This window comes from Nicotiana tabacum, chromosome 23, assembly GCF_000715075.1.
Source record: "Nicotiana tabacum cultivar K326 chromosome 23, ASM71507v2, whole genome shotgun sequence".
Classification (NCBI taxonomy): domain Eukaryota; kingdom Viridiplantae; phylum Streptophyta; class Magnoliopsida; order Solanales; family Solanaceae; genus Nicotiana; species Nicotiana tabacum.
The window spans coordinates 135862969-135935057 of NC_134102.1; the positions used below are offsets into that span (position 1 = coordinate 135862969).

General features: G+C 36.8%; 2 protein-coding genes and 1 non-coding gene across 4 annotated transcripts; 2 read left to right on the forward strand and 1 right to left on the reverse strand.

The window, feature by feature from the left end:
• The first annotated feature begins 20866 nt into the window (after positions 1-20866).
• Positions 20867-24495, forward strand: LOC107771375 (BTB/POZ domain-containing protein At1g63850). Its single transcript, XM_016590732.2, has 2 exons — positions 20867-22081; positions 22788-24495. The coding sequence occupies exons 1-2, from the start codon at positions 21020-21022 to the stop codon at positions 23727-23729; spliced, it is 2004 nt and encodes a 667-aa protein (XP_016446218.1). The 5' UTR covers positions 20867-21019; the 3' UTR covers positions 23730-24495.
• Positions 24496-24946: 451 nt separating this feature from the next.
• Positions 24947-27738, reverse strand: LOC107771358 (phosphoglycerate mutase-like protein AT74H). Of its 2 annotated transcripts, none has more exons than XM_016590724.2 (5): positions 27052-27738; positions 26266-26385; positions 25971-26043; positions 25399-25479; positions 24947-25320 (listed from the first exon to the last, which is right to left on the reverse strand). In XM_016590724.2, the coding sequence occupies exons 1-5, from the start codon at positions 27554-27556 to the stop codon at positions 25215-25217; spliced, it is 885 nt and encodes a 294-aa protein (XP_016446210.1). In that variant the 5' UTR covers positions 27557-27738; the 3' UTR covers positions 24947-25214. The 2 variants fall into 2 exon arrangements, with proteins under 2 accessions (XP_016446210.1, XP_016446196.1); XM_016590710.2 differs by having other exon boundaries at positions 25971-26184.
• Positions 27739-59338: 31600 nt separating this feature from the next.
• Positions 59339-59445, forward strand: LOC142177825 (small nucleolar RNA R71). Its single transcript, XR_012706373.1, has one exon. It is a non-coding gene; the product is annotated as a small nucleolar RNA R71 (small nucleolar RNA).
• Positions 59446-72089: the final 12644 nt, after the last annotated feature.

The following is a 72089-nucleotide window of genomic DNA, read 5'->3' on the forward strand; positions in this document are numbered from 1 at the left end:
CATATTGTGAAGAAGAAGAAAGAGGGGGATTAAGATAGGTGGGCCTCGACTGCATATGTAAGCTTTCAATTTTCTTTAAGTATTATAATTTACTTTTATATAAAAAAATTTAATTTAAAATAATATAGGGTCGCTACCAAAGTAACGTGGAGGAATTCATCCGTAGTCATCGAGCTGGTAAATTGGGTGAGCCAATCCAACCTTTGGACGAGGATGCTGAAAGAATATGGTTGGAGTCTGTTGGCGGTCCAAAATGGGAGAAGGTATACGGGCTTCCTACTAAAAAACTTCCATCGCTATAAGTGCGGAATGCGAGGAATAGAGACTTCCTCGCAAGGCGAGCAACTTAATAGGGAGAGCCTCTCCGCTATGCGGGACACAGTGACAAAGCTCACATCCGAGCTAGAAGCGGCCAAGGAAAGAGAAAGGCTTAGAGATGCTCAATTCCTTGGCATGCAAGCTAATATCAGAACTCTCCTATCTAGTGGAGCTTTTCCGTTGCCCCGATCTCGTGAGTCATCTTCAGAGGGTCGACCTGCTCGTGATCGTTCCTCCTGTCCTCCCCATGATCGTTCGTCCCGTCCTCCACAAAACAGTATTTATAAATAAAAGTTCATAAGACGGTGATGATGATGTTGCTTTTATATATACTTTGAACTAGACAAATAGAACCAATTTTGAACTAGTTGTAATTAGTTTTAACTTAGTTTTGGATTTTTATGTTCAATTAAACTTTAATTTGTTAGTTTTAAAATATTTATTGAATGTTTTGGTTGTTGTTGTGTTGTTGTTGTTGTTGTTGTTGTTGTTGTTATTGTTGTTGTTGTTGTTGTTGTTGTTGTTGTTCTGTTGTTATTAAGTGTATTGGTATGCTGGCAGGTAGTGTAGCTGCCAAAACAGGCATTTTATGCCAAAATTAAACCCAGAAAAACCGACCAACTTTGGTCGATTTTTAATAAAAAAAATTATTCCAAAATACCGACCAAAATTGGTTGGTTAATGAACATTGAATTCCCAGAATTCAACATTACCGGCCCACTTTGGTCGGTATTTTGCCTGCACTGTTGAGGTTACCGACCATAGTTGGTCAGTAATGTTTAATTTTAATTATTTTAAAAAATATATATTTTTTCAATTACCTACCAAAGTTGGTCGATTTTTTTAAATTTTAATAATTAATAAAAATATATATAATTTAGTTAAACCGACCAACTTTGATCGGTAAAATTAAATTAATAAAATATATTTCCGACCAAAGTTGGTTGGTAAGTACTTAAACTTGTCAGATGGTCGTTTTAAGCTACCGACCATCAAAACACCGTCCACACCCTAATGGTCGCGTTTTGATCGGTAATTGGCCATAACCGACCAACTTTGGTCGGTTTTTAGCGAATTTCTAGTAGTGATATAAGCTTAAATGGGTCATACCCACTTTAGATCCATGTCTCCCTTAATATAATTTGACCCAAAATCCAAATCGGTTTCGATAAAAAAAAAATATTAAATTTCACATTAGTTTAAAATGATTATCTTATACTACAAAGTTTTTGCCTTTACTTTTACATAATGCACATTCATAATTATTCTATACTAAAATAATCTATGCTAGAAAATTCTTATTTTGTTTGTATGCCCTATCCGAGTCATTTTATAACTCTACTGAAGCTAAAATACTACTGTATCTAACTCACATAACATATTTATAATTTTCTAGTGAAGTTAAAATACTATTATTTCTATCTCGCATAACATATAAATGTATCATAAGCATACAAGAATAATAAGGCTAATAAAAATCTATTTTCACAAACTACCATTCCATTTATTTTAAAATGTTGCTTATTAAGCAACACTAGCATACAAATAACCTGCTTAGTAAGCAACACATGCAATTAAAGTGCATAATAAAAATTGTCAATAGACATGCAATTATAGACAGAAGATGTTGGGATATAGAATATTTTAGCTTCAGTAAAGTTATAAAATGACTAGGATATGGCATACAAACAAAATAAGAATTTTCTAACATAGATTATTTTAATATATAATAATTATGAATGTGCATTATGTAACAAAAAAGGCAAAAACTTTATAATATAGGATAATCATTTTAAACTAATGTGGAATTTAATATTTTTTTTATCAAAGCCATTTAGGCTTTGGGTGAGATCTTATTAAGGGTGACATCGATCTAAAGTAGGTATGACCCATTTAAGCTTATGTGGCATTTATTTTTGGATTTTTTTTATTAAACTTTATGCCATGTCATATTTATGGTAGGGGTTTGAGGCAAAATAATTTTTAAGTGACAATGATAAAGTTTAATTATTTTTAAGTGACAAAAAATAGTTGAATGATTTTAGTGAAATTGGAAGATAGTTCAATGACCATCAGTGAAATTAACCCTGTCTTTGAGTGTTGGTTTTTTTTCTTCACTAAAAATGCTTTTCAGAAAATTCTTTTAAAACGTTACCAAATCTTTTTAAATCAACAACCAACAAGTAAATCTTTTTTAAAAAAAATACTATTTAAAAAGCTTTTCTGCTGCAAAAAGTTTTCCAAGCGATAATACTCAATAAACGTACGTCTTTCTATATCTTTCAAGATTTGCAATCTTTGCTACCCTAAGCACCAAGAAAAAATTCATAGTAATGACCAATGAAGTCAATAATTTCTTCACATCTATTCAAACTTTGATGGATAAAGATCGTTCGATATTTTGATGGGAGACAACATGTATCCAATAAAATAGTCGTGATGAGCAAGTAGATTCGGACACCACAGTCTTTTAGATATTCTTAAATAATATAATCTCAAATACAAAAATGAAAAAGCTAAGTTATGATACGTCATTAAAGCTCTGGATTGTTTTCGCTTGCATGATTGGATGTAAATTGATATTCATAAATTCTCGTAGATTATAAAAATTAAAGGCGATAGTTGGAAGGAGAAATTGTTTATTTTCGTATTTGTGTAACATTTTAAAATTTTTTTGTATAAAGGTACTAGCAAGGGGCTTTTTAAAAAAAACAACAAACGTAGGAGACCCACTTCCCGTTAAAGTTTTCGTCCCATCATTATATTTTTAAAGGAAATTACTTGTGTTATTTCAGTGGCTAATTAAATACAAATAAATTTTCCTAGGAACTTATAACAAATAGTGCGTAATAGTTAATTTTATATAATAAGCAGTTAGAATTCCTATCCTTTCACAAATTTTCGTAACAGAACCCGTGACTTCTCTAGAATATTTTCTCTCTCGAAGTAGTAGTCTAAACTAGCCTTCTAATCAGCTGGAATTTAGGATATTGAGACAGTTTACCATTAACTCGTTAGAATATTAACATCTGATTATTCTAATCACTCTACGCATTATGAAAGCTAATTATTGCTAGACCTATATTGAAAACAAAAAGCACCATTATACTCTCTTTTTTTATGATGTTTAAATGAGAGTATTATTTGAGTGATAAAAATAACTGTCCAGAATTCTGATGGGATGGATATGATTCCTGTACTTTTAACTAAAATATCGGGTTCGAGCTTTAGGAATTAAAAAATATTTAGTAGGAAACTCTTCCCCTTTAATAACACTTACGCAACAGGAATCTAGTATATTTGAGAAATTATAGAGTGACCGAGAATATGAATTTTAGAGTAGTGGGAAAAGATGCAATATATATTGGAACTAATAAAGGATATAATTTTTTGTATCATGATCAATAATAATTTCAATTTTAGGAATATGGACACAATTTGTTGCCTAATATAGTAGCTGATGTGGATTTCAGTCAGCATTTATGTGGACTGACTTTATCACAGCTAGAGTTCTAAATAATAAGATGACCATGTTGATATAAGTATATGTTTTACACTTTTACGTGTGCATATGATTTTTCTTAGTCAAAAGTGAGTCAATCCTATCTTTTTGACAGAATATTTTTAATTAGAATTAATTATTAATATATTAATAACTTGAAGTAGTTAATATTATCTCCTTTATTTAACTTTTTATCATGAATTCCTTAGTATTTCTTATAAGAAATTTTCATACTTGTAAATCACTTAAAAATTCTAAGTCATAATAATTTATAATTACAAATATATATAAAATGTTTGAAATATTTTAATAAATAAAAAAATTATTTGGCTCTCTAAATAATAACGTTTTCATAAAAATATAAGACAGATATTATAGTTTATATGTAATGTATTTTTAGGCAAATAGGCTTTATTAGGAGAGGATTAGGAGCTAAGCCAGCTAACTCCACTTAATGATGCCAAAGCAATCCACTTAACTTAAAGAATTAAATTATTAATAATCTAGCCGTTCTTGTAATTAAAATAGGGGACTTCCATGATAACCAAACGAGATTTGTACGCGTTTAGTTCCAAAATGTTTTATTACTTTTATACTTAAGTTATCAGAAGTTGCCTGCCATAAAGTCTAATTAAGGTTAGGAATATTACAAGGCATGTCAGAATTTGTCTTTGTTTTTTTAATAAGTATATGGGTGAAAATATATTAATTACCACGTTATTAATGAGATATTAAACACCAACTTGCATCTAAAAAGCAAAAAAGTTAAAGGTTTCTTTTTAATCAAAGCTTAATTAGACATGTGATAGCACAAACCACTAGCTTCATTAGGTGCAACAAGGAGAAAAAAATTACATTCTAATTAACCATCAAATGACTAAACCCTGTGGTCATGCTAAGTTCATTTAAAAGATCCGTTGTGGATTTAAATTTAATTTTTAGAACATATAATTCAAGAAAGAATAAATTTTACAGAAATTTTTTTGTTTTGTAAAACTGTCAAGAAAGAAAAGAGCAAACAAGAAGATTAAATTTGATAAAGGAGGAAACTTTAGACTTAAATCTCCTAGTGACGGTAATAAGTGATTGAGTTAAGTAATTTCTCATATAAAAATATTGATTTTAGACATAAATAATAATATGGAGAAGGCAAATTTCTGCACCCCCCCCCCCCATTTTCATTGATTTTAAGCAATATATGCGTGAGGTAACTTATTCTAGCAAGTGAAAAAAAAAATTCCTCGCAATTTAATACATAGGCAATATTTTGATTTTTGGTCTTAAACAATAGTATATATTTGTATCACATTTAACAAGTGAAAGAAATATTTTCCTCATGATGACATATTATAATTCTTTGACTTCACATAATATAGTTGGAAGCTTATACCTAGGTCCTTTCAAATTTATTTTAGTAGGTAAAAATAATCTTTCCTAATAATAATGTACACTACATAAATGTAAAATATGTAGGGTAAAAAAGTCTAGCATATGATATACTGATAATGTAAAAAAAGGTTTATACTGTTAACATATATTAGCTATAGTGGTAATGTAAAAAAAGTTTATACTTGTCAATATATATTAGCTATATCGATCCTTGCTCTTTTATGTTCTTCCAACATAAAGTTAATTCCCCAAAACAAAAGGATATGTGGCCTTAATTTGCGTTAAAATTACTGATTTTTCATGAATAATATTTACAAAAGTACAGTACTAATATGAACTTGATGCTCTCAAATTTACAGACAAAGTTGAAGCACAACTCATAAAACTTCAACGTTCTACAGAGATCTAAGTTTATTCTATTCATTTTTTATCTTCTGTCTTTCTAGGGTTTAGTAACGCCTTGACCTAATTAAGATAAATAAAAAGAGATGATTTTATTTACTATAGATTTTAGTAGAGACCATCACATGCACTTCTGAAAACTTGTTTGTAAAGTGAATATTGTTACAGCTTAAGACAAAACATGATGATTCACACACAATAAGTAGTATTAGCACAAAAGCTAATTATTCACTGCTCTTAATTATTAAAAAAAGCTGTTTCCACTGCATGTTACATGTCCAATATGGAATTACAGTAATGTTGGTACCCCTTTTATTCTTCAAACTCCATAAAAATGCCAAACTACAGCTATGCAGATGCATATGCAAATACTGTAACAACACTATCTTTGTCCCTCCCAACTGTAGGGGCGGAGTTAATTTACGATTTCGGTCGAATTTAGTAGGTTTATTTTAAGCTTTGTTATGTATTATGAAATTAATTAAATATGTACAACTTTTAATTTTTAGACCAAGTTACCAGTAAACTTGAAGTCGTTGTAGAATTTTAAATCTATTAAGTATAGATCCTGGATCCGCCTATGCACCCGGCCACTTCTCTCACCCAGCTCGCAATGAGCTAATTTAATATATGCACAACACATGATTTTCCTGTGAGCAATATAAAGATTATTTGTTTTTGAGGAGCTTACTCAGAGCTTTACAGTAAAATCACGTTTTGCTGCTAATTAAACAGAGCCCACTATTAGAGTGTTAGTGTGTGTTTTATGCATGTCAGGAGAACTTTGATTTTGAGTAATAAAATAATGCAGAAGAATCTTTTTCTGGGATTAAGGGTATGTTTGCTCTGAAGGGGAGTATTTTTCTAAAAATGATTTCTAAAAGCATGTCATTTTTTAGTGTTTGATTGCCGGAATATATGTTTCAGGAAAAATATTTTCCACCAAAAAGGAAAAAATGGCTTTCATTATTTTTGGACGAAAGTCGTCTTTATTTATAATTATTTCAATTTTTAGCTATTATTATTAATCTTTAATACTCAAAAAATTCATTAAACCTTATCTGGCTTGATGATTATCAATCGATAATAAATATTAATTATATACCATATTCAATATTATTCTTATACATATCAAATCATTGCATTAGCAATGCCATGATTTTTAATACATAAATAAGTATGTATAAAGATAAAACTGTCATTTTAAAATCTTTAATACACCAAATCAAACAGTCGATAAAAACTAATTTCAGTATAGCTAATCCTACTATTATTAATTTTAACTTTATCAACACAGCACTATTCTTATACATCTTTTTCCCAACGACCCTATCAAAGGAGTCCTTTGCATTGGCAACAATGAGAAAACATTATCTCTTTTCATGTGGATTTGTAGTTTTATTTTTTTTCTTTTTGACCCTTGATTTGGATTTTCTTTTGTTTCGGAGCTGGCATTCTCTATCTTATAATCTAACCTCCCCTTCTTTATTTCTTTCTCCTGTTCTTTTCATGTTTGTAATTAAGATTTATTGATGTAACATGTCCTTTGCTTGCTTCCCTTTCATTCATTATAATTTAAGCTGCAGCCTCAAGCTGAACATGAATGCAATAATTATAGATATAACCTAACTTAAGCTATGATTTTTCTTCTTGTCATCTTCACTGTTTTCATTTAGGATAATACCTTACAAGTTTTATGTTAATTATGTGTACACTAATGATGTAAAGAATTTTTATAGTATCATTTTTAATTAAGTTGACCAGTAATGTGTAACTCTCTTTTTCAAGCATATATGATATATTAACTTCGAAAATAAAATATTAACTTGCCACAACCGATTAAACTGTACTAATATTATTAAAAAATTCCTTAAAATTTCAATATATATAATTTAAAATTTTTGTATACATTTAAGAGCCAATGAGCAGGGAAGATTTCTGAAGTGGACTACTCTATCAGTCAGAATTTCACATTTCTACAAAACTCTGAGAATGATAACGATATTAGCAGAGACATTAGTCAGAAATGTGGGTCATTCTATCATGTGGGATGTCTCTCCTGCTCTTGTACCTAACTAACCCCTCCCCCCCCCCCCCAAAAAAAAAAAAAACCCAAAACAAAAAGCTCTAAACTTTGAGTATTAAGGGGTATGGGGGAACCCCTATATATAGGAGAGTCCACGTCAAATAAAAAAAAAAGAAAAAAGAAAAAAAGTGCAAATAAGTTAATGAGCTAAGTGTCAACTTTCAAATCATGAGACTGATGACCTTTCCTTGACCAACTTAACATCATTCTCAATTTTATTTTATTTGGTCCTAATTTATTTTATATTTTTAGCAGACTCGTTTGTTTATTATTTTTTTGTTTCTTAGCTGGTATTCGATATCTGTATTATAGTCTCGAATAATTTGAATTCGCATTGAAAAGGGAAGCGTTGTCTATCATGATGATTTCATTTCAAAGACTCGAATCCAAATTCTTAGAAAAATCTTATTCATTCCATCATAATCATTGATGATTATCTTTTTTATTTTCCAGAGCAGCGAGAAGGTCGGAATCTAGTGTATCTATCTTTAGAGTATAGCTTCACACTTTACTCATAGTATAATGATAGTGTGCCTTCACCCGATGATCTTGTTATGCCTCTTACCAGTTATGTACAAAAGCCCATAAGAATTTCTTTTTTCTTTTTCTTTTTACCTAAAACTAGATGACCTAGTTCGAGTCATGAAATTCAAGTTTACGTACATTTTTATTGATCATAGGATGCCGAACAAATAAATTCTTTCTTATTCATCTTCTGAAACAACTCAACAGAAATAATTTGGGGTTTGGGAACTCTACATATATATGGGACTTAATTTGAAACTCAATTTGACTTCACTGCATTCAAGGGTATGGTCTAGTGATTAACAAAATGGGGTAGAATCATACGATTTCAAATTCAAATTCTAGTCGAGGCAAAATATATTAGGTGATTTTTTTCTATTTCCCCAAATTTTGGTGCGCAAGTTACCCATTACTTTGTACCGATAGGAAGTAGCACGTACCTGATCATGAAATTAGTCGAAATGTATGCAAGTTAATCCGGATGCCACCGTCATAAAAAGTGACATTCATGGTAAATTGATATCCTGTCAGCTGAAGGAATACCAGAACTTATTTAATTTAACGGAGAAATAGTGTAAATTAAGTATGATTGGGCCCCAAATAATGTGAACTAGAGAATTAAATTTTGAGTAAGAGTGACGGTTAAGCTCAGTTATCATTGACATAATTAATTAAGATCCAAAGTAGATAGCGACATATTTTACTTAATTTTAAGATAACTAAGATACTACTATATATGTTATTGTTTAGGTTATATTCGAGATCGAGTTTTGAAGTGAGGATTTCTTTTTCACGAGTGTCTACATCCAAACGCCATGGACAATCCGCTAGACATTGTTGATTGACAAAACGTGAATCAGTGAATGGCCAATAAAAATGATAAAAAGAGAGAAAAATATATTACGCCTTCGTTGTAACATTTTTTTTAAGACTATGGTTTAGTGATATCCTGACCCAAGTGTCTATTGCAAATAACTTTTCTACCTCCACAAGATAGGAGTAAGGTTTGCGTACACACTTCCCTCCCCAAACCTCATTATGTGGGGTTATATTGAATATGTTGTTGTATGGTTTAGTGATAATTATATTTGTAAATATTCGTATTACGTATTTATTGTATTGATTTAAATATCGATACTAGCAAATTTTTACCATGACTATTTATTGATCAAACCTTACACCTAAATGGTAAAGGGTGGAGCAAATCCTACCTATATTAACATGACAATACAGTCGTAGCATGAAGATGAACATTTTTAGCATAAATATCCAAAAACATGTACACGCTATTTCTAGAATAAAATTCAATCTCCATGTTGCAGTAACTTCTTTGACCTCCTTTGCTCCATGAGAAAACATTTATAGTCAAAAGTAAAAAATGTTGCCCATTTGCAAGCGGAAAATAATACTCGTTAAATTTGAATTTCTGCCCATAAACGAGGTCAAAAAATCAAAATTGGCACCAAAATGTCCTATTTGTGCAAATCACTCCTATTAGTCTCTCTGGATGTATGGGCTGGGTAGTAGAATTGTCAAAGTGTTTTCTCTTTTAGCTCCCGCCAGAAACTATTTACATCTAGTAGCCAAAAATATGTATAAAATTTGTATAATTTCTGTATATAACATACAAAATATAAATATATAAAAAATATACAAATTTTATACTTTTTTTGGCCATTATTTTTACAGCGGCTATACAGTGTCATTTTTCCTTCTCTTTAGCACCAAAGTGTTTTTCTCCTTTTGTATGAAATATACTGCAGCCCAAAGGCTCTTAATTTCAAGTGAGGCTGACTTACGCAAATGTCCCCTTTTAGGCCCCTATTTAGATTTTATTTCTTTTTAAGAGGTTGTACAAATACAGTCTTTGAAAAATTATTCTTTCGGGATAACATTAGACTCGGGCCTAATTTTCAGTTTGCTCACAAAATATTAGACTGTAGTTTATCGTTTTCTCATAAGATTTTTAGTTTTCTCAAAAAAGAATCTTTAGATCGTGGTCTAAATAATCCATTTTTTGTAGGAGAAATAAAAAGAATACCATTTCCTAAACAGCATACAAAAAGGGACAATTGATGAAAACTTCACATCAAACTCTTTGGATGAGTCCAGTCCAAACAAAGGAAGTCTTGGGCTAATAGAAACCAAATCAAGCCCATCTTCGACTAATTGATTATAGAAGCCCATATTGGTCTTTCACAAAAGAGAAGAAAGAGAAGTTAATTGAAAAGTGATCGTACCAAAAAAATGAATAAATAAATAAATGTTGGGCAGATGAACACATGATACTCAGAGTCCAAGGGACATTGAATAAAGTGAAAAGCAATCCTTAGAATTTGTGACATTATGAATTATAACGACAAAGTGACAAACAAACATATACTTGAAACTGAATTACAAGCTTATCTTACCTTTTCTTTAACGTGGTCCCTGTGATCTATTATTCCAGAAATTTATAATATGACGTGTCTGTATTTTTCACCAATATAAATATGGAGTAATTTTTGTACACAAACTTACTTCAAATAAACCACCCATTGGGCTCTAGTTGTAAACTGCCCTCTCAAGATCCATACATCAATTGAAAATGAAACTAATTACTCCTATTATTTAATCCTAACTTAGCTGGAAAATATTATTAGTGGAATAAGCTCTCATAATTTCGTTTAGGTGGATCTATCCTTTTTTATATTCAATTGCCTCAGTTGCCTTACACATAAATCTGACAGATAAATTGTAGAAGGGACCATGTGGTCTCATTTTCTTTGTGTACTTAACTTAGTGCTGTCTCATGTATTCAAGAACCTCACCATGCCCATATATAATAGTTGGCTTGACAAGAGTAGCATTTAAATCACTCCTATATATATAAATCATAGTCACCATCATTTTCTTTTTTTGATTTCTTACTCAATATTCAGTATTCATATTTGAGACCCGACTAAATCTAGATTTACGTCGGAAAATTTTACATTGGGAAAAAAAGATTTCTCTAACAAAACTGTGACTTTATACTATTACGCGGCGCCTTCCTGAAATTCCTTGGAAGGGCGACGTAAGGCTAAGCAACCGATATCAGTGTGGTTGCTATGCGCCAACTGAGGCCCCCTCCGTACGCTAGACTAAATTGTCAGTGCCGTACGAGAAAACCAATGTCGTGAGCAATTGAGCAACGAAAAATGAGCAACTGATAATGAAAGATGATGATTGTATTGATGATGATGAAAGCTATTACAAGATGCAATGCGGTGTCGGGGGGAGAGACACCAGCACAGAGAATTATTTGAATGCTTGAATGTTTGAATGCTTTGGTCCCTCTTAATAATGCTTAAAAAAATAAACCAAAGTTACATGAGTTGACCTAAGAAAGCTGTAGAAGCACACTGAAAAATAAATGAAGTAAAACTACTCTATAATTATAATGAAAAGGACTTAGTCTTCTACAAGGTGGAAGCAGGTCCGATGGCAGCAACTTTATCTTGAGCATCAGGGTCTGCGCGCGCATTGCTGTTGGCGCGCGCGACACTATTTGGATCTGCCAGCGGCTTGGCGCTGGTGCTTGGCATTGGATCTGCGCGCGAGGCACTGTCTGTGCGTGCGACGCTATTGGCAACATGATGGTTTGTGCGCGCGGCATTGTCGGTGCGCGCGGCACTGATGGCATTCGCCAGCCGCTGGGTGCTGGTACTGATTATCGGTGGAGCGACAGAGGGCATGCGCGCTTTTCACTTGGCGCTGCCGAGACCACGGGGCCGACCATGGCGCTAGGCGTTGGGAGGCTTGCTGGGACTCAGAGCCTTACCTACCGGATGATGATAATTGGTCAGGCTCTTGTTGGCTGGGAGGTCTGTTCCCCTCGGTGTTGTGAGATGGCTTCTGAAAGATCTTCCATGTATTTCTGAAATGCTCGGAGGCGGCTGACATGGAAGACTGGATGGAATTTTCACCAGGCTGGTGTGTTCAACTGGTATGTGGATTTCTCGATGCACCTTTCAATGGAAAATGGTCCAATGTATTTTTGCAATAGGCGAGGATCTTGGGTCCTCTTTCCAAACAAGTTCCGCTTCGGGGTTCTCACCATCACTTTGTCCCCTGGTTGATGTTGGGCAAAGCGATGGTTTTGTTCGGGATACCTCGTTGCCATCTCTTGGGCTTTGACAAGATAGCTCTGCACTATCTTCAAAGTTTGCTCCCATTCTGTAGAGAAACTGGCAGCTCGAGGAGATGTTGGCATATTTGGTGCATTCACATTATGTGGGAGTAGCGGTTGTTGTCTGGTAATAATTTCAAAAGTGCTTTTGTTTGTATGGGCGCACTTTTGTGAATTGAAACACAGGTGAGTAGCATCCAGAAGCTTCAACCAATGTGTTTGTGACCCGGTTGCAAATTAGCGGAGAAATTCCTCCAGCATGTCATTGAACCGGTCTGGCTGGCCATCTGCTTGTTGATGGAAGTTTGAGTTATGACTCAATTTGGATCCGAGGCAACTGAAGAGTTGGGTCCAAAATTTGCTAGTGAAGCGTGGGTCGCAGTCACTAATGATGTTGTAGGGCATGCCCCAATGTTTAAAAACATGAGAGAAGAAGAGTCGAGCTGTATCTTCTACCGATATATTTTGTGGGGCTGCGATGAAGGTAGCATACTTGGAAAATTGGTCTACTACCACCATGATGGTTGCATGATTTCTGATCTTGGGTAATTCTGCGATGAAATTCAGGGAAATGCTTTCCCAAGGTCTCTGTGGGACAGGTAACGGCTCCAAGAGTCGTGCTTGTGCTGAGTGATCTGACTTGTCCTTTTGGAATGCTTGACAAGTCTTCACACAATGAGGGGCGCCATGAGCTGTTGGACGCCGATCATGTGTTGTTTGTTTGATGATGTTGAGGGCAGCCGGAACCATAGGTTCAGGTCTGTTGGTTCCCTTCTTTGACTGTATGGCCGAGATGTTTCCAGCGGCCATTTTTATGGGTATGCACGGTATGGTGTGGGGTTTGGCCCCGCCGTCTCCCATCATTAGGAGCATGTTGGCATATGGTACCGGGATGGTGTTTGTCTGCCTGAGTAATTCCAATCCCACTATTAGTTCGAAGTCATCGATGATAGCTATACGTAGGTTGAATGTTCCCTTGTATGGGCCAAGCTTCATTGGCACTTCTTCGGCTATTCCACTCACTGGCTGAGATGGAGAGTTGATAGCCTTGACACGACCCTTGCATTTTTGCACTACTAGACCGAGGCGTTGCACCTGAGTTGAGGCCAGGTAGTTGTGGCTAGCACCCGTGTCTATCAATGCCTGAATAGGTTTGCCATTTACTTTCATGTCAACGAACATTAAGGTCCTCTTTTGTGTTGTGGGAGGCCTCTCGTCCGCCTTTCCTTTCCCTTTCTTGACGATTGGGCATGCGTTCTTCTTGGGGTTACCAGCACTGGTTCCCGCCAAGGTATCATGAATGGATCCAACAAATGCGTTGAAGGCACCTACTTGTTCGGGGCCGTCTGAGTCATCGATATCTGACCCATTTTCAACAGTCTGTTGAGCATTGATCTGTGTATTGGGACATTGATTGTTCCAATGTTCCCTGCCGCAATGACGACATTCTGATGGGGACTTTGTCCCCTGATTGTTGTTGACTGATGCAACACTGTTACTGCTTGAGGAAGGAGTCTTGGATTTGGATGCATCTCGATCTCTTCCGTTTCTGTTAGGACCGCCATTGCTAGGTTTGGCTCCCATTGTATCATAGGCGGCTGGGGCCTATCCTTCTCAGTTTCCAACTGATAATCCCCAAGGCACTCTGCAGCTTGAATGGCCTTGGGCAGGGTATCCACCCTTTGTCTTTGCAGCTCTAAACGAGCATGAGGTTTCAGACCTTCTATGAATGCGAATAGTTTGTCTTTGTCCCCCATATCCCGTATGTTTAGAATGAGTGCGGAGAATTCATGCACGTAGTCCCGCACTGACCTGGTGTGGTAGAGTTCACGCAACTTTCTCCGTGCATTGTATTCTATGTTTTCGGGGAAGAACTGCAGGTGTATGGCTGCCTTCAGTTCTGCCCATGTATTGAGAGTATCTTCACCGGCCCTGATGGCTTCCTATTTGACTCGCCACCAGAGTTTGGCTTCGCCTTGAAGATACATGGCAGCAGTTACTACCTTTTTGGATTCTTCCAACTGTCCAACGACATCGAAATATTGTTCGATGTCGAAGGTGAAGTTTTCCACTTCTTTAGTATCCCGGGCTCCATTGTATGGCTTGGGTTCCGAAATTTTCAGCTTTTGTGTCATGGGGGCAATGTTCATGGCACCCCTGATTTGGTTTTCGCCTTCTTTAAGCAGGCTTTGAAGGGTAGCATTGACAACATTGAGCTGACATGTCAAGTTGTTTATGGTTTGCTGCCTGACAGTCAATCTGTCTGCCTCTAGTTCCCGATGGGCTAAATCCTCGGCACGCTCCTGTTGGAGGTCCTCGAATTTGCCATGAATTTTGGTTGCCTCGACGGCAGCCGTTTGCCGGTCTTCCTCAGAGTCGCGACTGATGTTTGCTATGTCAACTTTGGCCTGCCGCATTCTGCGGTCCAGGTCATCCAACCTTTGTACTAGGTTGGTTTTTAGATCAGGCACCATATCCACAATGGGTCGTAGTACGTCAACCGTCTCTTCGAGGACCGTGATGCGATCCCCATAATTCACCATGGTCAGAAATGGTGATGATGATGGCAATGAGTTCCCTCGTCCGATGTCGAGCCTAGGCTCTGATACCAACTGTTACGCGGTGCCTTCTTGAAGTTCCTTGGGAGGGCGACGTAAGGCTAAGCAACCGATGTCAGTGCGGTTGCTATGCGCCAACTGAGGTCCCCTCCGTAAGCTAGACTAGTCAGTACCGTACGGAAAAACCAATATCGTGAGCAATTAAGCAGCGAAAAATGAGCAACTGATGATGAAAGTTGATGATTGTATTGATGATGATGGAAGCTATTACAAGATGCAATGCGGTGTCGGGGGGGAGAGACACCAGTACAGAGAATTATTTGAATTCTTGAATGTTTGAATGCTTTGGTCCCCCTTAATAATGCTTTAAAAAAATAAACCAAAGTTATATGAGTTGACCTAAGAAAGCTGTAGAAACACATTGAAAATGAATGAAGTAAAACTACTCTATAATTACAATGAAAAGGACTTAGTCTCCTACAAGGTGGAAGCAAGTCCGATGGCAGCAACTTTGTCTTGAGCATCAGGGTCTGCACGTGCATTGCTGTTGGCGCGCGCGGCACTATTTGGATATGCCAACGGCTGGGCGCTGGTGCTTGGCATTGGATCTGCGCACGGGGCACTGTCTGTACGTGCGATGCTGTTGGCAACATGATGGTTTGTGCGCGTAACATTGTTGGTGCGCGCGGCACTGATGGAATTTGCCAGCCACTGGGCACTGGCACTGATTATCGGTGGGGCGACAGAGGCGCATGCGCGCTTGTCACTTGGCGCTGCCGAGACCACGGGGCCGACCGTGATGCTAGGCATTGAGAGGCTTGCCGGGACGCCACGGGGCGCGTCCAAGGGGTCATGGGTCGATGATGGAAAGCATCCCATGACAATACACATGACACGAACCTAAGCCCTTTGGTAAAAAATGAACAAATATTTACCACTCCACCAAATTCCTTGTTAGTTAGTCATTATCATTTTCAATTTGGGTTAACCATGCTCAATAGCTTTCTTGCCCTCAATTCTGTTATAACGGGGTAAATAAGAATTTCGACCATAAAAGCATCATTCAAATGATTCACCTCTACCACCACCATTCGTCATAATTATGGGTGACAAACGGGCAAATCAAGTCAGATATGGGCGGGTCAAAACAAGTAATACAAAAACGGATAAATTATTCTACCCGATCTATATTTAATACAGAAAAAAGCGGGTTAATCGGCGGATAATATAAATATTAATATTATCCATAACTTCTTGAATATGATCACTTTTGGATGAATTCTTAGTCTCACAAACTTGAGGAGCCCCTAATTTGAGACTTTACAAATATAAAAGTTAAACACATTAGTTATCCATTTTCTAAATGATAATATGGTTCTCATCCATATTTGATATGTTTTAAAAAATTCATTATTCTACCCATTTTTAATGGATAATAGAGGTGGATAACTGTTTTCTTTTAACTATTTTGCCGCAAAATATCACAATTCATGGTTATTGCCAATTATTGCGAAGAGTTTTATTTCTAGCGCGTAATTTAGAATTTTAAAAATAAATATTCTTTGCATATTAATTTATTGTCTTGAATCAAAGGTTTTAACCTTGTCATTTTGCTTGAAAGTTGTTGTAACACTATCATGACTTAGTTTAGGATGACTAGTGATTTCAGGTGAACCTAATACAATATACAAATTATTCAATCCCGACATCAAAGTTATAATTAGTTTGACGGCTAAAAGAGCACAACTTAAAACTAATAAATTAAATGAACTTTGTAATAAAATAATAAAAGAAGAGTATTATAGAGAAAAGTAGAGAGAGAAGATTCTTATTGATTTGGGATGAATTACAATGGAATAGAATCCCTTTATTTATAGGAAAAAAGTGACTTACCCACCAAGTAACAAACCTTAAAATCTCTCTAAAATATAGACAATCACCTTAAATACAATTCTATTTATAACACTCCCTCCTGAATGTCTATTCAACAGATAATGTATCTCGTTAAGACCTTAACTAAAATTAAACCAGTGAAAAAAAATTCTAGTGAAGGAAAAAGAGTACACATGTTTAGAATTATGCTTTTTGGTTGCCTCGTTAAAAACCTTGCAAGGAAAACCCAGCGGGACAAAACTTTATAAGAAAAAAAAGTACAACGCGTATTAATTCCCCCTGATGAGAGCATCAATTCATATCCGAGAGCATATGCATTCCAATCTTGTGTACCATCTTCAAAAAATCATTGGTAGAGATTTGATAAGCAAATCAGTCATATTAACTTGAATGAATATGTTGTACCTTGAAATCATCATTCTTCATAGATATGTAATGTCTTCATATAATATCGTGGAATGGCCTTTTCAATATCTCCATAGAGGTAGAAATTCTCGCTATCACATTATCATGCTTTTAGTTATAAACAAGATACATATGTGCACAAATTGTACCTAGGATGTGGTACTTCAGGACCAAGAATTGTATATGCTTTAAGCGATTTAAATCCTTCAGGGATTGTCATAAGTCAAGTCATATAAGCCATATAAATGAACTTTAGATGCATATCAAGTTTTTATGTCATGCCGGACATATACGATAGATAAAAATAATTTTACATATCACTGACTTTATACTTTTAAGTGTTTGAACTGTAGGTCCAAAATTACATGTCTTTCATATGGAATCAATTCTACTTGAATTATTTCTCCCGACTTAAGATCCCCATCTATACTTAGTGCTATCATAGATTTAGTCGACGAAGAATTATATCGGTTCGAACCTCATTCTTTTTATAAAGACATAACATAGAGATCTCTTCATTCAAATTTTCAGGTACCTGAACCTCTCCTTAGATTTTATGAAGTGTTATGTCATGTGATATAAACCAACTTATCAAGATAAACTGTCTTGAATAGAAAATCTGAAAATTATGCTAAATTAAATTATTGAGCAAGTTAACTCACAAATATCAGGTTGCAGGTTAATAGCACATGTAACCATCTCATAGATGTATCTTATGTGGTATACGTGGCAGGTAAATGAGCCCATATTCACCTTTGATATTTCCAGCATTATGGGATCAATCCCAATTTTAGATGGTCTATTAATTAATGAGAACAAGCAACGTAAGAGAATTTGTGAAGAATTTCTAGTTCTTTAATATTTACCCATGTGAATTGGTCTATTGATAAACTGACGTGTGCAATTATCAATAAAATCCAAGTTTATTATGATATGGATTTTTATATCAATAAACTTCTACTTTATTGTGGCATTCTTTTATGTGTGTAGTACAAATTGAAGAATAAAGCAGGTAACTTTTTACCTAAATATTGCCCCGCTACAAATTGTAGTAATAGAAGATATTAAATCTTTCCTTTATTTACAGTCTCAATATAATCAATTGCTTTCGCGAATATTATGGAAACTCAATAAGTTCCTTTGAGACTTATTACGACACAATACCTCATTGTTAATCAATTATGTTTCTCCAAAATAGTATAATTGACTCTTCCAGAGTTCTCGATTAATTGTGTAATATCACATATTCATCAACATCTATATGGTGAATATCTCTTTCAAAGAGAAAGTTATACCATTATGGTCATGATCAAAATTATATGCAAGATATGTTTCTTGCATTACTGTTGTTCTTTAATAATCACATTGCCAAAATATATTGGCATACAATAGGTACGTAACCAATGATCATCCTTGCCATAATAATGACATTATTTTCTTATTTCCTCTCAAACCTCCTTCTAGATGTGAGTGTGGTATATTCATTACCACTAGTACATTTGTATTCTTTCAAGAATAAATATATATTCATAAATCATATATTATCACATTCACACCATGAGTGGACCATAATATATATATGTGCTTTATGAAATCTCATGTTAAATCGATGATAAACATTAATTTCACAGAGTGAAGGATTATTTTGAGAAACCTTATTGTTCTCATTACCACAATGATGGCGATTATAGTTTCGTCTATTGCCATGTCCACACATTGATACCTTCATGGTAATAATTTTGTGTTCTTTGAGACTTATCACATACTGCTATCACATTCTCTTAAGGAAATTAGAATGAAGCAAATTCAATGGGACAGGTTTCCATTTTTTGTGCCCACAATCATACATGAATTTGATCATGGCAAGGCATAAAAAAATTACCATTCAGGTGGTTATATTTTGTCACAAACTCTATTAGAGTTATAATCAAATTTTATTGTCTTAACTTATATTTAAAATCAAATTATAGAATTTTTAGAATTTAAAAAAAAAATAAGGTAAAATACTTACATTAAATCCAGAATTTATTCATGAAGGAAGTTCATTGAACAATTGACAATCGTTATGCTCAATATTATGTACAAGTTGAGCACCATGCATGTATCCCAAAGCCTAATGACCGAAACAGATGCCCAGTATAGGAATATTAATGTATTCACCCAAGAGTTTCACGCAAATTCCTATATCTTCTCTCCACGGGGGTTTAATTTCTCAAACGCTAGACAACTAATTAATAGTATATCTACAAATTAAAACAACCGCCCTCTACTCAATTGGTTAGAGTCTCGTACTGATAACGTGTTATAAAATAATAAAAGAAGAAGAATAGTATTGTAGAGAAAAGTATAGAGAGGGGATTCTTATTGATTTAGGATGAATTACAATGGAATAGAATTCATTTATAGGGAAAAAGTGACTTAGCCACCAAATAACAAACTCTAAAATATCTCTAAAATATAGACATTTACCTTAAATACAATTCTATTTATAACAAACTTAAAATAAATGAATTTAAAATATTCAAATCTCATTTAGAGCTCACATAGTTAGTACTAATGTACCTAGGTATGCAAGAAAAATATTGACAAACATGCTTTTAAGATAATGATATTTGTGGTCCTATGTATCCTGTGATGACAAGAACAATGATCATTGTACTCGCCTCTATGGTTTTCGACAAGCCTTACAAAATCCAAAATCCAAAACCAAACTGCAAATGAGAATTCACAATGGCACAAGTCTGTGACTAGTTTTTGATTTTTAGAAGAAAATAAAAAGGAGAAGGGGAAGTTTTGGAGCAACGGTAAAATCATTTCCGTATAATTTATAGGTCTTAGATTCAAGTCGTGAGAACAATTATTAATATGTGTATTATAGTTGACTGTCTATATCACATCTCTTGAAATATGACTCTTTTTTAATTTTTGTATGAATATAAAATATTTTGTGCGTCGAGCTGTCTTTACGAAAAAAAATTAAAGTGGATTTTTGTGGGGATGGTGGAGAGAAAGAAACCAAAAAACCCACCAAAGAATCAGGATAAGAGCGGAACTAGTGATAAATTCAAGTGGGGATATTTTTTAAGTTTTTAGCTAACTCCTTGAAAATACCATTAGCATATCCATTGACGGATAGTCCAATCTAACAAAACAAAGTTACCTCAATTCAATTCTCTCTTTTAACACCATATTGTTTGTCAAGACATTATCACTCTAATTTTTCACATACCACATATAGTGGTTAAATAATCACTATACTTTTTTTTTTAAAATTATAATCGTGGTTTCAGGATAGCTTAGCTAGTTCTACGGGCTACCTATTATCTCACACCAGCAACATATACCAGGTAACTTTATCTGCCAAGACTTGAACAGACAAGAAGAAATCGTCGGTTTTTTCTGGAATTTGAACTAAAATAATCACTATATTGTCATATTAACTTTATGGATTATGCTGTATTCATGTGATACTTATTTGCTTTAGCTCAATTAAAATTTAATACAAAAGGTTCTATATATGGTCCCAATTTGTCGTAAAGGAGATGAAATACTTATGAAAAGAGGTCATCCATACGTATAAAGAAAGCATAGTATCTAAACAAAATTAATTAAAATCCACTATCCAACATCTCTATCTCCATTGAATGCTCATTTCAAGCTTTCATTGCTATCTTTCTGTGTCTTTTTTCTCACTTCACAATCAAGAACAAATATATAATATAAAAAAATCTTGTATCAACCGCTACTCTTATTACTTAATTCTTGATTTCTTGTCCATATGTGCTATTTGAATGCTATGGATTTTAGGCCCTAAAGGACAAACAAGTGAACCACACCACGCCCACTTCGAAAGGGTCATTACATTACACTATATGGCAACAACTACTACACATCTCAAATTCCAAACACAACACATTAAACCCAAACGTCGTCGTTGCCGTGAGACTACCATTACTACTTCCTCCTCTTCTGGTAAGGAGTCTTTTAGCTCTTCTGATTTTTCGCCTACCACCTGTTCGACACAATGCCTGAACGAAACTCGTAAACTTGATACACCTACTATTGTCTCTCCTGAGAACTCATGGTGTTGTCCTGCTTCTAAATCCTCGCCGCCGCCACCACCCATTTCAGCCTCCTCCTCGCCTTCAAATCTCAAGATCCCGTACTCGCCAACTACATTTCCTAAAGTTATGGAATCTCTCAGCAGTACAACAACAGCCACCTTTTACGGTAGTGGAGGAGGTACTCCTATCCCAAACAACAACACCCACGAAGCATTTCCATCATCTTTCAGCAAATTCAACTCTGCACTCACAGCTGGGCTTTTAAACCCTATGTCACCGCCACCTTCTATGGACAACAAGACTCGTTCAAGCCCAACCCTTTTCGAAATGATGGCAAATGAACCCGAATGTATTCCAAGATCAACAATCAATAACACACCCATTTCGAATGGGGGCTTAAATCAGAAGCTTTCTACTTCCCTTATGCCACAAGACAAACAGGCCTTAATGCAACATCGACTTTTGGATCTTTTAGCCTGTAGGAGCCCGGGGAATCAGTTTAATGATTCGGGTTCGAGTGATGTGAAGTTAACATTGAGTTCTAAGGATGGTTTCAGTGTTGCTATGAATGTTCATAGGCAGATCTTGGTGGCCCATAGTAGGTTTTTTGCTGTAAAGTTGTCTGAGAAATGGGTAAAGCAACAGAGGAATTCGGGTCCTTACATTGTTGAGATTGCAGATTGTGATGATATTGAAGTGTATATTGAGACCTTGAGATTAATGTATTGCAAGGATTTGAGGAAAAAACTCATGAAAGAAGATGTTCCTAAAGTCCTTGGAATCTTAAAGGTAATGCTTATGCATTTACATTTACTCTGTGTGCTGTGTAATTACCTAGTGATGAGAATCGTTTGATAAACTGTTCTTATTGAAATAAATTGTGGCTGAATCATTTAGTGGTAAATGATTACTGATTACTGATTAGTAGTTAATGAATTGGGAAGAGAATCATGCGGTTTTAGGTTCATGGGCAGAGTTACCCGGTACCTATGTTGTTGGAGATAGCTAGTACCTGGTGGAATAATTGAGGTGCGAAGCTTGTCCCGACACCACTGACATAAAAAAATCACTTAGTCAAATGAATGGTACAAAGGATTCATATAACCGACCTCAACTAATTTATGACTTAGACGTGGTTGATTATTGTTAAATCACATAGCTAGATAAATTATGACCTTAATAGTTAATATGAAGTATATATGCTTGGTCTATTCTGAACTGTGAATAGAAGTTAGCTATCAATGTTGTTGTCTTTGTTCATTAGCCATGCATATATGTTTGTGTCCAATAGTTATTGAACTGTATTGCTTGCAAATTTATTGCAATGTGCTTCGCAAAGGGATAGTTGATTTTCCATGCCACTGTTTTAGGATAGTGAAATTTTTTAGAGATAAAGTCTAATCTTTATGCACAGGCACATGCAGGCACAGACACATATTTGGTAAATAGAAATGTCCACGATATTTTAACCATGGCTGATCAAACTGTGTTATAGGTTTCAGCGGCAATTGGGTTTGATGCGGGGGTGTTATCGTGCCTGGAGTACTTGGAGGCTGCTCCTTGGGCTGAGGATGAAGAAGAAAAGGTAGCTTCACTACTGTCTGAGCTTCGTCTTGAAGGAGTAGGTGCTGGGGAAGTTTTAAGGAGGGTATCTCTTGATGTTACATCGGGAACAGAGAGTGCAAATGGGAATGAGGAAGTGCTTCTCAAGTTATTGCATGTGGTTCTTGAAGGGAAGGATGAGAAGGCGAGGCGAGAGATGAAGGGCTTAGTATCCAAAATGTTGCACGAGAATTCATCTCATAACGACTTGAGGAAGGAGTCACTGTATTCAGCTTGCAATGCATGTCTGCAATTGCTTCGCCATCATTTTTTACGGGTAGCAGACGCAGGCATGGCGGATGTGAGTCAGATTGCACGACAGGCTGATAATCTGCATTGGATTTTGGATATCTTGATTGATAGACAGATAGCTGAAGATTTTTTGAGGACTTGGGCTTCTCAGTCTGAATTATCTGCGGCACATCCTAAGGTGCCTGCACTTCATAGGTATGAGGTTAGTAGGGTCACGGCTAGACTGTTTGTTGGAATTGGTAAAGGGCAATTACTCGCTTCCAAGGATGCTAGGTGCTCTCTTTTGCAGACATGGTTATTGCCATTCTATGAGGATTTTGGATGGATGAGGAGGGCATCAAGAGGTCTTGACCGGCATTTAATCGAGGATGGCCTCAGTAATACTATTCTGACCCTACCAATGGCATTGCAGCAAGAAATTTTAACGTCTTGGTTTGATCGGTTTTTAAACTCCGGTGATGACTGCCCGAATATCCAGAGAGGATTTGAGATTTGGTGGAGAAGGGCTTTCTGGAGGCGAAATGGCGAGCCTGAACGGCCTCGTCAAATGCGTGTCATGACTGCAACAATTGAGAACTCTTGAGACTTAACCAGTGAAGAGAAGAAGGGCCATGTCCACTCTATGATTGTCTTGTTCCAACTCTTGCTATTTCGTAGCCCTCATCTTATACCAATACTTTTTTTCCTTCTTCCTTTGAAGCAATTAGCACAATTTGATACTGCAGAGTCAAACTTATGGAGATGATCATGATCCCAGGTTTAATCCGGGAGCAAGCAGACACTTTTTTTCTGTTTAGGTGTCATGTGATATGAATATAGTTTCTTTCTAATCCCATGTAGAGCTCTCCTGTCCATGACTAAATTTCCTGAATTAGTGGTTTTAAGTTCACAAAAAGTTATCCCACTTAAAAGTTGTGCAACATCCTGAATGCTAATTTCTGTTACTGGGATAATTCATATATTCAGTATATCAAGACATGGATGACTAATTTGAGCAAGCTAACGAAGTTGAGGTAATTTGGGAGATAATGGTGATTGTCACTGCTTATAAGGGGACATTGCTACTGGTTTTGTGATATCAGTGCCAAGGGTGCAGCAAGATGGTAAATTGCTTATTGTCTTAGATCTTCATATATCTTGAGATCATCTGCTGGCAAAGTGTGGAAGCAAGACTTATCGTTGTCGCAATTCTGGTTGCTAATGAAATTCATTATGTCCATGCACCTTTGTGAGCCAGTCTCTGCTTAGGATTGATTAGATGCACTGTTTTTCCATCGCGTGAATACTGTAGCACGATATTCCCTAGTGTGAATTCTGAAGTTCTTCAATGTTATTTCCATTGTTTCTCACCCCTTGTTTACCAAATTTTCTGAAGTTTACCTTGTTGCGTGATGTTTCCTTTCCAATTACTAATTTTGTTTTGCATGAAAAATGAGTTTAATTCTATGATGCTGTTCTTCTACGTACTATCAGAGACTGTTGACTGTTCTTCTGGTTATTGATTATGTTGGCACCTTTAGTGAAAGATAGTCATGTCTTCTTTTGTTTGACTGACTATATGCTGGTATCCAATTTTCTTGAAAGAGATTCCTTGTCCTGGGATTGTAGGACATCTAGCTTTAGCTGTTTTATTTCAAGTAACTATTATTCTTTCGGATTTTGGAAAAAAAAAAAAAGAAGAGTAAATTATGAGTCTTATCTTTTGATTCCACTATTTCTACTGGTGCTTGAAATTGTGAGATGTATAATAGGCTGTGTTAAGTGTTAACTGCTGGTGATAAAGTAGTTATCAACATACAGTTTAATGTAAAATAAAATTGTTAAACCATCACAGTCAATTACAGGTAACTTTTTACCGAACTGATAGCCTGCAAAATATGGTAAATCACAGATTACAGCAGGTAAAACTACACTGAGAGTGTGAAATTCTGTTGTACTGTCGGTGTATATAAGTCGAACTCTTCTCTTAAAAGCTGATGCATTTTCATCAAATATGGTTGTGGTTTCCAACAGCTCTTGCTTCAACATCTACTTTCAAGAGTCCTATTTCATTCCCTTCTTAATAGTCTCACATCTCAAAATTCTTGTCTTCGTCATCATCAAAGTGAGTAAAGTAAGATGGTCCAGTAATCAAGCAATCATAATTCAGTTCACCTGGCTTTGCTATCTTTTGCCTGCATAAGAAAAACAGTAAAGTTAGATAAACAAGAAGCCCAGTTAAGTCCAAGCACAAAACATGAGCAGTGTGTTACCATTCTTGGTCAATTAGCATCTCATCAGTCATCCCAAATTTCTGCAACTCCTCCCTTGTATGGTGCACTGACAAGCAGTACCTGCACAAGTCTAAATTAGTTCAATTTTCCTAGTTTTGTTGTAGCTGGACTTCATCATAAAACTAGAGAGAGCACCACCGAGCTTTGTGGTAGAGTCGTAAGTACTCCTTCGTCCTTTTTAGGGGTCTCACGTTCGAGTCTTGGTTATGAAGTTACTTTTATTAGGGAGCACTTTACCCCTCCCCCTCCCCCTCCCCCAACGTGGGACTTCCGTGCACGGATTTGGATTTAGTCGAGTCCCAATGTGGGTACCGGACACCAGGTGAAAACCAACAACAACAACAACAACATACCGAGTATATTTCCACAAGTAGGGTCTGGGGAGAAGTAGTAGGTACGCAGTCCTTACCCCTACCTTGTGAAGGTAGAGAGGTTGTTTCCGAAATACCCTCAGGTCAATACAACAGAATCACAGCAGTTACGACAGAGAACTACGGCAAACGAAATAGTAACAACAACTAGAAAAATAAAACGAAAATATGTTTGTTTACCTTCCACCATAGCCTCTTTCCATGACAATCATGCCCCCATTACTCATATTATGAAGTCCTTCAAATTGATCAACTGTCCATTTATACCATCTCATCAAGAAAACTCTTAGAGTAAGTCCATGAGAAACTATAACCAAGTTCATATTTGAACTCTGCTGACCAGGTGGTTGAAATCTTCCTATGTCAATATCACTTCTAAGAGTTTCTCTGAACCCTGCAGCTCCCTTTTTCAAACAATTTCATCACAAAACAAAATGCTCAAAAAACTCAATGAATCTTGAAAAAACAGACTTACCTGTGATTCTGTCATACACATCTGCTGCTGATTCCCCATTAGGAAACCTATAAAAGAAACGACCATAACGAGCTCGCACAGCTTTCTCTATCTTCATTTGTTCTTTGTCCTGGAAATTTCCTAGATAAACACAATTCATAAGATGCTACTCTACCTCCGATCCAAAATAAGTGTCATTTTAGCCGAACCAATTGTCATGAGAGTCGCTTTAGGACGCTAACAACGCGAATTAATTATTATTATTTTCTCAAATCTATCCTTGCTGCAATAGATGATCTAAAAATCTGAGGAAAGATAACAAGTAATTTGAGGAGATATAAAGGGTTATTCATTCAAATAATCTTTTACTCCTATAATTAATGCTAGTAAATTTATTTTGTACGCGCGACAAAACACAAGTGACACTTATTTTGGACTAAAGGGAGTAAATACATACTAGGAAAGCCAAGTAACGTTAAAAAAACAACCCTAAAAGCTAGTTCATGATCATATAAAAAGACAATAACGCATTCCCTCAACTAATCCATCGAACACTTAAGGATGGACATATGGAGCGTGAACAACGTGACATGAGAGTTCCAACATTGTATAAACCAAGAAATGGAGAACCTAGCTCTGATACATGTCAAAAATTTAACTTTACGCCTAATTCGACCCTGAAAGTTAGCTCATGAGTTGCAGATTACCTAACAAACAATAGTACGTAATTCCATTTCCTAGACCAATATGGAACATTTAGCAAGTAAGACTTAGTCAAAAGAATTTATAGACAAAACTTGTTCATACCAAAGTCTTGCTCTCTTAGCCGAGGCTCTTCTCTAACACCAGCAATTCTTGAACGTTCAAATGACTTAGCCAAATTACGCAAAGTTTCGATACCTCTTTTATAAGGTGACACATAGAAATAAACCTTCCAATCATCTCCACCATCTTTCTCAATCATTTCCCTCATTTTTCTTCCACATTCCTCTGCTTCTTCTACTCCTTTTTCTGTCAATCCAACGTTAGGATCAGCTACTCTTGTATACACACTTTCATCTATATTTCCTTCACTTTGTCCATGTCGTACAAGAATAATTCTTTTTGGCCTAGGTGGTTTTACAATGCCTGGATATGATAATACTAGGTTCTTTTCTGGGAAACTACTAACCCAACCATTTAGTTCTCTAGATTTATGTTGCACTCCAGAATATTCATCATTGCAACATCGTATTGTACTAGAATTTGGGTGAAGTTTTTGATGATTTACTCCAAAAGAAGTTGAATAAATCTTGGAGAAAAAGTTACTCATTTAGATAAAATGATCTTTACCACATAAACATAGTATGTTCCTAGAACTTTTGGGTACGTAGTGCTATCTAAGATTTTTCTCAAAAATATTCCTGCTAATTTTGATGCAAATGTGGCTACATAGTGTAATGAAGAGAGGTGAGAGTTCAGAGTGCTTTGTTTTTATTGTTTGTGCTACGAAAATAAGAAGAGCCAAGCAATTTTTGCCTTATCTAGCATGATGCAAGTGTCTGCACCAAGACGGAAAATTGTGCGGTGGAGGATGGACTTGTGACATTGACGAGGCCTTAGAAATATATGTTAGTACTAGTAAAAGGTTTTTGGATATTATCACTTTTAACCCGCGTCAAAAACTATTATTATTCGGTAACCGAAAAAGTAAATGAAATTTATATAAGTTTTATATATAACATACATAATATATATATATATATATATACAAAAATATATATTTTTCGGCTATTATTTTGATAGCGACTATACAGCGTGATTTTCCCAAATTTTTTGGCATATAATACAATGTCACATAAGCTTAGTTGTTGATTAAAGGACAGACCAGCTGTCCACTTTTTCGTGTTCTTTGTGATCTTTTTTTTTTTTCGTTTGTAAAATGTTAGTGTCAAGTAAGTATGCACGCAACTCAATTAATTATGAAAATAGCACGGGCTAGTCAGTTTTTGGACGGGTAATTGAAAAATAGTCATCGTTTACAAAGTCATTAAAAAATAGCTACTATTTTGTTGCAACACGGAAAGTTCCAGCATAATATGCCGGAGATTGGTGCACCTGTGTATGAACTTACAACATATTACGCTGGAACTCCAACACACGAAAAGTTCCAGCATAATATACTGGAGATTGGAGCACATGTGTATGAACTTCCAACATATTATGCTGGACCAGTATATTATACTGAAAGTCCAGTATATTATGCTGGAAGTCTAATATATTATACTGGAAGTCCAATATATTATACTGGAACTTCACTATATTATGCTGGAATATTTTCCGGATTTTGAACAGTGTTTTCGTTCAGATTTATCTTTACATGAAAATGGCTAAATTTTGATTACTTTTGAAACTGTGGCTATTTTTCAATTATCACTTACAAATTTGGTTATTTTTGAATTTCACCTCAATTAATTTGGTAGATACTGCAGTACTATTTTTCATCAGTAAGAAAATCGGATAACTCTTTTCAATAATGCTTATAATATTGATCTGAATAATGATATTACTTACACTTACAACCATTATTCTCCGTGAAATGCGCAAGTAGAGTGGGATTAGTAGGCCTTTGGACATAAAAATTACAAGTTTTGAAAAAAAGTAGTATCTTGAGTTAGGTTGAAAAATAATATTTGGAATTTGAAACTATATTTGGACATGCATTTCACTTGAAAACATATTGCAGTTTTATGAGTAGGGAAAAAAGTTTTTCTGAAAATTTTGAATTTTGGATTTTGAAAAACTCATTTTCAAAAAATCTTCAAAAACTTACAAAACTTCATGGACAAACATTTTTTTTAAAATGAAAAAAGAAAAAAATATTTATGGACAAACAGATCCTTAGAATTGTAGCTACTACTTGCACCTTGTATTAAACTCATTACTTTCTGCTCGAAATAAGTATATGGGATTATACTCATTTTTAACTCGACATTAGATGGACGGTTCTTATTGGGTAATTTGCAAGAATGACCTTGGAAGAGGATGATCTTAATTTTTTGACCCTGCTTGCCACATGGGCAAAACTTCAACTTTAACAAGTGTTGCCCCTTATTTGCCCCTTCGTTTAGATCTGATTATAAATTATGTTTTAAGAAAGATCCGGTATAGTTTTATACGGATATCGCTAGGAGATAGAGTCAAAATTGAAGTAAGTCCCTATGCTTCAACCAAAGTGCGTATAATTTATTTACTCTACAATAAAAATTTGAAGAATTAGTTTTCAACTTCACCGTTCCTTTCGTCGGAATACAATTCGAGATTAAACAGTTTAAGAAACTTATTTTCTTCCAAGAAATAAATTTAGAATTAAGGGAAGGAATGAGAAATATGAAATAAGAACTTATGTTTCTAAAATTTGTGAAAATGTCGACTAATTTATTGGAGGGGACGAATTATAGTAAATTGCTCCAACACGAGGCTTCCCACGGAAAACACTTTTGACTTTTGGCCTTAAAGGTGTGTCCATGGATTTAAAAAATTGAAATCATCCATTTCCAAGGTCATTGGATGTAATTTTTAATAAGATTCTTATCAATATGAGCTTCACATAGTCGAGAAAAATTGGTTTGGGGGGGAGGGGGAGAAGAAATAGCCAGATTTACAACTGGTAATTAAAAAATAGTCACATTTTCAAAAGTAATTGAAATTTATCTATTTTATTCATGTACAGATAAAATTTGAACAAAAACACCCTTAAAAATTCGGAAAAATTCCAGCATAATATGCTGGAGTTCGAATTTTTTACATATGAGATTCCAACATAATGTGCTGGAATTTCATAATGTGCTGGAGTTCCAATATAATATGCTAGAAGTTTTTACGTAGGAGCTCCATAATCCAGCATGTTATGCTGGAACTTTCCGTGTGATGGAGTTCCAACATAATATGATGTAAGTTTATTCGCAAGAGCTCCTTAATCTAGCATATTATGCTGGAACTTTCCGTGTTTCAGCAAAACATTAGCTATTTTTAATGACTTTATAAATGCTGATTATTTTTTAATTAGCAGTCCAAAAATTGATTAGCCCGTGCTATTTTCACGAAAAACAGCTATCATGGACAGGATTTAATCGGGTGGGCTTTTGATAGCCCAGAAAGCTTTGCTCACCTTCAACGAGATAGTGTATTGGACTTGCTTACAGAAACATTATTCTAATGGGCTTATGTTATCTGCTATCGGCTCTACAGATCCTAGCCCAATTTGGTAAACTGAAAAACTTTTACTGATATTTAAATCATTGACATCAGGTAGCCATTCTAAAGGGCTATTATTTAGAAATTAGCTAGTGAGTCCTGAATTTTAATTTTTTAGTTCATTTTTTCGGGAAAAAAATATCTTGAATTATCATAAAGTTAAGATTTTCAGGATAAAATAAGTACCGACTAATCTCTAAATAGCATCACTGAGAATGACTATTTGTGCACTTGCCCCAATTTAATCTCATATAACATAAAGATATTTTTGACACTTTTCCCCCATATTTGTTTTTTCCTTAGCTTCGTGAAAGGGTTGCGTAATTCGGGTGCTAAGGAATAATATGATATGGAAGTAAATCATTAATTCGCCTTTTTCCAAAGAACAATTACTTGATAGTTGATAATCTTGAGTTTTTTTTTTTATTTAAAAAAAATAATTTTTTTCTTCTTTATTTGGAGGAAAATTCTCGGTTGTGTTGTTGAAAGTGATTACTTTAAGACACATTCAGACAAAATATGATGACATTTATGCATGGATAGTTTTATTGGTAAAAGTACCAATCATTGGATGACAGACATTGAAATCTCCCAATTAATCTTAATTATTGAGGGAATAATAATATATAGTATAATAAGTTGACTTGGAGTCAATCGTCAAGTGCCCCAGTTTGCTTCTTAGGGCATATGTACCTTTAACATTAAAATAAATGTGTCCCTCTATTTTATTATACTGTTTATTCTGTCCCTTCTTCCTCATATAATGATTGCAATGTATGGCTGCCCCTTCATTTGTTGGTATTTTTCTTGTACAAATTCTACTACTTTTTATTATGACATAAGTATTTCAACATCAAGTATAATCTTATATTCATGAACTATTACCTTAGAGCCAATTTATAAACACATACACTGTTTTCCAAATTTTCGTGAATGGGGAAGAGAAGTAGTTAGGCAAGAACCGAAGTTTTGAACTATTACTTTATAAAATATTTAGTTTCATTAGATTAAAAAGAGAAAAGGGCATGTCGGTGCACGAAATATTCCGCATTCACGCAGGGGTGGAGAAAGGACTGCACCATAAGGAGTGTGATGTAAGTAGCCTACCCCGATACGAAAATCAGTGACTGATTTCACTGCTCGAACCCTTGACCTATATGTCAGACGGAGACAACTTTACCGTTGCTCCGAGGGTCCTAGATCTTCAGTCGCATTAGATGTTACTGTTTGCTATAAATTTTATGCAGAAAAATAAAACTGCAGTTACAAACAACTATAAAGAAAAATTGATTTAATTGATAAACATTGCAGGTTACAACTCTGTTTATCCCTTGATTCTTCCCTCCAATTTGTTATCCGTAATTCAGGGGCCTTAGCGGCGTATTTCTCGAACGTAGGATGGTATGCATCTCTTTGATGTATTTGATGATCAAGAAGCATATGACAACACTCCATTTGGATCTTGAATGTTGCTAGAACTTTGAGCAAGACATATTCGATATGTCTCTGATCTCTAATGAATATTCCATGAATTTTTATGGAATTTCGAGATCGTATATGTAATCTCTTTGTGCACTATGGGATTGGTGAGATCATCTTTGAAGAATATATGTAGCCTTATTTATAGGCATGAATTAGGGTTTATGTGGAGTAGCCACCAAATAACCCTAATAGACTTCTAATATTTCAAGAGTCGTCTTGAATTTAGGATTTATCTTGATATGTTAAAATTTCAGTGTCTACAAATGTCCCATACTTCAAGGTTTATTGAGGTGTAGGCTTGCTGAAACATGAAGACGAGACTTGAAGTATTCGACCGTCACAACAGATAATCTTGAAACTTGAAGTTTTTGATATGCAGGAGGAAGAGATGAATGGCAGAACTGGTCCCACTGGGCGTGCCAATTTGTTTGCTATAAGTTTTATGCAGAAAAATAAAACTGTAGTTACAAACAACTATAAAGAAAAAAGGATTTTATTGATAAACATTTCAGGTTACAATTCTGTTTATCTCTTGATTCTTCCCTCCAATTTGTTATCCGTAATTCGGAGGCCTTAGCTAGCGTATTTCTCGAATGTAGGATGATATGCATCTCTTTGATGTATTTGATGATCAAGAAGCATATGGCAACACTCCATTTGGATCTTGAATGTTGCTAGAACTTTGAGCAAGACATATTTAACATGTCTTTGATCTCTAATGAATATTCCATGAATTTTTATGAAATTTCGAGATCGTATATATGATCTCTTTGTGCACTATAGGATTTGTGAGATCATCTTTGAAGGACATATGTGGCCTTATTTATAGGCATGCATTAGGGTTTGGGTAGAGTAGCCACCAAGTAACCCTAATAGACTCCTAATATTTCAAGAGTCGTCTTGAATTTAGGATTTATCTTGATCTGTTAAAATTTCGGTGTCTACAGTTACATCAAATCGAATAATTTAAATATAAGAATCAGAAACCAATGTAATTATATGTATAACTTATCGATAATTAAATAATACAAATTTATCTACACAACACATATCTTGCATCAAGTTCTTTTCTTAAAAAAAAATACAGAGGAAGAAGTGTGGCTTGCTTGATGTGGAGTAGTAGAGAAAAGAGACTGTTCTTGAACTACTTGAAAACCATACTCCTAGAATGTAATTTTTCCTTATATAAAAATGGTTATTTTATTTTATATTAACCCCACATGAAGAGGGCCACGTATTTGAAAATTGAAGATAATGTCTAATAAAACAAAATGGTCGAATCAGACTAAAATTGGCAGTACTTGAAAAAATTTCAAAGAAACTTCTTGTGATTGTCTACGGGAAAATTAGTAGTAATTTTTTATGAGGATTCGTGCAAGTTTAAACAACTTCTTTAGAAAAGAATTTTAAATTTTGTTTTTATATTAAATAGTTTATGATTTTGTATTTGTTATTTGCATTGACCTTAGTCCTGTCGGAGACTTCTTTCTTTCTTGTTAAGAAAGTAGTAGTTTCAAGATATATATATTATCATGCATTAATCTACCAATTAAATTTGGATCCTCTGATCCAATAAAATAATGCTATGTATATAAATTTATCTCTTGTATTTGTTTTCTATAAGCATTATAAATTAATGAGTAATTAGACCAATAATGTGGGAATTGAATGTCGTATAGCATTTGAAGTTGCAAGCAGGGGCGGCTCAAGCGCACGTGGGGCCTAAGGCGAAAGTTTAATATGGGGCCTAAGCATTTATAGGAATGTTATAGTATATATTTTTATTTAAAATTTATTCTTCTAGAATCTAGCTATTGGTGCCAAGATGATTTTGAATAACCGGATGCATATTTATATTTTTTTTAAAAAATAAACAATATGTACAAAGTAAAATTAATAAAATAATAAATAACAAATGAAAATAACACTAGAGAAAGTTAGAATGATATTACCCAATGACTGACTGATTCAAGAGGTTTGAAGACTTTGATTCCAAAATATCTAGTTGGCTTGTTGGAGTTTTGGAGAAAGAAAAAAATCTAATAGAAATAACTAAGAAGATGAGCATGAATAAAGAGGAATGAAGAAGATATGTCTTCTGGAATATGAAGAATGAAATGAAATTGAAACGTTGGATTGGGATTACTTGGGAAGAAGAGTAAAAAGTAGAGTTGTCAAATCAAATTAAAGTGACAACTATTTTTCTATTATTTTAATCTTTTCTTTATTAATATATATAAAAAAATTCTTTCTTTTTATATAAAAAGTACAAAAGTACTATATATATATATATATATATATTTTTTTTTTTTTAAAAAAAAAAAAAAACCTATAAACCTATAATATATATGTTATTCTTAAAATATGGGGTCCCCAACTAAGCCACTTGCCTTACCCCATACTCCGTTAGAGCCGGCCCTGTTTGCAAGTTACCTAAGATATTATTTTCTAGAAAAAGGATAAGAAAACTTGACTTACATAACTCCTCCAACCCCATTTTCCCTTTCCCCTTTCTCCTTTAGGAATTTTTGTCAACGTTTCACATGATTAGATATTTTCATTTTTATGGAATTTGGACTTTGAGAGCAAGGTGATAACAATATCGACAAGTACCCTGGCGTAGTTATTAGCCAAAGAGAAAAGTAAATTCAATATTTTATGGTAAGTAAAAATTAAAATCAAAATTTTCTGTAGTTTTTAATAAGTGTAATTACCATTTTAACAGGTTATCTAATTATGTGAGTATATTTTATATCTGTCATTATATAAAACCTAAAATCTTATTTGATTAATGATGTCACGACTTGCGGCACGCACTACGTGCAAAAACTTACTGCGACATTTTAAAAATTTAAATGCACCTAAAAATAGCATTGACATGTATGTATTTATGTTCATCTAATTGAAGATACTTAGTTAGTTAATGAAAATGTGACTACAGAATGGCTTTCACAAAAAAGAGCCCCACATAAGAGGTTTTCACACGCAAAAAGGTGTGTGGAAATTCTTAATTGTGAACTAGACTTAACTGTATTGAAAGTAAATTTGATTCGGTATCAGTTTTGTACAGTGCATTTCAGACATAAGAGTTATGCCGATCGGATGGCTCGTTATGTGGTTTTTATAGTGGATGAGAAGGTTCTGCTCAGAGTTTAACCCATAAAGGGGGTGTGATGAAGTTCGGGAAGGAGGGCAACTTGAGCCCTCGCTATATTGGTCCTTTTGAGATCCTTAATAGAGTTGATGAGGTGGCCTACAGACTTGCATTACCGCCCAACTTATGGGGAGTTCACCCAGCGTTACATGTTTCCATGCTCCGGAAATATTATGGTGATGCGCCATATGTATTAGATTTCAGGTCAGTGCAATCGGACAAAGATTTGACCTACGTTAAGGAGCCGGTGACTATATTGGACAAGCAGGTCCGGAAGTTGAGGTCAAATAACATTGCGTCGGTAAAGGTTCAATGGAGAGGTCAACCAGTCGAGGAGACGATTTGGGAGACTGAGCACGATATGCCGAGTGTTACTCTCATCTTGTTGACACTTCAGGTATGTCTCTATACTCGTTCGAGGACGAACATGTTTAAGAGGGGAAGAATGTAATGATGTCATCGGCACGCACTACATGCAAAATCTTACTGCGACATGTTCAAACAAAAAAAATTCAACGCACCTAAAACTTGCATTGACATGTATGTGTTTATGTTCATCTAATTGAAGATGCTTACTTAGTTAATGAAATTGTGATCACAGAATGGCATTCATAAAAAGGAGCCCCACATAGCGTAAAAGTAGAGGTTTTCACACCCAAAAAGGAGTGTGGAAAAATTGCTTTAATTTGTGAACTAGACTTGATTGTATTGAAGGTTCTATACGGCAATCTCGCCATTTGATGGTTCCTTGAGGTCCACAAATGCATGAAAGAGGCAATTTTGTCGTAGAGACATTTTTTGGATTAGCCATTGGCGGAAAATAGAAGGATATACCAAATACCCACGGTCACGAGCTTTATTGAAGTGTCTTGTAAGGGCGATGTAAAACAAAGTAATTGATATTCGATTCACTTTTCGCAAATCAAGTCTGTGCCCAGTACGCTTAGTCTAGATTGCCAGTATCATACCGATAGACTATGTCAAGAAAAGTTGCGTACGAGAGAACAACAATAACAACAAGTTTAGTGTAACCACATGCACAAGTAGAGTTTAAGGAACATAGTGTGGACGCAAATTTTACCTTATCTTGTGTAAGTAGAAAAATTGTCTCCGGTAGACTCTCGACTCAAAGAAAACATAAACTCAGCAAAAATAAAAGGAAATCCAACAGCGAAGAAGCTTGTGCACAAGAGAATTGTATGACATTTAGCTCATATTTAAAAAATGATGATTATAAGATAGCTAACGTGGTGCCAAGTGGAGTCAAGCATTCAAAGCAAGTCTAATTTAGTGAAAATTAGTAAGTGTTGAGCAGGATTTGACATTAGCTACAAATAGGTTTATTTTAAGAATGATGATTTAGTTGTTTTGACATTCCAATTTCTAAATATATATATATATATATATATATATATATATATATATATTTTTGAAAACTTAAAAGACTCGTGTTAATAATCCCATAAAAATTATATGTATTTACTCTCGTGTTCTGAATGTTCTCATTTTCCTTCGGACAAATTACATATTTGGCCGATCAGGCAAAATAATTATATTCGTTAGCCAAACATATAAAAAATATGTATAGAATATAAATTAATATATATTTTTTCGACTATTATTTTGAGAAGAGTTATAACTTGTAATTTTCCTTTTTTTCTTCTTCTTTTCTTTTCATATATCATTTCTAAAGCTGGTTCCGCCAGGAAGAAAGATCGTTAATGTGGGGCCATGAAAACGCGGAGGTCCCACCAAAAAGGACCCGTCGCCGGTACTCCAAATCCTTTTGCGGCCCAAAACTGGCCACGCCCCAAAAAGAAAGTGTTGAATGGTTAATTCTTCTAATGTTAAGTTAATTGTTTCTTAATTTTTTAAAATATAATTTTATAATTCTAAAATTACATTAACGTTACAATAACTCATAAATTTTTCAACCTAAACTTGAATTACAATATAGTCGATACACAGTTTAAAACTGCCGAATCTACATAATTCGGACGGAGGAAGTATTTCCCTAGTAAAGATTAGGCCAATATTTTATTGGCAAACTATTAACATGCGGAAAAATAAGAGTTTGTCTGATACAACATATAAAATCCTTAAATATTCAATCTATCATTGTAATTTGATCAAATAACATTATTTTAGTAATACAAAACCAATTAAATATTTATCCTAAAATCGTAATCGTAATTTCTTGCTTATTGCCTACAAATAAGGAGGTTCATAAACTATTTTAACCTATATTCATATGTCACTTTATGATGAAATTAAAATCAACGGGGTCGTAGACTTGGCAAAAGCCTATATAACACGAAATTCTCACTGAAAACATTGTATATTTATTTCTTGAATTGACCGTAAAACTTTTGTGACAGAAATTACAGCAATAAGAAATATATAGTTGTGTTCTTTTAACCATTTTCTAAAATTATTTGAGGAAATTATAAATAGGGATGTTGAAATTTGAAAAATTGAACGCAAAGCAAATGTCAATTTCATGCTCGTTATATAACTCCAAGTATTTCCTAGTAACGCCAAGATTATTGAAATGGAAATACTTTGAAAACATTTAGCGTAATTGTCGCCCAAAAAAGAAAGTAAGTAAGGAAGTAGATAAAAGAACAAACATCATCGAAATTTTATATTTTGCATTCTTACTTATCTCTTGATCTAAGGTTGACGGACACTGTTCAGAGGCATATCCATGTTTAGGGATATGAGTTCACGTGAACTCATACTCCTCTTTCAAAATTATGTATAACAATGTTATATTTTTTAAAAATTATTTAAATATATGTGTGTGAACCCATGCTCAAAGACTCCTATGGTACAAGTATTGTTGGGTGCACCTCTACAAGTGAAATTGACGGTTCAAATTTCACTTTGAACGGTCTTGATTTCGGCACAAAGTATAGATATATATGTGAAAATTACTAAATTTTCAAAAAGAATAGTCTGAGCTTATCATTAGCATTGTTAAAAGTTGTAATAAATAGGTTAATTTCCTGTGGGATTCGACTCCGGACTTGAACCAGATTATATTTACAGCGACCGCTTAATCCTTTTTATAAGACATAGTTGGGCGTGATCAATCTGCCTCAGACACTGTTAATTTGATGAGTAATACATAGGGTATGAAAGCATCAAACCGGATCTTGACAGTCCATTCAAGAACAAAAGTATGAAGCTTTTGTCAAGTAATAAAGAAACAAGCATTGATTTTACCAAGCATCAGAACATAAAAAATTATGCTATTTTTATAAGGTTATCCGATCAGGTCCATGTCATTACTCACATGTAAATTAAAACTTCCTACCTGGGCCGCCTTCATATGTTTTATTATGGACACTTATGCCAAATTGACAATATCCTTCACTTATTTACGTGGGGGTCAAGAGTGAGACTAGTAAATTCTTTGCTTTATGCCCCAAAATTTTGGAATATATATTAATATTTCTCTTATAATAATATGAAGCTGGCAGAAAAATATACAAATTCTTTATAAAAAAAGAAAACAAGAAAACAAGACTGTCTATTTTTTAACAGTAAAAATATTTTTAAAATTTTAAATTAAACTACTAAAATTTTCATATTAGTGAATAAAGTTGTTTTAACAACAAGATCCAAGGTAATGTATTACAACCACATGACTAACATCTTATTAACTTGAATTAATCCTTATTAAATAATAATATTACAATATAAAGCTAAAAGCTCGAAAAAAAGATAACACTATTTTTTGTGTGTATATATACTCTATTAAAAAGTTTAAGCTCTTATTAAAATTTGGCTTTAAGGCACTAATTGTATTGAGTTGCCATTGCTTATGTATGATTCGTAGAAAGGAAAATGAATTATACTAATAACAAATGATTAATGATCTAGCTGGAAATTTTTAACCGACCAACTTCTACACTGCAATTATTTTTTGGTTTCATTTTAATATTTCTAATTATCATTCATTTAAGATATGGGTAATTACAAATTTGACACGGCAACCTTTGTTATTTCGGACATGAATTTTACATAGAGTGGCATAGCACTAGCGTGGCGAGTAAATTGAGATGTCATAACTCGGCGAAGATTTGATCTCCTATCATTTCCCGAACAATTCACGTATACTTCAATTACTTTAGCATGACAAAAAATAGTTTTAAAACTTTACTTTAAATTAAAATATAGTTTTGCTATCTTTTTCTTTCCACGATCAGCTGAAAAAGATGGATTAAATGATTGCAACCCTAAGCTTATAGAGCTTTAGGTTTTTCAAGGTTTTGCCAATGAAGAGGAGGCATAGAAAACAACTATGGATCTTCTAACGTACGAAAAACTCTTTAAAAAAAGAACGGTAGGGAATAATGTAGGCAAGGGTTTCCTCAAACAACTGTAACCATTATTAACTCATGATTGACGTGAACTTTTCATTGAATGATTAAGTCAAATAATAAGACATATACAAGTAAGGAAAACGTAACAATTAATTTATAACTTCGAACCAATCCATGGGATTGAATTTTTAAATTATAACTTAAATTAAGTTTTTGAAATCTAGTGCTTATTTAATTGATAATATGCCAAAGGGTTGGTAGGAAAAACAGTTTTTTTCCTGGTGAGTGATGAAAATGACTTGTTTTAAGATTTAATATGAATCATACAACTTGTGGTATGTTTCAAACCCCAAGAATTAAAAAAATCTGGTAGTTAGTGAACGCTTCATTCTTTAATGCGCTTGACAATGCACGAATCCGAATTGTTCGGGGGCTTTGCGGGTATTGGATACTGGGTGATAAATCAAAACAAAATGTAGCGTAGGAATTGGTTGGTTGACTTAGGTTGTGCCTTATTCTTTGTCAGCTAATTTCCTTCTTCAAACATGTTTTTAGTTTTATGATTCTAATTTTTTTTAATATATGGGAGATTTAATTTTACACATAACAGATCTATTTTTTTTTTACATATAAGAGATTTAAAAAGGTCATTTTCTTAATTTTAAAATTATAAAGGGGCATGATGTACAAATAACACGAAATGATTGGGGAAAATAAAAGAAGGAAATATGCAATGTTATTTACTACTATATTTTTGCCCCTAGAAATACATCCGAGAGAACTAAAACCATACTGAGAATTAGTTGGATGATTAAAAAGCACTACTCAAAAGCACTTGCACCCATTAGGAAATGTTGTAACTCTATATTATTACGAGAAAAGTGCCAAAATATACCCTTCTATTTTGATATATTATTCACATTTACCCTTTCTTATATTATCAGGTTAATTCTACCCTCACCGTTAGCAAAGTTTTCAAATTTGCCCTCTAATCTAACAGAAAGCCCCCCAAATTCCAATTTCCTTCTATTTACTACATTGTTTTCTCACAAATTACTTATTAATTCATACGTGTGCTCTACCAGATAAGAAAATATCTTCGACAAGTTGATTTCTTATTCCACTTGATTATTTAGAGCATGAAAACTTAACAAACTCTCCACCTCCAGGCATGAGAATACTAGAAAATATTCCTTTGAAAGAATGTTCTAAAGGTGGACATAAATTTAAACAGATCATTTAATTTAGGATTTCTCAAACAATACTAAAGAATAATATGTCACAAATTTCATGCAAAAGTGCTTGCGCAAGCAAATTTGCATCAAATGACATGCTAAATCCAAATCCGAAGGGGAATGCATTTACATGGATACCTACGGTCTTTTTATGCCGGTAGTCCATAAAAAATAGTAACTATTAGTAACAACTTCATAAGCGAATGCATTTCGACTACCTAAAGAACCAAATAAATCTCTTCCAAATTATCGACGGTATTTTACTCCGTTGGAGGCATACTCATAAACTGTGAATTCTACGTTTCATTTATGGTTTGAGCATAACCAAAGACAAGGGGAATAATTATGCTGTAACTCCACACTCTCATTGCTATAATGTGGACCTTTTTTCTTCTCTAGTGGATCACACAAGAAAGTTGACTGACTTGTGAGGAAGAATTGCAGTAAATAGAAGGAATTTGGGGCTTTCCGTTAGATTAGAGGGTAAATTTAAAAATTTTGCTAACGCTGAAGATAGATTTGACCCGATAGTATAACAAAGGATAAATACGAACAATATATCAAAGTAGAATGGTATATTTGGTCCTCTCCCTGTTATTATTTACATATCACGTACAACAAAAAGTTACTAAGCAGTAATTATCTTTATTTGTCCTAATCACAAGATGTAAACCTAACACTCGAGAATCAATAGGGTCAGAAGCCTAAAATCATTACTGCAGTACTATTTATAAAAATATTTATTACATAGTCAACGAAAGGTAAAATCTTTTACCAAGACCAGAATTAAGTTACTATTTCAGTGGGGGAGTTTTTAACAACATAGGGCACGTAGGATGGTCCATATATACAAAGTGCTATGGACCACTCTAACCTAAAAAAGATAAAGCTATAGCCTAACAGGCAAAGCTAGTGCTAGTACTGTCGACTGTACAAATAACTTTGCTGCCACAAAATTTCCAAAAATATAGCTGAATCCTGTATACTGTTGCTAGTTGAGAAATATCGATTTCTCAAACCATCTCCGACTTTTTTGGGTGATCTTTTTTAGTTTTTGACGTAGATGTCCCTTCAATTTAACTTATATATATAGGTTGAAAATGTAATTGTGTTTCCATTATTAGTTTATTTTAACATGTTATAATTTTGTTTAACTTATATACATTAATCTTATCTTTTATGAATATATGATCGAATCGGTGTGAAATTTGTTTTTTTACCATCAACGTGTAGAAGTTAACCATAAACAGTGTCATAGCCGCATAGAGTGAAAAGTGTTCAGTTGACCATAATGTCCAAAATATTATAATTTTCTTATATATATATATATATATATATATATATATATACTTTATATATAGGTCAATTTTTTTTTTATAAATATGATTAAATTTTAAACATCTTTTGCAAAATTCCTGACCCACCACCGCTCATAAGGCTACAAAGGAGTACTCAAATGTTCCTGACTTTGTCTGTTATGTAAGTAGTATATAATTATTACCAGTAGTATGTTATAGGAGTATTTAGATTCTTTTGTGACAATTTCTCTCTTTTTCGATCCAAATTATTCCAGTGCTATTTTACTTATAAATAATTTAAATTTAGAGCAACTTAGATGTTTGGTAATATCATAATTAGCTTTTATTTTCGTGTGTATGAAATATGTTATTGAAGTTAAAGAACTTGTCCATCAAATAACCTGTTGTGTTAATGGCAGGATCAGATGAATTAATTTCTAGCTGTACATTAAAATAAACTAGAAATAGTGTTACTCTTAGATTATGAGAGGAATATAGAAACAATCCACATATCCATATAAAGCTATAGATTCAACCAGATCCACAAAGCAAACCAGATAAACATTATCCTACACTATCAAGATCTTGACATCCAATATATATAAATGTTGAGAAATGAACAAAAAGTAATTAACCACATGTTGGAAAAGACTACATGCATAGCTAACAAACTACATGCATAGCTAACAAACGTTGCAATAATACGGACCTACATAAAAAAAAAAAAATTCGAAGAGGAGAGGGGACCTAACACATAAAATCACAAAAATAAATAAATAAATAAATTGCGTAAGGCAAAGGGACTTATTAACACAGTACACAACACAATGCCACGTCCACTGCAATTAAAGGTTGTTAACATGAGCGCCACGGCAGAGGCGGATTCAAGATTGATATTTTATAGGTTCAAGACTCACGTTTCAACTGCTGATTACTTTATTTAAATTCTGGGTTCATAGTTCTGTATTTTCAGCCATTTCGATAAAATTTACCAAATTAAACTCACATATAAGATAAAAATTATGGGTTTTACATCAATAGTGCTAGATCCGCCCATGCCAGCGCAAATTGTTCCTTAACCTATAAATTAGTACCAACCGGTATACATATAGCATGATGTCATTTGTGCAATCATTCTTGTACCTATATGTATAAAATGTACCACCTATGGAATATGCACTATGCACCCCATTGTACACAAAATGCCAGTTGTTGAGGCGGATCTAGAATTTTGATTCTATGAGTTCAACATTTAAAGTTATGCGTTCATATATACTATTTATTATAATTTTAGTAATTTTTTACACATAAATTTATGCTGCGGATCGAAAGCATTGGATCAAGCCGGCTCGAGGAGAGTGAGTAGACTCCAGCAGCACAGTAACGGATCTAGAATTTAATCTGATGTGAGTTTAATTTTGAGTTAAGAGAATGAATTTTGAGACTAATTATTTCTCTGCACATCAGATTAAATTCACTGACTAATTATTTCTCATTTTTGGAAAGGGAAAAAAAAGGATAATACACTGACTATTTTTTATTTAGTAATAATACATGCGGAGTTATTTTAATTATAAAATAATAAATGCATTTCTATCTAAAAAGCTGCATCTGGCATGGGTGGAGCCTGTGGGGTGGAAAGGGGGTGGGTGGTTCAAGAAATAGAAGAAATGGCAAACGACGAAGAAAGCTTAGTTACAGGACCACCTTTGCCTTTAACAGACAAAAATTAAAGTTAGGAATAAAAAAGAGGGAGGTCCACGCACGTGATTTGAGCGTGGGCACATCCCCCACTGGTGTGATTCTAGCAACTATTGCAAAGGTGTAGTCACTAAGCCAAATATAACCAAATTCATCATGTGATTTTGTTCAACAAGTGTTACTTTTGTCTTTTTGATTTTTGGCCCCCACTTCATGCCAAATTCCACTTTGAAAGTTGAAACCAATAACAATTTTATTTTCTTTCTCTAAAGTTATTTTTATATTTTTTTTTGTTTTTATTCGGTGTCCAATATCTATTTTGAGGCATGATTAATCTGAATTTACGTCAGAAAGTCCCATTTAAGAGGTAAAGGTTCCTTGCCAAAGAATAAATTCATTTTCAGAGTTCGAACCCAAAATTTCTTGTTAAGAATTAATGATTTTTGACTTGCTATCTGATGTCCACTACTTATATATTTTTTCTTTTTTTATTTTCCAATGTTTAGTTTTTATGTTATAGAAAATACTATTATTCTTATGTGGCTTTTTCCCCCTTCGATTCCTTTGAGTTCTCTTGTCTTTATATATGGAGATATTTCTAGTGTCCACACGTTGAAAATGAGACATGTTCGAAGAGTTAGTTTATCCAATTGTTAAGTTTCTTTTTGACATAATTTTGAGAATATTTTACAAGTTCTTTTTGATGTGGAATATTAGATGTTATATTTTTACATTTTAACAAGCTAGAGTCCTCTTCTTACTAGCTCATCTATCTCGCAAGAAAGTGACGAGCGCAAAATACATACTTAAATTGTGCTCGCTAGTCAAAGAGAGTATAATATAATATCGTGTACACATAGATTAAATTTAAATAGTATTCTCATAGTTTCTAACTTAATTTCTATTCAGGAGGATAAAGAGTTGAGATTTATATGATTAATAATAAAATTTAACTAAGAATCTAAAATCTACAGGTATTGACTAGTGACTATCGAAACAAGGAATAAGCAATTAAGGTTGTCAGTAGAAGAAGATAGGGTTTTGACAGAATAAGTGCAAGATAATTATTCGGGATCTAACTCTAGATAATTCACTTCCAATGTTCAAGCGAGTCTCTCGAATTCATTCTATTATTAGTACAAACGTTCAGCAAAAACTCCTCTCTCGATTAAGTCTTAACCTCACGAGATGAACCAATTTAAGCACTGTGAAGATATGCAAGAATGCGTAGTGGATCGGTCTTTAGAAAAATCTCTTTCGATTATTCTCCTAACTAGATTTAATAAATGATTCAACTAGCTTTTTTTGATTACTTAGAAGAATCTATGAACTCAACCAACAATATAATGCAAAGATATCACAAGTTATGCCTCTTTCGATTACAAGAACAAGTGAATATAAATGCAACAATGAAATCATCCAAAACCGAATCAAATACATAAAAATAGAGTTATAATCCACAAACAATCATCAATACACCAAATCCATCAAAACTCAAAAGGATCTACTCCATAGACATGGAGAAGTTCTTCACAAATGTAATTAAAGTATATGAAAACATAAATTCAATCTAAATCTGAATCTTGAGTAAGGAAGGAATGATGAAATCCTCGTGCTTGTGTACTTCCAACTCCTCCTTAGCATCCTTAGGTCGAAATTGTGTCAAAAGTTTCCAGGTACCCTGTCTTTAGACAAGATAGGCTTTATATAGATCCAAATGAGTCATTTTTGAAATTACAAAAATAGGCCTGGGTGGAGTTTCCAGAAGTGGATGTGTGCGGCCGCGCACCTGGAGGTGTGACTGCACATATGGCCGCGCACCTCTAGCAGTGCACTGCCTTACTTGCGCGCTCAAGTGTGAATTGGAGGGGTCTCGTGCATGGTCGCGTACCTTGTTTAGCCTCCTTCTCCTCATTCTTTCTCCCATTAAGTGCACTATTTGTCCGTTGATCCTTGAACACGATTCCGACTTAATCCTTGGGCTGTTACTCAGGCTTCAAAGCTCCAAAATAGCTCGAGTTAGCTCCACAACCTCTTCATAACTCAGAATCGCTCCTACAAGGCATAAAACATACACTCAGTGCAAAATATTACACCTCATATTTTCGTACGTGAAAGTACGCCATAAGTAAATTGATGCAAGCTCGAGAATGAGATTATTTTGAGGTTACAAGTATTATGCTATTTCAAACAAGGGATAAGTAAATTCGTGAAGGTAAGAGGGTAAGAAAATCAAAAAAAATGAGTTTCGTCAAAATTTGTCATTTTTGGATAAAATACGGCTCGAGCTAAAATACCCGGTATTTATGGACTAGTACCATACAAGTTACCACATGACCATGATAGTACGGTGTATAAAGTGTATTAAAAATAAATAGAATTTTAAGTAATTTGAGATAATTCTTAATTATACGGATAATTGGTTAATTATCGGATAGCGGGATATTACCTAATTAATTAATTGATTATAGGATAAGATTAAAATTTTCCCACCCCACCCCACGTGGCAGCAAAGCCTTGTCCATATTCATGACTCTTACAATGGAATGGAAAGGTGGCAACCTAAATGATAATGGCAAGATACTTCATTTCTAGGAATTGGGATACAAACCAACATTTCATTCCAAAAAGACTTAAAACCCATTTTCAATTCGTTTTGGTGTCTCTGAAATTAATGAAAAGGTTTAGCCTGAAGGTTTTCTCCAAGATGATACTTGATAGTAACGTAAGTTACTTAAGTTCATACGAAACTTCTTAGAAAAATTAGCAACGAGATTTTGCGATTCTATAGGAGTACGGTGCAACCTTTTTCAAGAATATCATACGGATTTTTCCCTACTCCAGGTATGTTAAGGCTAAGCCCTTCCTTCATTTTGGCATGATCTCGTAATTACACAAGTTTAATAACGAGGTATAAAGAAAAAATCCATGTCCCGGAATTTACGTATATTTTCCTAGTCTTGTAAGTTACAATATTCTCCTTATCGGGACTTCATATTCAATTGAGTATTTCCTTTTTTCAGTCAAGAGAGCAGAAAGTCTATATATACAGTATTACAGTATTTTCATTACCATCAAGGTATAATCGATGGGCAGGCCCCTATTGGGCAACCTCTTATCAGATGGTAAGTTATATACCGAGCCTACTGTGGCTGAGCACCTATGAGAGAGCCCAGTTGGCCGAGATACAGAGCGTAGTATGGCCGAGCGCCTATGAGCGAGCCTACTATGGCAGAGCAGTTATATATATATACAGAGCCTTATAAGTCCGGGCAGCTATTTTACTTACTATATTGAGAGAGTTGAGTCAGTATCAGTAGGTAAGCATATCTTCAGATTATCATTGACTTCCAGTTGCTTTCAGTTATTATATTATCAGTTCAGTTTCAGCTTTCAGTATAGTGCCTTACATACTCGGTACATTATTTTGTATTGACGTCCCTTTTCTGGGGGCGCTACATTTCATGCGTGCAGGTTCAGACAGACAGACGGGTAGACCTCCTTATTAGGTGTTACCCAAGTTCAGCTTGATCGATAAGCTCCATACCCTTCGGAGTTGCCAATGCAGTATGTAGGGCTTGTAGGGCTTTTATGTACATTTTGTTGGATTGTCAGCTGTAGTAGTTATGACGGCCTTGTCGGCCCAGCTTTTTATTGATATTTAGTCATTATTCGCAATTGTCTTGCAATGTGGCCCATGGACAAAGTATGACATTATATGTTCAGAGTCCCTTAGTCGCAAGTTGGTACGCGAGGATAGGTGAGGCACCGAGTGCCGGTCTCGCCCCCAGTTTGGGTCGTGACAAAAGTGGTATAAGAGCAGTTCTGTCCTAGGGAGTCTACAAGCCGTGTCTAGTAGAGTCTTGTTTATGGGTGTGTCGTGCACCACACTTATAAGCAGGAGGCTATATGGCATTTAAGACTATCACTCTTTCTTCTTACTCTAGATCGTGTGGTAGCGCTCCATTGTAAGAACTCAATTTCCTAAACTCTATCTTATTCATAATACGACGATACCTATATCCAGAAAGATGGTTGGTAGAGATATAGCTGTGGAAGAGTTGAGTTAGAGAAACTCAAGTTTGCATCATTCCTATGATGGATAAATGTGAGGTCTTCAGCAGAACATGTGTGTACCTTACGTGTAAGCTTCTTGATAAGGAGCCTTAAGGCAAGAATATCTATCCACCTCTATGGTGAAAGGCAATGAGAGGTTCAGAAGATAATACAAGTCTCAACAAGTAAAAGAAGCAAGGTGAAGAAGGGTACGAGGCACCCAGTTAATGAAGACTATCATTATTTACCATTCAGGACGGGAGATATAAGCATTTTGAGTTACCTTAAACGGTAGCAGAGGTGTGTACAAATTGGCCACATCCATCTTAGTTATACCTTATTGGGGGCTAACATGTGTAGTTTAAGAAAAGGACAGGATATTAGGATCCGACTGGGGTTAGAGTAACCTAAAATGGTAAATGGATTGTTTGTGTTAGTTGGCATTTCTGAAGGATATTACAAAGGTGCTAATAGATCTGCTTGTGAGGCACCGAGATGGTGCACTCTAGAATATTACAATTAGATGTGAATAATGCATGGAAGGGATAAATATTACCTTAGTGTGGCTCGCGTCCCTAGTAGATCGAGAACGTTAAGCAACCCCAAGAGCCACTAGATGGAGAAAGGGGAGCTAAAAGCAAAAGAATATCTTGTTCGAGTTTTCAGAATAAAGTGATAGACATAAATGTTAGCGGGAAATAAGAAAAGAGTTAATAAAGCATTATGAGTAAGATATGATACATGGATGACAACGATGGATCAAAAGACGACAGTATTACAGAGTCTATAGTCAATATAAGGAAAAGACGAGAGGTGACAGGCCTTGAGACAACAAAAGATTATAGGCCATAAAGTCATATCCTCATTTCAAGAAATAAATTCGTAACTCCAACGCAACTACCGGAAGGAAAAGTTAGACTTCAGAACAATAGAAATCAGTATGGGCTGGTGAACAAGATAAACTAAACATGAATTAGGGACTGAATGATTGGATAATAGTCAGCATCATGAGAATTTCAGATTGCGTTCCAGCAATAATAGAATGGACAATTTAAGGTAAGTAAGGTAAAAGTGAACAACATACGAGATACTCAGATGCAGAAGGTTGGGAATAGTCCATACTTCGGATAGAAGGCTAGAACCGCAGGGATTCAATATCCAGGAATGATAGCGGCATCGTCAGTGGCATATCTTATAGCCTATGGTTTCTAGGTATCGAGAGGTCTAGTTAAGAAAGTAAAAGAAGAGTTAGAGACGATATAATGTCTCACTTAATGTTCCAGAATAACACAAGGAAATCTATGATGCAAGGAAGTTGAAGGAAGGCTGCGAGTAGTATAAATGGATATGTATGGGTCGCAAGCTAAAGTATGGTAGAGCGACAAGATTTTAGGAAGACAGGAGTAAGGATAAGAAAGGGCGAGTGAGAAGGTGACGAGAATGGATAAGCCCTCGGGATTAAACCCACGAAAATGAGAGAGAGCTTATGGGTGCCTAAATAAGCTCAAAGGAGTCTATGACTAGTAGCATTTAAAAGAGATGGAATGCTGCCCTGGCAGTGAAATAAGGGTGTGATTGCGATAGCTAAAGGATGACGTTTAGGCCTTCAAGTGAGTAATGATTTGAAGAGGATTTCATGGATTGTATGAGATTAAAATACCCACGTAAGTGAATCACATTGGGATGCTATAAAATACGGTCATTGGAGTACAATATCACCCCTAAGTAGATTAGGAAAGTCACTTCAAATGTTCCTCGATGAGACGTGAGCCCTAGCGGTAGTGTTACATAAGAGGCCAAGTTATCGGTATTAAGATGAATCAACAATGGATGGACAAAGGTCACAAAGTATGAGATGAGATTAGGCCGTCATTATTAAGATGAACAGTAATAAGGGGGCATTAAAGGACTTAGCTTATTGCATATAGGATAAGCAACGAAAGTAACCTGGAGTTCGGTAGCAACCCTCAATAACGATAAATCAAAGTAAGATTTATGGCAGTAAAGTCATATGGATGGATAAACGGATCTATGACAGAAAGTAGCAACAGTTACGAGATTAGAAGAAAGTACCGAGCGAAGAACTTTAGTACACCTATAGGTTCCCAGAAGAGCACCTTGTTATAGTTATGTATATATTCATAAAGTGAGGCTTAAAGATTGGCTAAAAACTGGAGGAAAAAGGGGAGAAGAGTCACATAGGCACACTTACAAAGTTAGAGTCGTACAGACTGCATGATAAAAAGGTAGCAACAATTACGAGATTGAAAGGATTCCGACCACAAGTCGTGGTGTGAGAAAGAGGCCTAAAGGGGGGAACGCCTTGGCCTTTGGAATTATGGCAAGGAAAGTACTAAAGTATTCGGAAGACATAAGCTATGAGAATGATAAGTGCATCAATCAACATTCGAGGACGAATGTTCCAAAAGGGGGAATGATTTTACACCCCATATTTTCGTACGTGAAAGTACGCCATAAGTAAATTGATGCAAGCTCGGGAATGAGATTATTTTGAGGTTACAAGTATTATGCTATTTCAAATAAGGGATAAGTAAATTCGTGAAGGTAGGAGGGTAAGCAAATCGAAGAAAATGAGTTTCGTCGAAATTTATCATTTGAGATAAAATACGACCCGAGCTAAAATACCCGGTATTTATGGACTAGTACCATACAAGGCACCACATGACCATGATAGTACGGTGTATAAAGTGTATTAAAAATAAGTAGAATTTTAAGTAATTTGAGATAATTTTTAATTATGCGAGTAATTGGTTAATTACCAGGTAGCGGGATATTACCTAATTAATTAATTGATTATAGGATAAGATTAAAATTTTCCTACCCCACCCCACGTGGCAGCAAGGCCTTGTCCATATTTATGACTCTTACAATGGAATGGAAAAGTAGCAACCTAAATGATAATGGCAAGACGCTTCATTTCTAGGAATTGGGATACAAAACAACATTTCATTCCAAAAAGACTTAAAACTCATTTTCAATTCGTTTTGGTGTCTCTGAAATTAATGAAAAGGTTCAGCAAGAAGGTTTCCTCCAATATGATACTTGATAGTAACGTAAGTTACTTAAGTTCATACGAAACTTCTTAGAAAAAATTAGCAACGAGATTTTGCGATTCTATAGGAGTACGGTGCAACCTTTTCCAAGAATATCATACGGATTTTTCCCTACTCCAGGTATGTTAAGGCTAAGCCCTTCCTTTATTTTGGCATGATCTCGTAATTACACAAGTTTGATAACGAGGTATAAAGAAAAAATTCATGTCCCAGAATTTACGTATATTTTTCTAGTCTTGTAAGTTATAATATTCTCCTTAACGGGACTTCATATTCAATTGAGTATTTCCTTTTTTCAGTCAAAAGAGCAGAAAGTCTATATATACAGTATTACAGTATTTTCATTACCATCGAGCTATAATCGATGGGCAGGCCCCTATTGGGCAATCTCTGATCAGATGGTAAGTTATATACCGAGCCTACTGTGGCCGAGCGCCTATGAGCGAGCCCAGTTGGCCGAGATACAGAGCCTAGTATGGCCGAGCGCCTATGAGCGAGCCTACTACGGCAGAGCAATTATATATATATACCGAGCCTTATAGGGCCGGACAGCTATTATACTTATTATATATATATATATATATATATATATATATATATATATATATACACACTTATAAGGCCGGACAACTATTTTACTTACTATATTGAGAGAGTTGAGTCAGTATCAGTAGGTAAGCATATCTTCAGATTATCATTGACTTCCAGTTGCTTTCAGTTATTATATTATCAGTTCAGTTTCAGCTTTCAGTATAGTGCCTTACATACTCAGTACATTATTTCGTACTGACGTCCCTTTTCTGGGGGCGCTGCATTTCATGCGTACAGGTTCATACAGACAGACGGGTAGACCTCCTCATTAAGTATTGCCCGAGTTCAGCTTGACCGGTAAGCTCCATGCCTTTCGGAGTTGTCATGTCTAGAGATTTATGTACATCTTGTGTATATATGTATATATGTTATGAGTAGGTCGGGGAGCTGTTCCGATCACAATATATCCACCTGTAGAGGCTTGTAGACATATCATGTCAGTTAATGCAGTATGTAGGGCTTGTAGGCCTTTTATGTACATTTTGTTGGATTGTCAGCTGTAGTAGTTATGACGGCCTTGTCGGCCCAGCTTTTTATTGATATTTAGTCATTATTCGCAATTGTCTTGCAATGTGGCCCATGGCCAAAGTATGACATTATATGTTCAGAGTCCCTTAATCGCAAGTTGGTACGCAAGGATAGGTGAGGCACCAGGTGCCGGTCTCGCCCACAAGTTCGGGACGTGACACAAAACAACACTAATTAAAGCTCAAACACTAGTAAAGTGTAGTGAATTAGAGGGCAATTAGTGACTAAAATACTCAATTATAGCCTACCATCAACACCCCACACTTGAACCATTGTTCGTCCTCGAGCAATCAAACTACACTTCACATAAAATACGACCTTTTTCGACAACTCTCATGACCCTTCACACTAAGACTCTTTAAAATAGACTGAGTACAATATTGTAACATCTTAACCTCAATAATTGACTACAAAGCACCAAACATTATTTATAACCCGCTCACTTATTATAACAAGAGGTCAAGCATTACCTTCCCTTCATGAATCAAGTGCCCTCACAAAACAAAAAAGAGTAGTTCCACACACAATGAAATTTAAGAATAATTAGGAACTCAAGATAGAAAAACTTCACTCACTCTCAAAAACAATATTCATATGCCACAAAAAATGCACCATAGGCTTGCCCGTAATGTACTACTCTACTAATTGAGCTCATTCAGTCAAGGATCAAGTATGACTTTAATTGGTTGTAATGTAGGCTGCGGGACGGGTAGGATACATTTAGATATAAGAGTGACTACATCTCCCTAAGCACTTTAATACATACATCTCATTGTTCGAAACCCCATACTTTAGTCAAACCATAACTCCACCTTCACATCAATATACATTAACTCGCTAGTTCTTTAAGCACAATTACATCAAGAGTTACCACTATCAAGAAATATTTTCACAATCATACACTTATTATTTTCTCCTTATTTCAATAGTTCTCCTTATTTCAAAGTTATGCACCTTTCTCCTTATTTCAATGTTCTACTCAAAAGCCAAACCAACCACCCAACACTTCGCTTTTACAAAGTTCATAATAAATCCAAGTGCTCATGAGAGGTCCAAGGTTTATAGATGGTCAATTGAAACAATTGGGTAAGGCTTGTAATGTGGTTGCCAAAGAAACAGGATTACATGCTCAATTGGTTAACTACGATACATAATAATTAGGTGGGCAAAAGCATATATCTGGCTCAACAAAGAAATGCCTACATCACTTTCAAGACTAAATAAAACTACTATTTAGCTTTGCAAACACACGGGACAAGTTCTAGACATCAAATATAGTGCACTGAATAATACAAAATCTCACACACACATGGCACATAACTCACTCAAGGCATAATAGAGTCAAGAAATATTGCTTTCAATTCATATCACCTCACAAGGCTTTCTACTATTAACACAAATAAAAACTAACTACACTCGGTTCAAACAAAACCCTTGGAAAAGAACCGCGACACAAAAAAAAATCAAGGGGGATTAATGCACGACCTACAAAAGGAAATCTTTTTGTTGCAACTAACTAAAATAAAACTACAACTACCAAAAATAAGATTCATATACATGCACACGATATCCCCCACCTCACGCTTTAAATGGTGGCATGTCCCCATGACACACATAGAAAATGCGTAGGTGAAGAAAAACTCCCCTCATCAATTCATTCTGTGTCGGAGACAGTGGCAGGGTCTAGATGACAAGCCTGACCAATTGCACGCAGCCATGCCATGATCTTTTTTCCAGATTTTGCATTCTCTGTAGCAATGGAGTTTACTCGATCTCCCAAATCATTGACCGAAGCACGAATCCCCGCCATCTCTTGTTCTAAAATGCTCATTCTCGTGTCCTAACTACCGCCTGAAGGTTGCCCAACTCCCTGCTCATGCGGTGGAGACATAGCGATATCCTCACCGCGCACCTCATGGACCTCTTTGGGTGCATCAGATTCCTCATTATCCGCTTCAACGGGCTCAGCAGGTTGTTTTCCAATTACAACTTTATCCGTCCGGAATTTCTTTTCTCGCTTGACTTTCCCATCCATGGCCCTGTTTTTTGGTACCCGTGCCTCACAACATAAACGAGTGACTAATGATGGAAAAAGGAACCCATACCTTTGCACAGGGCAACGAATGGTCATCTCTTCTTGAATGACCTGAACCACATCAAAATCATGTCCATTGACAAAGCACCAAATTAGAGCAACCCGAGGACCATTCACCTCAGTGGTATTGCCTGAAGGTAGCAGGCGGTTATTAATGATATGTAGCCAGCATTTCCCTTCAAAAGTAAGCGATGTCGAATGAAATTTGTGCCCCTCCTTTAGCCACACTACCTCCTTGCCAGGTACACAGATGGTTGCAAGGAACAGGTTCAACATGTATGGTTTTTCGCTCTACGTGACATAGTAGTCTCCTATATTAGGATCATCCACGTATTCCGGCAGGTGGTAGGCCCTTTGGATGGCCTCCTTGGAGAAGTCTACTCTCTTCTGTCGGATTGTGCATACATGGTCTTCATGTTCCGGGCAGTTCGCATAGAACTCCCGAACAACTATTAAATTTGCCTCGTCAGGTTCTTCGAAGAAGACCCCCAGGCCTCGCCTGACCAATTCATTATACACTCTGGGACAATCATTTTGGAGAGATCCAATATCAATTCCCCTTTTCGGTATGTGCTTTTTGCTTGCTTTGCTATGAAATTGTTCATGGGCTTCCTAAGAGACGAACTTGTTCTGATCATATGGGCAAGTGGATGCTGAAGCTCGCGACCGGGATGTTCCCGCTTGACCACTTGTGGAGGCACTTGTAGTTTTTTGTTTCCTTGAGGGTGCCATAGTACCTGTAACAAACTGCCAACTATCAACTAATGAATCTCTTGGTGAACCCCGAAAGGCTACTCAGATTTTACCCTCACAGTTTGTCCCAAAAATACACCTTCAACCTCTTTGTGGCATTTACACAAACACGTAGCAGGCATAATTGTTCCTATCTACCCACAAGAAACTTTTAGCCTTAGCTAAACTAAGGAAACAATAATTTCACTCCTAACAATCAGATGGTCAGTCTCCCTTGGTGAGACTCAACCTCTACCTCACAAGTAACAGAGATAAACAAAGAAACAAACAAAAAACAAATACATGCCACAATACTTTCTACAATTAGCCAAGAAGAAAAAGAAAACAAGGGACATACCTGAAGAGTCTCTGATAAAGAGTGCCTTTGAGGAAGGGAATGGGAGTAAGTGGGGTGTTGAACTTGTTGTTGTTGTTGCATAGAGGAAAGGAAAGAGGGAGGGGGCGAAATAAAAGGGGGGAAATTACTTACCTGTGCGCGGCCATATGCGCGGTCAGGTCCTCGCGTGCACGGTCGCGCATATGAGTTAGTGTGCTGGTGAATGTGCACGGTCAGACGTGTAGTCGCGCACGGATACATTATTATAAAAGGGCCTTTTGGCACCCCAGTCCCTACCGTACGCAACATGTGCCTTCACTTACCTACTAAGTCATAATATATACTAATTTCTATCTATTCTACACTATAAATAAAGGTGAAAAATTACTCTGGTAGAACAGTTAGAGGTAGTTCTGAGTTATAATCGTCAACTTGATTTAACTGGGCATCTCAACTGATTTGGATGCTCGAGGATTGCTGAGCAAATCCTCCAGCAAGATAGGATTTAAGCTTGTGCCCATTTACTTTGAAACTTTCTGTTCCGTCCATGTTCTGAATCTCAATTGCTCCATATGGTGATACATGTTTCACCACATAAGGTCCCATCCATCTAGACTTAAATTTTGTGTGGAACAATCTGAGTCTACTATTGTATAGTAGGACTATGTCCCCTTCATGAAACTCCTTTGGCTTAATCAGACTATCATGCCACCTCTTAGTCCAAAAATAACTTTTTACCTCACCTTGAAGCTTCCTTCTCTGATCACGATTGAGGTCACTCGGTAACCATCCGCTAGCTAAAAATATTAGCTACATCAGCATACCAAGGCGATCTTTCAGAGACCACATCAATGGAGAAAATCTGCTCATTAGGGAACTCTTCTCTCACGCCAACTGTTTCAACCAGAGGTCTCTCAAGTCGAGATAGATGATCGCCGACTTGATTTTCTGTGCCCTTACTATCTTTGATCTCTAATTCAAACTCTTGGAGCAACAACACCCACCGCATCAGACTCATCTTGGACTCCTTCTTACTCAACAGATATTTCAAGGCGGAATGATCCATGTGTACAATCATTTTGCTCTCCACCAGGTATGGTCTAAACTGGTCAAAAGCAAAAACCACAGCAAAGAACTCTTTCTCAGTAGTAACATAGTTGACTTGAGCATCATTCAATGTTTTGCTGGCATAGTAAATAGGCCTAAACATTTTATCTTTTCTTTGCCCCAGAACTGCCCCCACAGCTATATCACTAGCATCACACATTATCTCAAATGGCTAGCTCCAATCAGGTGTCACCATAATAAGAGCACTGATCGGCTTTTCATTTATCAATTCGAATGCTCTTAAGCACTCCACATTGAAAACAAACTTGACATCCTTTGCTAGCAATGCAGTCAACGGTTTGGTAATGCTAGAGAAGTTTTTGATGAACCTCCTATAGAATCCAGCATGTCCCAAAAAACTCCTTATGCTCTTCACAAAAATTGGTGGAGGGAGCCTAGAAATTACATCCACCTTGGCTCTATCAACTTCAACTCCATGTGCAGTTACTTTGTGGCCCAAGACAAATCCTTCTTTCACCATGAAGTGATATTTCTCCTAGTTAAGAACCAAGTGTGTGGCTTTAAAACGTTCAAGCATGAGCTCTAAGTTCTTTACACAGTCTTTAAAGTCATCATCAAAGAGGGTGAAATCATCTATGAATACTTCTAGACACTTCCCATTTAAGTTAGAGAATATAGACATCATGCACCTCTGAAAAGTGGCAAATGCATTACACAACCCAAATGACATCCTCCTGTAAGCAAAAATACATGATAGGCACGTGAATATGGTCTTATAAATATCTCCTGGGGCAATGGGTATATGATTGTAGCCTGAGTACCCATCCAAGAAGCAGTAGCATCCATGTCCAACCACTATCTCTAGCATTTGATCAATAAAGGGGAGTGGGAAGTGGTCCTTCCTTGTTGCATCATTCAGCCTTCTATAATCAATGCACATTCTCCACCCAGTGACTGTTCTTGTGGGAATCAAATCATTATCTTCTTTTCTCACCACTGTCATGCCGCCCTTCTTAGGTACAACTTGTACTTGACTAATCCACTGGCTATCAGAGATGGGAAAAATCACTCTCGCATCTAGCAATTTGATGATCTCCTTGTGCACTACTTCTTCCAAATTTTTGTTCAGCTTGCGTTTGGCTGCAAAACTATTTTTCTATTTTCTTCCAACAGAATTTTGTGCATGCAAATTGATGGACTGATTAATTGAATATCAGCTATACTCCAGCCAATGGCCTTCTTGTGCTTCTTCAGTAGCTCCACCAGCTGTCACTCATGTATACCTGTCAATCAACATAAATAATTACAGGAAAATTGTTAGTTTCAAGAAAAGCATATTTTAAGTGAGTGGGGAGGACTTTCAATTCCACATTAGGCTTAGAAGCCTCCTCTTTTAATTTCTCATCATTAACCATATGATCCTCCATTTCAAGTGTTTCAGTCTTTTTCTTTATTTTAGGATCTTCATCCTCCACTGTGCTAGACTGAGTAATACACCTCTCGAGAGTATCCCCCACAAGCTTATCAAACTTGTATTTTTTAGCCAATTCTCCAACCACATCTAGCTTGAAACATGAGTAGGTGGATGCCTCATCAGTGGGGTATTTCGTCATCCACTTCATCTGGAATACCACTTTTTCGTTACCCACTCTGAGCATAAGCTGCCCTTCATAGATATAAGGGATAGCTCTGCCTGTACACAAGAATAGCCTTACCAGAATTAGAGGAACTTCCTTGTTCACCTCCATATCCACCACAATAAATTCTGCGGGGAACATAAATTTGTTCACCCGTACTAGAATATCCTCAATAATTCCCTCATGCAAAATGGTGGTCTGGTCAACCAGTTGTGGAGATACTAGTATTGATTTAATCACTCCAAGATCACCTTCCAATTTCCTGAATACAAATAGAGGCATTAGATTTATAGACGCACCAAAATTACGGAGGGCCTTATCGAATTTTTCACTTGCCAACGAGCAAGGTATGGTGAAGCTTTCTGGGTCCCCACACTTTTGGAAAATTTTATTTTGTAATATGGCACTGCAGTGGGCATTTAACTTGATTCTCCTCAAGTTTTTTCTTGCTAGACAAGATTTCCTTCAAAAACTTAGCATAAGCAGGTATTTGAGTGAGTACCTCTGTGAAGGAAATATTCACATAGAGTTGCTTGAGCATTTCCAACAATCGCCCAAAACATTTGTCAAGTTTTTCCTGCTTCATCTTTTGAGGGAATGGCAGAGCTGGCATATGTCTACTTTTTTTAATCTCCTTTTGTACCCCACTATTCTCGTATTTCTGCTCTTTACCTTTTTTCTCTACTGGTGTCTCTGCCTGCTTGCTCACTACCTCGGGTCTAGCTTTCACCACTAGATCAGCCAATGTTTTACCACTTCTCAGAGATACAACTTTGATTGTTTCTTTTGGATTCTTTTCGGTGTCAGAGGGCAATGTCCTAGGAGTCCTCTCAAATAACAAATTTTCAATTTGTCCCAATTGTCTTTCTAAATTCCGGATGACCGTGCCCTGCTCTAGAATGGATGTGCCCTGAGTCTCAAATTTTTCATCTGATTTATTAATGAATGCCTTCATGAGATCTTCCACACTAGACTGATTTGGCTGTTGTGGCTGGTATTGCTACCTCTACTGGTTTTGAAAACCTAGTGGTCCTTGACCCTGGGGTCTGGGATTATTTTTCCTGCCATGAATTCAAGCTTCCATTAGTTAAACTCAACGAAAAACCTGGATGTCTTTGGCCAATAGCATTATAGGCATTACCACCTTGGCAGTTTCCTCTATTAAAGTTCCCCACTTCGTTGACTTCCTGAGGTGATGCTTGACACTCATGTGTAGGGTGTCCCAATCCACAGAAGTCACATGCTATTTGCGGCTCACTTTGTACCATGGCCAATGTCAGCTTTCTTATCTCCTTAGCTTTGGTGTCTAGCTGGGCTTGCATGGATGTGTTAGAGTCCACCTGGTGAACCCCATCTAATTTTCTTCTGTCATTACTTTCAGTCGGCCACTAATTAGCGTCCTCAGATAATTCATCAAGGATTAAAACAACCTCCTCCGGTGTTTTCTTCATTAGTGGACCTCCACATAAAATATTCAGAGTTCGTCGCGAGGACGGTGTTAGTCCATCCCAAATATCCTGGAGTTGCATCCACAAATCAATTCCAATGTGCTGACATTTTTTGACTATCTCCTTGAATCGTTTCCAAGCTTCAAAAATAGTTTCTGTCTAATTCTGGCAGAAATTATGGAATTCCTTTATGAACTTCCCTGTTTTTGTAGCTGAAAAGAACTTGTCAAGAAAATTCTTGGTCATATATTCTCATGTGCAGATAGAACCTTCGGGGTAAGCTACGAAGCCATTGCTCAGCATCATCTTTCAATAAAAAGGGGAATGCCCTTAAGTAGACAGCATCCTTTGATACTCCATTGTATTGAAAGGTGTTCATGATATTGTCAAAGTCCATCAAGTGAGTATTAGGATATTTGTTCATCTTCCCTCTGAAAGTGCAGTTGTTTTGGATAGTTTGAAGCAACCCTTGCTTCAATTCGAAGTTGTTTGCTGCTATGGGTGGGGGTCTGACACTTGACAGTCCTTGATTATATACTAGCCTAGCATAGTCACCCAATTATCATCCAGGTCGGGGTGCTGCATTCTCGAAATGGTCTTCAACCAAAGGTCGGTTTAGATTGAATCTTCGACCCCCATTGAGTTCGACTGTCTCATCAGCAATTCTCTGTGCAGCTTCTTGTTGTGCTGCCTCCCTTGCAGCTAAGTCTACTCCTTCATTGTCTTCATTTTCCATGATATCTTGAGTCCAAGTTCGACCCAAGAATTATTCTGTTAATTCTCTTTCTTTTCTCACATGTCGCAAGTGTTTCTCCAACTCTGGTTCACAGGGTATCACTTCCCTTGAAGAGGATCGAGTCAAACACCAGAGAAATAGAGTTGTATCCTACACACATGTGAGAAACCCGTGAAAAACAAATTAAAAGTAAAAATAAAAATAAATTTCTAAATTAGCACTATAAACTATTTCAAATACTATTGATTGCCAATTCCCCAGCAACGGCGCCAAAATTTAATGAGCGCAAAACACACATTTAAATTGTGCTCTCTAGTCAAATATAGTATAGTATAATATCATGTCTATAGGGATTGGATTTAAATAGTATTCTCATAGTTTCTAACTTAATTTCTATCCAGGAGGATCAACAATTGAGATTTATATGATTAATAATAAAATTTAACTAAGAATCTAAAATCTACAGCTATTGACTAGTGACTATCAAAATAAGGAATAAGCAATTAAGGTTATCAGTGGAAGAAGATAGGGTTTTGACAGAATAAGTGCAAGATAATTATTCGGGATCTAACTCTAGATAATTTACTTCCAATGTTCAAGTGAGTCTCTCGAATTCACTCTATTATTAGTACAAACATTCAACAAAAACTCCTCTCACGATTAAGTCTTAACCTCACGGGATGAACCAATTTAAGCACTGTGAAGATATGCAAGAATGCGTAGTGGATCGGTCTTTAGGAAAACCTCTTTCGATTATTCTCCTAACTAGATTTAATAAATAATTCAACTAGCCTTTTTCTATTACTTAGAAGAATCTATGAACTCAACCAACAATATAATGCAAAGATATCACAAGTTATGCCTCTTTCGATTACAAGAACAAGTGAATATAAATACAACAATGAAATCTTCCAAAACCGAATCAAATACATAAAAATAGAGTTATAATCCACAAACAATCATCAATACACCAAATCCACCAAAACCCAAAAGGATCTACTCCATAGACATGGAGAAGTTCTTCACAAATATAATTAAAGTATAAGAAAACATAAATTCAATCCAAATCCGGATCTTGAGTGAGGAAGGAATGATGAAATCCTTGTGCGTGTGTTCTTCCAACTCCTCCTTAGCCTCCTTGGCCTCCCTTTATGTTGAAATTGTGTCAAAAGTTCCCAGGTACCCTATTTTTAGACAAGCTAGGATTCATATAGATCAAAAGGAGTCATCTCCGAAATTACAAAAATAGGCCTGGGTGGAGTTCCGGAAGTGGACGTGTGTAGCCGTGCACCTGGAGGTGTTACCATGCATATTGACGCGCACCTCTGGCAGTGCACTGCCTTACTTGCGTGCTCAAGTGCACGCTGGAGGGGTCTCGTGCGCAGTCGCACACCTTGTTTAGCCTCCTTCTCCTTTTCGTTTCTCCCATTAAGTGCACTATTTGTCCGTTGAACCCCGAACACAATTCCGACTTAATCCTTGGGCTTTTACTCAGACGTCAAAGCTTCAAAATAGCTCACGTTAGCTCCACAACCTCTTCATAACTCGGAATTGCTCTTACAAGGCATAAAACACACACTTAGTGCAAAATAACACTAATTAAAGCTCAAACACTAGTAAAGTGTAGTAAATTATAGTGCAATTAGTGACTAAAATACTCAATTATAGCCTACCATCAACACCCCACACTTGAACCATTGCTCGTCCTCGAGCAATCAAACTACACTTCACATAAAATACGACATTTTTCGACAACTCTCATGACCCTTCACATCAAGACTCTTTAAAATAGACTAACAATAACAACAACAACCCAGTGAAATCCCATTAGTGGGGTCTGGGAAGGGTAGTATGTACACAGACCTTACCCCTACCCCGAAGAGGTAGATAGGCTATTTCCGAAAGGCTCTCGGCTCAAGAGGACAAAAGGACAAAATAAGACAATATCAGTATCACCACAGAAATCATAGGAAAAATAGGAACAACATTAAATCCAGAAGAAAGATGCAAAGCAAAAACAAAAACGATAGCTAGTAAATAGGTCCGACACTGAAACGCAAAATAGTAAGACACGATATTGCCACTAGCTAGCTTAGACAAAAACTCTACCAGACTAGTCACACAACGGTATGAAATAAGGCAAGACTCAACTACCTCCTAACCTACAACCCTAATACTCGACCCCCACATCTCCCTATCAAGTGCCATGTCCTCGGAAATCTGAAGCCTCGCCATGTCCTGTCTGATCACCTCTCCCCAATACTTCTTCGGCCGTCCTCTACCTCTTCTCATGCCCACCACAACCAGCCGCTCACACCTCCTTACCGTGGCATCTGGGTTCCTCCTCTGTACATGCCCGAACTATTTGAGCCTCGCTTCTCGCATCTTGTCATCAATGGGAGCCACGCGCACCTTCTCCCGAATATCAACATTCCTGATCTTATCCATCCTAGTGTGCCCGCACATCCACCTCAACATCCTCATTTCCGCTACTCTCATCTTCTGGATATGTGAGTTCCTAACAGCCCAACACTCAGCCCCATACATCATGTCCGGTCTAACCACCGCTTTATAGAACTTACCTTTGAGTACCAGTGGCACTTTCTTGTCACACAGGACTCTAGATGCTAACCTCCACTTCATCCATCCTACCCCAATACGGTGTGTGACATCCTCGTCGATCTCCTTTCCCCCCTGGATAACCGACACAAGGTACTTGAAGCTTCCTCTACTTGGGATAACTTGTGAGTCAAGCCTCACATCCACGCCCACTTCCCCCGGCTCAGCGCTGAACTTATACTCCAGGTATTCCGTCTTCGTCCTGCTCAGCTTGAAACCCTTAGACTGAAGAGTCTGTCTTCAAACCTCCAGCCTCTCGTTAACACCGGCTCGCGTTTCATCAATCAAAACTATGTCATCAACGAATAGCATGCACCATGGCACCTCCCCTTGAATATGGTATGTTAACACGCCCAACACAAGGGCGAATAGGAACGGACTGAGCGCAGAGCCTTGATGTAGCCCCATAATAACTGAAAAATGCTCAGAGTCGCCTCCTACTGTCATTACCCGTGTATTAGCTCCATCATACATGTCCTGAATCGCCATAATGTAAGGAACCGCCACACTTTTTGCCTCCAAGCATCTCCAGAGAACTTCTTTAGGAACTTTGTCATATGTTTTCTCTAGGTCAATAAAAACCATGTGCATGTCCTTCTTCCTATATTTGTACTGTTCCACCAATCGCCTAACAATGTGTATAGCTTCTGTAGTAGAATGACCTGGCATGAACCCGAACTGGTTGTCAGAAACAGACACTGACATCCTCACCCTCGCTTCAATCGCCCTCGCCCACACTTTTATGGTATGACTCAGTAATTTGATACCCCTATAATTGTTACAACTCTGGATATCACCTTTGTTCTTATACAATGGAACTACCGTACTCCACCTCCACTCATCCGGCATCCTCTTCGCCTTAAATATAACATTGAACAACCCAGTCAACCACTCCAAACCTGCTCTCCCCACACACTTCCAAAATTCCAACGGAATTTCGTCAGGCCCTGTCGCTCTGTCCCTACTCATCTTACTCATAGCTCCCACGACCTCCTCCACCTTGATACGCCTGCAGTACCCAAAGTCACGGTGACTCTTGGAATGCTCCAATTCACCTAGCACTATATCCCGATCCCCTTCTTCATTCAGAAGTTTATGAAAGTAAGTCTGCCATCTCTTCTTAATCTGGGAATCTTCCATCAATAATCTACCATCGTCGTCCTTGATGCTTCTCACTTGGTCCAAATCCCGAGCCTTCCTCTCTCTCAACTTGGCCAGCCGGAATAGATTTTTCTCCCCGCCTTTTTCCCCCAGTTCCTCATACATACGATCATAAGCTGCACTCTTAGCCTCCGTGACCGCCAGCTTAGCTTCCTTCCTAGCTACCTTATACCTCTCCATGCACGCACGCCTCTCATCATCACCTATGCTCCCCACTAACTTCAGGTACGCCGCTTTCTTCGCTTCCACTTTACCCTGAACTACTTCATTCCACCACCAGTCTCCTTTGTGCCCGACAGCGACGCCCGTCGAGACCCCTAACACCTCTTTCACAGCCTCCCTTATACAGTCTGCTGTCGTGGACCACATGGTGCTCGCGTCACCACTGCTCCTCCAAGCTCCCATAGCCGATAACCGTCCCTCTAACTCTTGGGATTTATCCTTAGTTAAGGCTCCCCACCTGATTCTCGGTCTTCCTCGAGCAGACCTTTTCCTCCTCTTCAACATAATATCAACGTCCATTACCAAGAGCACATGCTGCGTCGTGAGTATCTCACCTGGAATCACCTTGCAATCCTTGCACAACCCTATGTCACACCTCCTGAGGAGGAGATAGTCAATCTGAGTCTTCGCCGCCACATTTTGAAAAGTAACTAAATGCTCCTACCTCTTCGGAAAGGTAGAGTTCGCAATCACCAACCCAAAAGCCTTAGCGAAGTCCAACAACGAGGTACCTCCTCCGTTCATCTCCCCAAAACTGAAGCCTCCATGCACCTCGCCATGACCACCTGCGGTCGACCCAATATGACCATTGAAATTCCCTCCTATGAATAGCTTCTCAGCAGGCGGAACCTGGCGCACAATCTTATCCAACCCCTCCCAGAAACGCCATTTAACCTCCTCATCTAGGCTCCCATGCGGCGCATAGGCGGTAACGATGTTTAGGGTGCACTCTCCAACCACCAACTTAATAATCATCAATCTATCATTCACTCGTCTAACCTCAACCACTGACTCTTTAAGTTCCCTATCCACCAAGATACCCACTCCATTCTTACCCTTCTGGACTCTTGAGTACCAATGTTTATAACCGTTCGCGTCCCTCACCCTCGACCCTACCCAGCTTGTCTCTTGGACGCACGCTATATTGACCCTCCTCTTCTGGAGGATCTTTGCCAACTCTATAGACTTACCCGTCAATGTACCTACATTCCATGACCCAATTCTCAACCAATGGACACCCTTGTCCCTTTTACTTCCCTTGCCTCCTACCCGCCCCCAACCCCTGCCCCTAACCCCGCCCTACCTCCCGCTCCCCCCGAGGACATGACCTCACTCGACCATCCCAGACCACAGCCACTATACGTAGGCAGACTAAGGGGAATCACTAACACACACAAGGCAACAACCCAAACTAGAAGAAGACAAGTTGTAACTACAAGCACACTAATATGGTGAATAAACAAATATGAACTAAGATGATAACAGTTTAACTAATTATAAATTAAAGACACAGGATCAGCAAGATATGTGCAACTAAATACCCTAGATAGTGCTAATAAGGCCGAGAGAAAATACAAAGGATCTAAACAGTACAAGTGAGTCAACAGTTAAATGATCTAGGAAAATATACCATGGCTATAGCACAACACTAGTATAGAACACACTACGAACAATGAAACAAATTTAAAAAAAGTGTATCTATGACAAAGTGTAATGAGACAGAAACGTATAACCTGGTATCGTCGACGGAGACGGTGGGGCCAATGGTGGTAGTCGAAGAACTGGCCGGAGTTGATGGGTAATGAGTCACTTGGATTGCAGACGGGTCTGGTTTGTGTGTGACCACAGTGCCGCAAACAGGCCTCAAACCTGGCTGTGGTTGTTCCCACTCGTCGGCGACCGGTCCGTATCTCCCCGGAGTCTGCTGTCTTGTTCACTACGGAGTGAAAGAGCGCACCCCCAGCGCACATGGGTCTGGACAAGTGAGACGAGAGGGGAAAGAGGACGACCGACAGAGTGTAGAAGATTAGAGAGACATCGCCGGCGTCTCGCCAGCGGTGAGAGATGGAGAAGATAAGACGAAAAAGAGGAGAAGCGGGGTGAGAGAGATGGGGGGAAGAGAGGAGGGGTATGGGCTGATGAGGAGGAGAGTGGAGAGAGAGGGAACTTACCTGGGCAGAGGGTAGTCGCCGACGACTGAATTGGTCGCTGGTTTTGTTACCTTTAACGGGAAGGGAATGCTTGGGAGGAAAAAGCGTTAGAAAATGAGAGGAATTTTGAACTCTATTTAAAATAGACTAAGTACAATATTTTAACATCTTAACCTCAATAATTGACTCAAAAGCACCACACATTATAACAAGAGGTCAAGCATTACCTTCCCTTCATGAATCAAGTGCCCTCACACAACAATAAAGAGTAGTTCCACACACAATAAAATTTAAGAATATTTAGGAACTCAAGATAGAAAGAATTCACTCACTTCAAAAACAATATTCATATGCCACAAACAATACACCATAGGCTTGCCCGTAGTGTACTACTCTACTAATTGAGCTCATTCAGTCAAGGATCAAGTAGGATTTTAATTGGTTGTAATGTAGGCTACGGGACGGGTAGGATACATTTAGATATAAGAATGACTACACCTCCCTAAGCACTTTAATACATACTTCTCACTATTCGAAACCCTACACTTATGTCAAACCATAACTCCAGCTAATATACATTAACTCGCTAGTTCTTTAAGCACAAAAACATCAAGAGTTACCACTATCAAGAAATATTTTAACAATCATACGCTTATTATTTTCTCCTTATTTCAATAGTTCTCCTTATTTCAAAGTTATGCACCTTTCTCCTTATTTCAATGTTCTACTCAAAAGCCAAACCAACCACCCCACCCTTCACTTTTACAAAGTTCATAATAAATTCAAGTGCTCATGAGAGATCCAAGGTTAAAATACATGGTCAATTCAAAAAATTGGGTAAGGCTTGTAATGTGGTTGCCAAAGAAACAGGATTACATACTCAAGGGGTTAACTACGATACATAACAATTAGGTGGGCAAAAGTATATATCTGGCTCAACAAAGAAATGCCTATATCACTTCCAAGACTAAATAAAACTACTATTTCTCTTTGCAAACACACGGGGCAAGTTCTAGACATTAAATATAGTGCACAAAATAATACAAAACCTCACACACATGGCACATAACTCACTCAAGATTGGATTATCAATACACTCTAGTCAAAGCAGTTAAGTAAAGTTAAGATCCTACAATTTAAGGTACTTATACTAGAGTCAAAAACTGAGCCTAAGCGTCACAACTAAAGCACTCACTATTCTCAAGGCATAATAGAGTCAAAATATATTGCTTTCAATTCAGATCATCTCACAAGGCTTTCCACTACTAACACAAATAAAAACTAACTACACCCGGTTCAAATAAACCCTTGAAAAAGAACCGCGACACAAAGAAAAACCAAGGGGCAATTAATACACGACCTACAAAAGGAAATCTTTTTGTTGCAACTAACCAAAATAAAACTACAACTACCAAAAATAAGATTCATATACATGCACACGATATCCCCCACCCCACACTTTAAATGGTGGCATGTCCCCATGACATACATAGAAAAATGCGTAGGTGAAGAAAAACTCCCCTCATCAATTCATTCTATGTCGGAGACGGTGGCAGGGTCCAGATGACAAGCCCGGCTAAGTGCACGCAGCCATGCCATGATTTTTATCAGATTTTACATTCTGTGTAGCAATGGAGTTTATTCGATCTTCCAAATCATTGACTAAAGTACGTATCCCCGCCATCTCTTGTTCTAAAGTGCTCATTCTCGTGTCTTAACCGCCACCTGAAGGTTGCCCAACTCCCTGGTCATGCGGTGGAGACGTAGCGACATCCTCACCGTGTGCCTCATGGATCTCATTGGGTGCATCAGATTCCTCACTATCAGCTTTAGCAGGCTCAACAGGTTCTATCCCAATTACAACTTTATCCGCCCAAAATTTCTTTTCTCGCTTGACTTTCCCATCCGTGGCCCTGTTTTCTGGTACTCGTGCCTCACAACATAAACGAGTGACTAATGATGGAAAAAAGAACCCATATCTTTGCACAGGGCAACGAATGGTCATCTTTTCTTGAATGACCTGAGCCACATCAAAATCATGTCTATTGACAAAGCACCAAATCAGAGTAGCCCGGGGACCATTCACCTTAGTGGTATTGCTTGAACACAGCAGGCGGTTATTAATGATATGTAGCCAGCATTTCCCTTCAAAAATAAGCGATGTCGAGTTAAATTTGTGCCCCCCCAGCCACACTACCTCCTTGCCAGGTACACAGATGGTTGCAAGGAACAGGTTCCACAGGTATGGTTTTCCATTGTGCGTGACATAGTAGTCTCCTGTATTAGGATCATCCACATATTCTGGCAGGTGGTTGGCCCTTTGGATGGCCTCCTTGGAGAAGTCTACTCTCTTCTGTCGGACTGTGCATACACGGTCTTTATGTTCCGGGCAGTTCACATAAAATTCCCAAACAACCATTAAATTTGTCTCGTCAGGTTCTTCGAAGAAGACCCCCAGGCCTCGCCTAACCAATTCATTATACAATATGGGACAGTCATTTTGGAGAGATCCAATATCAATTCCTTTTTTCAGTATGGGCTTTTTGCTTGCTTTGCTATGAAATCGTTCTTGGGCTTCCTAGGAGGCGAACTTGTTCTGATCATATGGGCAAGTGGATGCCGAAGCCCGCGACCGGGATGTGCCCGCTTGACCACTTGTGGAGGCACTTGCAGTTTTTTTTCCTTGAGGGCACCATAGTACTTGTAACAAACCGCCAACTATCAGCTAATGAATCTCTTAGTGAACCCCGAAAGAATACTCAGACTTTTCCCTCACAGTTTGTCCCAAAAATACACCTTCAACCTCTTTGTGGCATTTACACAAACACGTAGCTGGCATAATTGTTCCTATCTACCCACAAGCAACTTTTAGCCCTAACTAAACTAAGGAAACACTAATTTTACTCCTAAAAATCAGATGGTCAGTCTCCCTTGGTGAGACTCAACCTCCACCTCACAAGTAACAGAGATAAACAAAGAAACAAATAAAAAAAATACATGCCACAAAAATTTCTATAATTAACCAAGAAGAAAAAAAAAACAAGGGACATACCTAAAGGGTCTCTGATAAAGAGTGCCTTTGAGGAAGGGAATGAGAGTAAGTGTGGTGTTGAACTTGTTGTTGTTGCAGAGAGGAAAGGAAAGATTTGGGGGGGGGGGGAGAGGGGTAATAAAAGGGGGAAATTACTTAACTATGCGCGGTCAGGTCCTCGCGTGCACGGTCGCGCATATGAGTCAGTGTGCTGGTGAATGTGCACGGCCATATGCGCGGTCAACCTTTCAGGTGCCCCATCCTCTGACATTGTCTTTTGCGCGAGGTGCTACCCAAGCGTGCAGTCGCGTACATATACATTATTCTAAAAGGGCCTTTAGGCACCCCCAGTCCCGACCGTCCGCAACATGTACCTTCACTCACCTACTAAGTCATAATATATACTAATTTCTATCTATTCTACACTATAAATAAAGGTGAAAAATTACTCTAGTAGAACAGTTAGAGGTAGTTCTGAGTTATAGTCATCAGCTTGACTCAACTGGGCATCTCAACTAATTTGGATGCTCGAGGATTGCTGAGCAAATCCTCCAGCAAGATACGGTTTAAGCCTGTTCCTATTTACTTTGAAACTTTCCGTTCCGTCCATGTTCTGAATCTCAATTGATCCATATAGTGATACATGTTTCACCACATAAGGTCCCGTCCATCTAGACTAAAATTTTGCGGGGAACAATCTGAGTCTACTATTGTATAGTAGGACAATGTCCCCGTCATGAAACTCCTTTGGCTTAATCAGACTATCATGCCACCTCTTAGTCTTTTCCTTGAAGATCCGCGCATTTTTATATGCATCCAGTATAAACTCCTCCAATGCATTCATCTGCACTAACTGGTATTCTCTTGCAAGACTAAGATTAAGATTAAGCATCTTAATTGCCCAATAAGCTTTATGTTCTATCAAAACAGGTACGTGATACGATTTTCCATACACCAGTTTAAACGGTAAAGTCCCTATGGTTGTTTTGAACGCAGTTCTGTATACCCATAGAGTTACCTCCAACTTTACAGACCAATCCTTACGGGAATCACTAACCATTTTTTCAAGAATTCGCTTAAGTTCACGGTTAGCTACTTTAACTTGCCCACTAGTTTGGGCATGGTACGAGGTTCCTGTTTTGTGTGTGACTCCATACTTGGACAGCAGTGCAGCAAATTGCTTGTTCACAAAGTGTGACCCATTGTAACTGATAATCACTCGAGGTGTCCCAAAGTGGGTGAATATGTTCTTTCATAAGAACTCACACACCACTCGAGCATCATTGGTCCTAGTAGGGATTGCTTCGACCCATTGAGACATAGTCAACGGCTACTAAGAGTAGGATATACTCATAAGAATGCGACGATAGAAACAGACCCATGAAGTCAATGCCCCAAACGTAAAAAATTTCGCACACCAGAATGGAGTTGAGGGGCATCTCGTTCCTCTTGCTAATATTACCTGCCGTTGACACTTGTCACATGCAGTTACGTACGCTCGTGCATCCTTGTACAAGGTAGGCCAATAGAAACCGGCTTCTATTACCTTAGTTGCAGTGCAATTTCCACCATAGTGTCCTCCAGCTGCTCCATCATGGGAATGTGACAAAATGCTCTCCATCTCTTCTTCAGGCACATCTTCGAATCACACCATATGCACACAGTTTAAACAAGAAAGGTTCATTCCAAAAATAAATGTTTACCTTACCATGAAGCTTCCTTCTCTGATCACGAGAGAGGTCACGTGGTAACCATCCGCTAGCTAAAAATATTAGCTATATCAGCATACCAAGACGATCTTTCGGAGACCGCAGCAACGGAGAAAATCTGCTCATCAGGGAACTCTTCTCTCACGTCAACTGTTTCAACCGGAGGTCTCTCAAGTCGAGATGGATGATCGGCGACTTGATTTTCTGTGCATTTACTATCTTTGATCTCCAAGTCAAACTCTTGTAGTAATAACACCCACCGCATCAGACGCGGCTTGGACTCCTTCTTACTCAACAGATATTTCAAGGCTGAGTGATCCATGTGTGCAATCACTTTTCTCCCCACCAGGAATGATCTAAACTTGTCAAAAGCAAAAACCATAGTAAAGAACTCTTTCTCGGTAGTGGCATAGTTGACTTGAGCATCATTCAATGTTCTACTGCATAGTAAATAGGCCTAAACATTTTATCTTTTTTTCCCCCAGAACTGCCCCTACAGTTACATCATTGATATCACACATTACCTCAAATAGCTGGCTCGAATCAGGTTTCACCATAATAAGAGCATTGACCAGCTTTTTCTTTATCAATTCAAATGCTCTTAAGCACTCCATATTGAAAACAAACTTGACATCCTTTGCTAGTAATGTAGTCAACCGTTTGGTAATGCTGGAGAGGTATTTGATGAACCTCCTATAGAATCCAGCATGTCCCAAAAAATTCCTTATGCTCTTCATAGAAATTGGTGGAGGGAGCCTAGCAATTACATCCACCTTGTCTCTTTAACTTCAATTCCATGTGCAGTTATTTTGTGGTCCAAGACAATTCCTTCTTTCACCATGAAGTGATATTTCTCCTAGTTAAGAACCAATTGTGTGGCTTCAAAACGTTCAAGCACGAGCTCTAAGTTCTTCAATCAGTCTTTAAAGTCATCATCAAAGAAGGTGAAATCATCTATGAATACTTCTAGAAACTTCCCATTTAAGTCAGAGAATATAGACATCATGCACCTCTGAAAAGTGGCAGGTGCATTACACAACCCAAATGACATCCTCATGTAAGCAAAAATACCTGACGGGCACGTGAATATGGTCTTCTCAACATCTTCTGGGCAATGGGTATCTGATTGTAGCCTGATTACCCATCCAAGAAGCAGTAGCATCTATTTCCAGCCACTTTCTCTAGCATTTGATCAATAAAAGGGGAGTGGGAAGTGGTCCTTCCTTGTTGTATCATTCAACCTTCTATAATCAATGCACATTTTCCACCCAGTGACTGTTCTTGTGGGAATCAATTCATTATCTTCATTTCTCACCACTGTCATGCCGCCCTTCTTAGGTACAACTTGTACTGGACTAATCCACTGGCTATTAGAGATGGGAAAACTCACTCCTGTATCTAGCAATTTGATGATCTCCTTGTGCACTACTTCT

What these genes read in the sequence shown, in the direction of transcription:
- LOC107771358 (XM_016590710.2), bottom strand. Translation starts at nt 27,556, where the DNA reads ATGAGTAACTTTTTCTCCAAGATTTATTCAACTTCTTTTGGAGTAAAT. An exon ending in GCTAAGAGAGCAAGACTTTG is followed by an intron (nt 26,386 to 27,051) that starts GTATGAACAAGT and finishes GTGTTTATCTAG; the next exon opens with GAAATTTCCAGGACAAAGAA. An exon ending in TGTGTATGACAGAATCACAG is followed by an intron (nt 26,185 to 26,265) that starts GTAAGTCTGTTT and finishes AGGGAGCTGCAG; the next exon opens with GGTTCAGAGAAACTCTTAGA.
- LOC107771375 (XM_016590732.2), top strand. Translation starts at nt 21,020, where the DNA reads ATGCTATGGATTTTAGGCCCTAAAGGACAAACAAGTGAACCACACCAC. An exon ending in AAGTCCTTGGAATCTTAAAG is followed by an intron (nt 22,082 to 22,787) that starts GTAATGCTTATG and finishes ACTGTGTTATAG; the next exon opens with GTTTCAGCGGCAATTGGGTT.